Genomic DNA, 54,323 nt, shown 5'->3' with positions numbered 1-54,323 from the left:
ATTACAAGAGCTCTATTTGTTACCAAATTTTCGTTTACAGTTTAACCACCAGCACTCTTCGTTACTCTTTTACAGGAAGAAATATAATGTTTAACTTTAGGAGAATCGGGATTATGCTGTTCTCTGTTGACTGATAATATAACTTAATTTGAAGTGTCTAGGTTCTTGGCTGGTAGTACGAATCAATTCAACAAGAAAGAAGTTCTACTTCTAGTATCAGCAACAGTTGTTATCTCTGTAGCGTTGTAATCACATTGTTTATATCGTCCGATTCAGGATCAACTTGTGACAAAAGTTTTGTTGCCATCAGATTATAACAATTAGTGGTTTAAAAAAAAATAACTGCGTGCTGTTGTTGAATAAATCACATCTCAGTCGCTTCAACAACTTGCAAACATTTGGAAAAAAGCTTCTTTCCGTTTTCTTCTGATGCGAGAACGTCCGCCATCTTTTTAATAACGGTCAAAAATCATCCTCGTTCCCGGGGTTCGTTACCTATGTCAAAGCCGCTAGCGTTTACTTGACGGCTAAACAAGACCCTAGTACAGACTGCTTTTCATAACCAGTATGTTGGTTGCTATAAATAATTAATGAGTTTATCTCGCTGTTACAAGTTCTGTAACCAGTAAGAACAACTTAATCGAGTTCTCGTTCTTCACATGCACAAAAGACATGTCTTTTGGTTGTTTACAATATCAACGAAAATTTTCGGACGGAAAAACTTTTTTTTTTTCCTTTTTTTGTTTTTGTTTTTGCCTGAAAATTTTTTCCGTCTGAAATTTGTGCCTGCCAAAAGTTTTTTTGGCCGAAAATTTTAGTTTTTCTAATTTTTTTAGAAAAGGACCGGTGCTTAGAAATTATATATAGGGATCAGAAAATTAATAAAAACTGCAGTTTTTAAACTTATTATTTTCGTTATTTTCACATTTGGCTTGGGATATACTGATACAGAAGACAACCTAACTCAATATTTAGCTGGCTAGCTTTTATATTCTACAACTCTAGTACTTCTTTGGGAAGTCTTAGATTGTGGCATCTAGCTAGTTATATCTTAAATAAGGAAATAAAACCGAAGCTAAGTATAAATTATGTTTTCAACGTCTTATAAATGTTGGCTGAAAAATGTTGTAAAGCAACCCGGTTGATAAGACTAGTTTTAAAATTGGGTAAGAAATTAAGCGTTTTGCTCAGAAAACTTCAGTCCTTATATCTACGCTATGATCCCTTCCCTTCCGTCAGCCAGCAACTTTTCCAATTGAACTAAGGCAAAAGTTTGAAGCAATATATACCGTGTTTGAACAGTAATATGTGCTTTAGCATGATAAATTCACTACGGATGAACATTATCCGAAAGGTCAAGGTCTGGTTCACATTTTCCGAACTGTGATGGTAAAATAATTATAGGGGCTTAAAACAAAAAACACCTAAGAAACTTGTGATCAAAAAAAGCCTTAGCAATCTAATGTCTGCTGACCCAAGATGTTAGAGAATAACCTACTTGTTTATTACTTAAATGTGTTATATAGCTGGTTACATAAACATTTTCTTTGGTTAGTACACGTTTTTAGGATCTTTAGCAAAATATGTCTTGTGGATAATTTTCAAAATGTGTGATGAGTCTGCCAGCTATACATAACAGACTAGACAAATGTTTAACTTGTTCAGTAGTCACATCGGTTGTTTAATCTTGGAAGATGCATTTAAGCTGGTCTGACTAACTACACTTTGGGAAGAGCACTTGGTTTTTTAAATTAGAAAAATGAATAAAAAATAAGATTTATTTTTATTAAGTAATAGCTTATTACGCATGCCTATGTACTACTAGTCTTTTCTCACCCACCTAAATTGCTAAAAGCCGAACCTCGTCCCCAAGGGATCTTTTTTGACATCGGGACAGTGATACGAACATATTCGTCTCGCCGTCCCGAGATAAAAAGAGACAACAGGCGCTGGGAACGAGGTTGCCAAAAGTCATGTTTCTTAAAAACTTTAAAAAGAACCTTTATTTTCAAACGGCGGCCCAGTAGCCGAGAGACCCTGGGGACAAAGATGAGCATTTCCTCTTCCGGCTTTGGTAAACTGACATGCTCCACTTCTTCGTTTTGCAATAAACATGTCGGCGTTTGAAAAGATGGAATGGAAGAGAGCTACATTGCAAATGCAAACTAAATTTCTTTAATTTTTAAGAAGAAACATCCCTAAGATTTTATACTTTTTACTTCGCTTCTAACTCAAAGATTCGTGCGTTAGTATGTCGTCAGGCAAAAAGATGCTAGAGCTTGTTGAAAAGGGATTCCTGCCTTAAAAATGATTTTTTATTATGTTGTGGATAATAAAAAGTTGTTTATTAAAAGTCCTTTGGACTTTTTTTAATTTTTTTCGTTCTCAAATTATTAAGATTTTAAATATTCAAAATCTGGGATCTTATATGATGTCATGAATAAGTTTTAAAAATGCTGACATCACATTTCTACATATAATTAAAGATGAGGCCATTCTTATACTAAAAAACTTTGCACAGGCTAAGATATCATCAAGAGCCCACACTGCTTAAAAGTTTTGATATTAAGTAAACTTGCAAGATATATCTCAAGTTATAATTTATGCTTCTACCTTAGGCTGTCATCAAAAATATGTTGTGTTCGTGTCCTCCGACCGACTCACTTTTGGTAATAAAAACCCGAGTCTGTAAGTCGGAAAAAGACCGGGAAAAAATTTCGCGATATATTTTTCAAAAAGAAAATTTTTTTCGCCAGAACTAATTTATACTAAATTGACAAAAACTCGGGAAAATTAATTCATTCCACAACGAAAACAAAAGCATGCACCTGCAGCCGCCATTATGCCATTATGGCCACGAGGCTTCGCTGATCGAAATAATTTGTGGATTTGAAATATGTTTTTGGATTTGAAATATATATGTGGATTTGAATTATATTTTCGGATTTCAAAAAAAATCCACAAATTTGAATTATATTTGTGGATTTGAAATATATTTGAGGATTTGAAATATATTTTTTGATTGACCCTTATCGGCTTCCGTATGGTTCACATGGGTAAAAACTATTCTGCATTTAACCCGGATTAAATTTAATTTTTAAAACATGAAGATGCCATTGTTTAGTTCCGAAAGTGGGACAAATTGATGTTCGTTTTAGTTTTAAGTTTTTGTCGTCCATATGAAGGTACTTCCAGAAGAACAACAATGTGCCAATGCAACATTAAAATATATAGCTAACTATCATTTATTGCTTTTTTATAGTTTGTTTCTATTTCTTAGTTTGATCCATTCTTGTTTTAAGGTGGCAATAACCCCTTTTTTAGCTGTCCAAATAGCTGAATTATTTACTCAGTGTTTTATTTGTACTTTACTATTTCCTAAAAATTTAGGCCTCAATACACAATAAAATGGTTTTAACACTAAATTTGCTAAGCCAGCAGAAATTTCTATTTAAAAATGTATCATAAACCAGGCCTCAAAAGATTTGTTTTTATAGTACATGATAAATTGGGCTCGGTATTCAAGTAATGGTAGCTACACGATCGTGTACAAAAACCAAAAAATAGGTGGAATCAGGCGTCGTAATCGTGTACGTGTAAACTTGTTCATGAAGACCTATTTTTATATATTATTTTTCTATCGTCGTAGAGCATTGCTTTTCTGTGAAATATCAACATCTTGAGGACCAAGTGATTTGTTATATTGAAACAGAATAGAAATTCATTCTGGGTAGTCGTTGACCTTGTTGGTGCTGGGAATTCTTACAAATTTCACGTGCACGACTTTTTTGGGCCCCATCTTTGGTTTCGCGTACACGATCGGTGCCTGATGCTGATCATGCACGTAATTTTTAAGGCCCAAGAAAAAAATCGGCTTCTATGAGCTCTAACTTTTTACAATCTCAATATTTTTCATCAGCTTCTGTTTTTAAATAACCCTTGGGTGAACTCTGTTAAAACGGTGTGCAGAGTTTTTTTGTTCATTCATATTTCTTTAACAATAGCCTCTTGTTTTTTTCAAAAGATTCTTTGTTAGCATCTCCTGCTGCATCGAACGCTGTTAAAAAAAATATTCCGAATAAAAAGATTTCCGCACACCGTATCTTGGCTGCATGGTTCACAAAGCCTGTTTAAAAATTTTAAAGTAAAACGAAAATGCTATCAAAAGTTAAAGCTCGTGCAGTGTTGCATAATGAAGATTGTCTTAAACTTCTACAAATTGCGCCATTTTCGTTGTTATTAATGTTTCTCTTTAATAATTACGTCAATTCTTTCTGTACAATTTCGCAAGCGTGGCAGAATTAATTAATTAGTCATGATTTTTATTTTAAAGAGGAATCGTGACACGTGTGTTTTAACAGAAAAAATATGAATATATAGTCTAAAAATAACCTGTTGTAACAAATTATGTACAAAAAGAAATTCCAGGGTTACTGCCACTTTAAGCTTCCTTTGTGTTATCTCAATAACTATAAAATAATTTAACCTTTGTATTTTACCAAATAAGAATTGATTCCATATTACATTGAGCCATAGGTTATGCTGTAGTGATTTTAAATCTGGATTTGAAAAAGCCAGACCATTCTCCCTTAGGAGCTGCAGGATGTCCTTTATTTCTCTAAGTTTATACTGTATTCTAGTCTATAAAGCCTGTGGAAAAATCCACATGGGCAAGATAATAATGGAAAAAACCGACATTTGAATTTTAATGACGTCTGCAATGACAATATACAGGTTTAAAAATTTTTGTGACATCAGCAAAGTCTCCCCCAAAGTACAAAAAAACGGCTATACAAATTTCCTTACAAATTTGTATACCTGTTGATGACGTCATTAATTATGAAGAAAATCCAGTAAAACCAAAGAAAATTTTGCTAAAATTCTTTCAACTTATTATATTCCTTAAAAGGGAAGTGCCTACACAACCCTAGACATAATTTGACTATTTTAAATGGTCAAACAGCATCACTTGGCAATACACATTAAGGGTTAAGGTCAAGTAAATAATGTCAAGAATGCACTAACTGCACTTCAATATCCCCATCATGGAACAATCATGCTGGAAAATGTGCAAAAAGTTAGGACATGCTGACATCAGCAAGTAGTATATACATACTGTGTAAGATTGTGAAATAAAAATAACAAAATATAAAAATACAAGTCCTAACATGGAGTGCATTCTACAGACAGAGCGCAGTCTTAAAATTTCTCCCTCTTTTCCACAAATTAATATTCAGAGTTGTAGCCAAGGAAATTAATTTCAGAAAGTGCCTATTCTATTTCTAAAGTTTGTTTTGTTCCCTCAAAAACAATGTAATCCGTAAAAAGTAGCAAAATAAATGTTTTTGAATAAGATTTACAGTGTAACAGAATGCTATGCGAAAAGACCTTATCAATTAAACTTAATCAACATTAACCCTCAACAAAAATCCTGTTTTAGGTAATCTCTGTTAATTCTATGCTAAGATTATGGCAACTAAAAAATTAAAACGAGCTTTTATAGGCACAACACAGTATGAGTAGGGTAAGCTAGGACTTAACTTACATATTTATTATGAATAATATAATTGCAAATATGAAAGGTGTAAATATCCCGAATACATGCTGATTAAATTTAAACAACGATGCCCCGGTCGTTCAACTTATATTTTACAAAGCTTATACTTGCTAATATTTCTAGAATCATAATGAGTAAGAGAAGTGTAGACGAAGAAGATCCAGATGTTTTGGAGCAGCAACATTTCCAGCATGTTGTGGACGCTTTCATGTTCTACAGAACAAGTTCCCAACGACAAGCAGAGCGAAAAATGAAGTCTTTGCAGAAAATCTCGCAACAACATTATGACATGATTCCAACTTTATCGGATAGATTAAAAGACATGATAATTGCAATCGATGTGAATTACGAATTCATTAAGAAGATTGTTGGCTTCACAGAAGGTATGTTTACTAACTCTTCCTTACAAGCAGGAGTAACCCGTGGTCAAGCTACCCCATTGTCTGGCGACGATCTCGACCGTGTTAGGACTACATTAAGGCAATGCGTAAGAGATTGGGCCGAAGAAGGAAAAACAGAGAGAGAAAAATGCTACACACCAATACTGAAGGAACTAGAAGAGCTATTCCCAAGTGATTTATTTAACCGTTCATCAGTATCTGTGTTAGTACCGGGTGCTGGGTTAGGTAGGCTAATGTTTGAAATTGCAAATAATGGCTTTACTTGCCAGGGTAACGAGTTCAGTCTGTATATGCTTTTTGCATCAAACTATATTTTGAATATGACTTACGAAACAGAATGTATTACTATTCACCCGTGGATTCATCAAACATGTAATGTGGTTGGGTCAAACGACCAGTTAAGAGAAGTAAAAATCCCTGATGTCAATCCAAGCTGTGTTGGTCCAAATTCAACTTTTTCCATGGCTGCTGGCGATTTCTTAGAAGTTTATACGGAACCTAATGTGTGGGACTGTGTTGCAATGTGTTTTTTTCTTGACACAGCGCACAATGTTATTGATTATATTGAGAAAGTGTACAACATATTAAAGCCGGGAGGGTATTGGATAAATTTCGGTCCATTACTCTATCACTTTGCTGACCTGCGTGAAGAAGTGTCAATAGAACTTACTTATGAAGAGGTGAAAGATGTTATACTGAACAAGTTTAAGTTTATCCTGGTGAAAGAAAACATGGCAATAAAATCCACGTACGTCAACAATCCACGGTCTATGTTAAGTATGGTGTATGAATGTGCGTTCTTTGTTGTTCAAAAACCTTTTGTGGAGGAATAGCATACATACAAATAAAAATAGCGCATCATCTTTAACTTTAATAAGTTATTCCCATTAAAAAAAAAGAAGTTCGTTGGCAAGTAGACAGGAAAGTTGGCAAGTAGACAGGATAGTTGCTTATGAATTTTTTAAATTCTTTATCACGCTGTAATAAAAGTTGTTTTTAAAATGGCCATGTAATTTAAATGTAGTATTAAAACTTAGGTTAAAATATATTTTTCAATTTCTGAATCCCTGAATGCCTATTTTTAAATAAAACTTAGCACATGACCTATAGGAAATCTGAAAACCTGGAAAAGGGGTCGGTTGATAAACTTAGTCTGGAAAAGCTGAAAAATGATAATTGTTTTTTGTTTTTATTTCTAGAAAACCAGGAAAAGCAATTGTTGCTTTTATAATAAAAATTAGACCTTATAAACAAAAGTTGTTATCAATGTTTACGAACTTTCAGAGATAATATAAGTTTTGGTCCTAAAAGATATTGTTTTATTTATTCAGTTAGGGCCAGTAGGGTATTGCTGCAGTATGTGAAGTTGAAAATGTTTATGAAACTTGGTGGCCGATGCTGCAAATGTCACGGAAGGTACGGGTTCTCTTCTGGCAAGTGCTGTAAAAGGTATCGCACTAGCTAAATCATTAAAAAAAAACTGAATTCGTAACAAGTCAAAATATCTGCGTTTTTTCTCTGTTTGTTATACACAGCCTGATATAAGGGTTTTTCTGCATAAGGTTACTTTAAGGACAGAAACTTTCGCAGAAAGAAAGTTTTGCAGTTTCGCGGTTTTTGGGCCTTTTCACGAGAGTTTTTTCCCGCGAAAGTTTCCAGAAATTTCCCGAGCAATCAAGTTTTTTTATTGACAGAGGGGCCTTAATCAGCGTCCAACTAACCAGTGAACACTACATACGCTCTCCTTTAATACAAGGGGGTATGGAAATCGCGTGTAAAGTAACTGCGTCTGCCCCTGGAACCTGTGTCAATCTGCATTAAGCAATTGATTCAGCAAACTTACACTGAACCTAAAATTGAACAAATTTTAAGAAGTTATCTGCATGCCGCAACAGTTGTTACCTAGAAACAATCCGCACAAGAGAAAAATTAACGAAAAAAAAAAGAAGTCAAAACCAAGGTCATGCGTAATTTTTTTTATCCTGTCGCTAGAAATAACGAAATATCTCAAGGACCAAACGGCAACCAGAAAAAAGTCCCTGATCTTGTAAAAATTGATTAAAAACAAATTAAAAAAAATGGATGTATAAATCAAAAAGTTGTCTTGCTTTTTCTCTCTCCGCGAAAGTTTTTTCCAGTGATACATCTGAAAATAGGCGAAACTTTCTTTCCGCTAAAGTTTCTGACCTAAAAGTACCAGATTTTTGCGTAGGCAAGAAAATCCTTACTGCAAGTATAATGGCTTATTTATAGCTAGCTTGTTGTGTAATATTTATTAGGTTTTGTTTGCTCGTATGAGCACACGAAAATGCTTTCAAATAAAACAACCGAATTATTGTTTTCCTGTTAAAATTCTAACAATGCTGTCTCAAGGGATACTGTGTATTCTTATGTTAAATAAATAAAATACAGCAATGCTGTGATTAAACGCCCGGGGTAGGTTAATGATTTCTTAAACATGTTCAAGAAATGATAAACCTGCAATACTAATATGAATCAATATGAATACAATAAACAATTTGATTAATGAGTTACACTGAGTTGATCCAAATTACAACCTAACTTATATGAAGTTTAAGTAAACTAGGTAAACATATTAGACCGTAAATTATAGAATGTAATTTTTTTGAAGGAGTAAGAAACAATATAATATGTTTGTTGGTTATTGTTAGCTAGCTAGCCAACATTAAAGCTGCTATAAATACACACTATATATCAATAAATATTCATAATTTTTGCCACATTACCTAATGGCCTTTTATACGTTTATCCACTACGATTCTTCCAATATCGCAGTTGAAAATTATAAAACCAACATTTGTTGATCACATTTGGTTAGAACTGCAAGTAAACAATTCGGCGTCCTGAAATTTATCTAAACTAACCTCGTTTTTATGCAATGTTTTGATTTTTCGCCACCACGGCTAATTATGAAAAGGCGATATTGAAAAAGGCTTATTAAAATATGTAGTATTTCTGTCTATTATCGTAATTTCTTTCTTCTCCCATAATAATTTTCTTATTAAACCAAACTTTTTTAAAAAAACACAAACTTCACATCATGCAAAAGGTTTTGCGAGATAAGATTTCGGAAAAATAATGCAGCAATGTGCGAGGCTTCAACGTTCGTGTGTTGGAACAAAGAAAACAACACCTAAAGCATAAACTTTCACGAAAAGAACCGAAATTGGCGCAACTCGCAAAACTTTGTGTCCTTAAAATACATATAGCTTTTCGAGGTGTATTTAAAATAAGCTTAACATGAATGCGTTTAAGAAAGGGGGCGTTTAATCAATTCTATGTGGTACAGGGTTATTGTTTTGTTGTAGATATTTTCACCTTACGTTTCCGTAGCTAACTTTAAATATATACAACACAATTGTTAAACGTTTGTGTTTTTTAACTTTGCGAATATCCTCTTGACATTCTCAACAATAAAACATAATGCGTTCACAGTTTTATCCTTTAAATTAGTTGTCTGCAAATTGACAAAACGTTTACGTTCATTCATTAGAAATAATGTTTATCAGCGATGGAAAGGTTATTATTGTGAATTAGTGTTGAATTTCGTGTGTAAATGTCAGTCTGAACGCTATATGTTTTGAAGATTATTCTCACATAATAGTTTTATTATTAGCATGGATATTTTTTTATATTTTGTGTTGCTTGTGTTCTGTTATTATGAAAAAAGTAGAAAGGCGTTGGGAATTTTATCAACTTTTCTACATTATTTCGTTTTAGTTCTGATTCTCTAGCTTCATATTTTTCTATAATATGTTTTTACACTAATATTTCTTTTAGAGCATTTGATGACAGCAAAAATGCTTCCTCTAATCTTTTTTAAATATATAGTTAGTCAAAAGTATAATTGATTACTTTGATCAACACGCTTTTGGTGGTCGATGATTCTTTGTTTTAGTATTTATACATACATAAAGTTTCAGAAGAGACACTGTTGTACTACAAGTCATTTTTGTTGATGCGGTGAGTATTTTTATGCTTCTACACGATGACCGTACCAGCTCGACGGGTTGCGTTAACACCAGATAAGGTGTAACATCACATGGAGTGACAAAAAACTCATAGCATAAAGTGCTATAAGACAGCTTGGTTACACGCTTTTTTATACAAGTATAAACTATAAGAATATTTGAGACGAAATCAGACAAAAAGCTATAGGAATATCCTAAGAATATGCTGGTCTAAAATTTTGCCTGCATGCAAAAAACAGCAAGTTTGCGTTTGTTAACTCATATAAACTTGTTTCCTATTATTGATGTCTTTTCTTAAGTTTCATTTAAATTCTTTCTCCCCCTCACAATCTTAGTTGTCTGTCTGTTTATTGAATTAGGCTGCTTAAAGGGAACCCAAGGTATAAAATGATGTTGGACTTATTTACAGAACTTAAAAAGTTGGTCAACAAGTCTTTCTAAAAATTTTTAAGAGCTATTGTCGTTCTCAAGATATTCACATTTAAAGAATTTCAAATTTAATTATGCTGCATAAATTATTATGTCATTTTTAAGTAATAGCGAATTTTGATATAGATTTGATAAAAGTGATATTTTTTCTGATGACCCAATAACTCAGGATCTGCAATTTACTGATTTTATTATTATTATTAAAACTTCAGCTACGCATAAAATATATGCACACAACTTTTATCAATGTTTCTCCTGTACAATATTAGTAAATTAGTGAGAAGACTGAAATGTATATGTATATATCATCAAAAAATAAAAAATAAAAACTCTTTGATGCCAAACGAGTGAAAAAAAAAAGAAACGACGATACACCAACTTGGAATTGTTGATTAAATGTTGATAATGTATGTACATATTTTACAACACTTATCTTGGAACGCTCAACCAATTATATTAAGTTTCCGTCAGCATCCACTCTTCTTATACTTTACTTTAGCTATGCTTTGTTTGATTAAGATGATATCCATTTTCGCGGTTTAGTATCTTTTTACTTCATAGTTTGAACATTCCGTGCAATATGAATTTTATAATTATACTTTTTTTTGAGATATATTTTAGGTATTTATTAAAAAAATGGAGAAAAATCAGTGAGATTCGTGTTTTTTAAGCACGTATTTTTTTGGATAAATATTGCACGTTTTGAATATGAAACTAGTTAACATTATGTGTGGTTGTGATTTTGGATAGATCACTGTATCTTGTTGTTTTTTTAGTTTTTCGCACTGTTTTGTAATTTCAAAATTTTTCGTGAAACTCAGTAGCTGTTTTTAGGACAAGCAAAGTGGATAGTTTAAAATTTAATGTGCTCTGTGTGAGATACAAGTAAATGTTTTGGGGCGTTGTATTTATTATGCAAAGTTTGTTGTTAATAGACCTTTCCCGAATTTCCTAATTATGTCAAACTCAATAAAAGAGGTCGATACTAAAAATGATTCTTATCCCTGAGTTCCTTAACAAAAGGTAGAACAAATTACCTAATTTCGTAAATATTTCTGTTTGTTGTGGCTCAATTGCGAACTGAAAGTTACGGTCGAACCCTTCATATAGCCGAGCTTTCTTGGAAAAATAATTATTCGTCAAATCTAAATAAAATCTAACCAGAATATTATATTGCTCTAAAAACTTCATTTTTGTCATGATAATTTGATATTCTATCTCAATATCCGTTTTTGAGGAGCATAGAACCATTATAGAATTCTGGTTGACGTCATAATTATTATAAATTATGAAATTCGGGAAAGGTGTATTGTGTTACTTTGCCAATGATTCTTACGTACTCACATTCATGTTTCACTGTTGTTTATTATCTGCACTGTTGAATAATTTGAAATAGCACAACGAAAAAAGATATTATGGAGGAGAGCGAGTGCACTTCTTTTCAGTATGATTTTGATGACAATATCGCGTTGTCAGTGGTTTTTGGATTGTGTTTCGTTATTGGTTTGGTGATGATGTTTACGGGTGAGTGTATTTTTATTAGTAAAAATAAGGGCACAAAAACTAATCACTAACAAACAACTTTTTCTAATAAACAAAACACCAATAACTAATTCTTTACATCATTTTATTCCTTAGGATATAGAATATTCCGAGTGTCGCTTTTTATTCAAGTATTTTCGCTAATTTCGCTTATGGCTTTCATGATCCTGCAAGAAGCATCAGGACTATCAGTATTAATTAACAGTATAATCGCTGCTTGTTGTGGAATCGGGCTGGGCTTAATCGGAGCGTTTGTGAAAATCATTGGTCTGTTATTCTGCAGCATGAATCAAAGTATTTTTCTCACTTCGTGTGTATTATACGTTGTGAATGTCTTCTTGAAGATCGAGAACGTTTTTATTGCACCTGCGATTGTGCTGTTTTCTTTCATGCTTCTGTTGATTCCAGTGTTAAAGTTTGAAAGGTCTACATCTGTCGTCTACTTTACGAGTTTCGGCGTCATTCTGATCATGTTGGCGATCGACTTCTACTTGGACTTGTCCATGCTAAGAAGGACAGCGTGTGAGAACATGTTAAACCGGGAAAAAGTGACGGTGCCGTGTTGGTTTTCGTGGTCATTGCTTGGTTTGTGGCCAATCTTGTTGTTTTTAGGCGTGGTGGTGCAATTTTTGAAAACTGCAAGCGGTTATAATCATAAAACAGGTACGTGAAGATTTGCTAAGGAATACACTTGCCATGTTATTTTTCTCCCTTTTAAGGGAAATAATGGAAAGAGATGTAAGCTTGGCGACAGTAAAATAAAAAACGCAACGAGGGGAACAGGTCTATCAGTTGTTTTTGTTTACTTTTTATTCTTTCTATTAAATCTCTAATAGAGGTTTTCCTAAATTTGGAAATATAGTGGTGTTTATTTCGGGTTTTTTGAACTATCAGTGCGAAAAACAATGGAAGCTTTAAAAAAACAAATTTGGACTCGTTGCAGCTCCTTTTTTGAATTTTCGAATAAAAAATTTTATGGTGACGGCATCAGAAATCACATAATTAAATTGGTTAAACGAAACTTTTAAAGTGATTGAGTCTGAAGAACATGAAACGAGTGATACAGTATTGCTTCAGACCTACTGCGCATGCGTAGTATGTTTCTTGATTTGTATTGTGAAAAGTCTCCGTATCCATTTTAGCTAAAAGCTGGTTCGCAAACGACGCCAACCCAAAAGTTCGACTGCTTTCTAACAAGAGTGATGTAATTGCCAAGGTTTGATTTGTTTGGTTTATTTTGTTAAAAATAAAGAACCTTGATATTCATTTTCAATAAAATTCCGCTATATCTTTATATATTGTTTGTTTGCAGGCGTGGGTTCAGAATACTACCTTATCACACGAACGGCGTCCACCCACTGGTAGCCTGGCATCTGATGATGAGGTGTTTCTGGTGGAGGCTACAACTCCTGTGTAGAGGCTGTTGTTTTTTTTGTTACCTATGGTAACGGCTTAAGTGGATGCTAAAATATGTCCAGCATGGAGATTTTTTTATTAGGAAAAAGGAAAATTTATAACTTTTTGTTTGACAATAGAGGGAAGTTCGAGTTTTTTTCTCGTGTTTTTGGTTACTCTGGTTACTAAACAATGTGATATTTTAACTTGTAACAGTAAAACATTCGACAAAATTACGTTCGTAAAAATGAAAAGAGAACTATGATACTATTTATTAAATTTTTGTGAGGTTCAGTTTGGATGTTAAATAATTTTAAACGGGAATTTTTTAAAATTTATAGAACCTGTTTCCTGTGTTATACGTTAAAACGCTTTCCAGTAAGAACCATGTTCTTCATTTCTTTTATATTTTACGAGTTAGCTGTTCCTATAGTTACGGTCTCGTGTCTCTTACATTTTCGTTCTTTAAAAAAAGGGTGGTCAAATGGCCCCATTATAAAACTTAATATTTTACACTTTATCAACCTTTCATTCACAAAATTATTGGAATGTTGTTCTAAACATTTCTCTAGTGGCTGTTTCGTCTCACTATTCGTTTTAAATAAAATCTGAGAAACGTGTTCACGCTGATGAGAACGATAACTCTCTGAACATAGAACGAATTTCATATTGGTGTTTTTTACGCCGTTTGTATGTTTGTATATGTGAATCCGTAGGTAATATAATATTTATTAGTTCATAATATATAAAAAGATTAAGTTCCTAGTGGTGTAAAATATATTTATGAAATCTTGAACTGAATATTCTTTGAATTTTATTTTCACGATGTTACGTAAAAATGACAAAAACAGTTTGCCTCATATTTCTAAGAGTTCACGCAATAGATTCGCTTACGCGTATTTATTAAAGAAGACGCGATAGTCATTACAACTGTAAAGTTTACCCTGGGATAAAGGCAATGTGATCTCTTCACCTGGATTTATACCGTTTTAAGTGTCAGTTTGCGCTAAATTTTTTTTTTACTTATTTGTTACATTATTTTTGTTCGAATTAAGACAATTTTAGGATTAGGGTGTTAATGCTGGCGGGACGGATGGTAATTTTATCACCATGGAATACAGGAAGGACGGTGCTATACATTTGACTTTGTCGAATCATTTTATAAAAAATTATAAAATTTATATATAAAAATCTAAAAAAAAAGAAGACGAATTTTTTAAGTTGTTACGACAATAACAAACCAGCGTGAAATTAGTTAATTTTCATATGAAATATGTTTTCTTCTTTAATGTAAAACTTGCCAGCATGTTCTCTAAAGATTTTTATAACTAATGAATAAAATACAATTAAAAGAGAGTTTCTTAAGGATAGAATTGAACGATGTTTTGCGATCAAATATGTATAGTTGTTGTAAATAAATTCTTAGTGGAAAACGTAATCACACGGAAACGAGCAGTCACTAGCGTGTTGTTAGAAGAAGAATATTCTAACTTGGTATTTGCCAAAACTAATTTGATTTAGCCGTGATATTATGCATCTCTAATACGGTATGAGTGCCGTTAAATTTTCACGCATCAAATTTAACATCAGCGGCGAAATTTTCGAAACATTCGAAAAAACTATGCAACGCTATCCCGACACCTTGCTTGGTGATTTTAAGAAAAGAGGTTCATTCTATTGTCATCAGCGGAATGAATACTTTTTTGATAGAAACAGGTTAAGTTTCGCGGCTATTTTATATTTCTACCAGTCTAATGGCATTTTGTCTTGCCCTGCTGAAATACGAGTTGAAGATTTTGAAGAAGAATGCATTTTCTTTGAATTGCCTGTGGATGTTATAAAGAGAATGAAGTTTAAGGAAGGTGTTATGTTTGAGGAGGAGGAAGAAGAAGAAGATGAAAATTCTGAAATTTTTCAAGATGAAAGATTCATGTGTCTATTTCAACGTAAAGCATGGGATCTGTTGGAAAACCCAGAAACATCAGCATGTGCTAGATACTTTGCTTTATTCTCCCTGAGCATCATAGCGGTCTCCATTGTTGTTTCCTGTTTAGAGACTATGCCAAACTTAAACCAACATCACGACCACGGTGCTATAAAGAGCAACCCATGGTCGTTGATTGAGCTCATCCTGAACACGTGGTTTTTGTTTGAGTTGATGATACGCCTTGTATTTTCTCCAAACAAAAAAAAATTTTGCACAAGTTTTTTAAATTGCATAGATGCTCTAGCTATCATACCTTACTTCATCCTTTTGATTGTTGCAAGCGAAAGCGTGAAATCTGTGAAAATGTTACGAATGTTACGCCTGTTGCGAGTTTTTCGATTATTTCGATTATCGAAGCATTCGAAACGAGTGAAGGTTGTCGGTGACATTATCCGGTCAAGTCTTCACGATTTACAAATTTTGATTGTATGTTTGCTCATGCTAATGGTGTTTGGTGGAAGCCTGATGTATTACATGGAAGATCGAGAGGTGTTTACAAGCATACCCGAGTCGCTGTGGTGGGCAGTACAGACCATTACAACCCTCGGCTACGGCGACATAACACCCACAAGTTCTGCTGGAAAATTATTTGCTGCTTGTTTCATGGCGTTTGGAGCTTTAACAATTTCTTTACCAGTCCTCTCTATTGTCACTAAATTTACATCTTACTATGCAACAAACCTTTAAGTTGAGCGACAACATTGTTTGTTTTTTTCGATTATACTAAATACTTAATTTACTACGAAGAATTGTGACCAACAAAAGACGAAAACTGAATAACCTTACTGCAGCTATAATAAAACTTCGTACGAGCTTCTCGGGATAGTTATCAAATTTACAAATGATTCTAGTGCATTAACAGATATGGTAAAACCTGACTGATTATTATTGTAAAACAAACAATTAAATTTGAAGACACGCGATCGAGGACTCTCTTTAATTACCAGAGCAGGGTAAGTTTGGAAACAGGAGTTATTTGATTTTGTGAGTAGGCCAATTTCCAAACTCTTTAAGTACAAAATATTTTTTGAATAAGATTAGTTATTTGTTTTGGCTCGCGAGTCATTTTGACAATGTATATACATTATAATAGGCAGGACCAAAACATTATCCTAGGGTTCCGTCTAACAGTATTTGTTAATACTAAGTGTAGCTTAGCATTTTTATTATAATTTATAAAAATTCCGTCGTAGTCTGGGGTGAAAACCCAGCGTATATATTTGGCATGCTGGTAAATTTGGTATTGCTTTGAGTTCTTCCATAATACTTTAAAAAGAAGCTTTCGCGAGTCAAAAAAAAATATGCGAAATCAAAAGAAATATCTTTTGCGAATGGCTGCTTTTTAACTATTTTAATGATTTATCGCGAAAATGAACTTTTACAATATAGACATAGTTGTTGATTATTAGCCGTTTTATGAGGTCTTGAAATAGCGTGTGTTGAAATAACACATGGTTTGGAATCGATTTACAGAGTTAGTTAATGATTAATACACGAAGCCTTCAATAATAAGGATAAAAGTGGTATATAAAGAACATTTTTATCCCATAAAAGAAAATACAGAATGAATAAAAATTCCGGAAAACTTACTGTCGCAAACAGCCTACATCAACACATTTTGAGGGGATAAACTTTCGCGATAAAGGCTTTTTATTAAATTTTTTGAAGCGTCTAACTTTCCAGATTTGGGCCAAAAACCGTAAAAGTTTCCTCCTTCAATCAAAATTCTAAGTGGCTGCCAAAACAGTTTTGCAATAATTAGTAGTGCAGGTCCCAGTTTTTTATACCTGTAAAGCATACGCGTTTTTTATTAGAACCTAGAAGGAATTTCTACTAACTTAATAAGAACAATTTTAGCCTAAAAAACACAAAAAACCATTAAAAAAAAGTGCAGAGCTGTTATGACTGCGCTGCTGTCAATTTTAGCAATGAAGCAGAATAACTTGGCAACATGTTTGAATCGAGTTTTTTGACGAGGTCAAACAAATTAATATCATAATTTCATGCAAATATATTTGACACAAATTAGTAATTTATGATTTGATATATACAACTTTGTACATAATTAATGTTAATTATTCAAGTACTCCACGATACCAACCGCTGACAGAATCACAGTGTTTTAAACGTTAAAAATCAATCATTTCACAATGATTTTAAACGAAGAAAGAGTAAAATTGAATATAAGTGGGAAAATATTTGAAACTTATAAAGACACGCTAGAAAGATATCCAAAGACATTACTGGGTGATCCAGTGAGTCGAAAAGTATTCTATTGCAAGAGAAAGAATGAGTACTTTCTTGCGTGCAAGAGAAGTTGCTTCGACGCCATCTTGTTTTTTTACCAGTCTTATGGAAGGTTGTCATGCCCATCAGGGACAAGGATAGATGACTTTATAAACGAATGTCATTATTTCAAACTACCTATTGAATATATCAACAAAATGGCAGAAGTAGAAGGATGGCTGTATACGAATGAAACACAGGATGTTAATCTTGATGAAAGACTACCGAACAAAATCTGGATCATATTTGAATATCTCGAATCATCCCGACTTTCGCATGCCTACGCCTTTTTCTCCTTCTTTTTCATTTTTATTTCTATCGTAGCTGCATGCTTAGAAACAGTACCGTCATTAGCATCAAGCTCTGTTCATTCGACTAAAAATCCCTGGCATGCTCTGGAACTATGTTTAAACACACTTTTTCTTATTGAGTTAACCGCTCGATACATTGTTGCACCTAATAAGAAGACTTTTGTAATGGATTATCTAAACCTGGTGGACTGTCTGGCTATTTTTCCATATTTTGTCATGATTGCCTTCATAGGACATAGCAAGATGAAGTTAAATTTTCTGAGAATTTTACGTGTTATTCGCGTAGTTCGTTTATTGCGCATTTCAAGACATTCAAGAAACCTGCATGTAGCTTGCGCAATAATCAAGTCATGTTTTAATGATCTACAGCTATTCGCAGTGTTCTTCCTCATCACCATGACATTAGGTGGTAGTTTAATGTATTTCATTGAAAAAGAAGTGTCCGGTACTATGTACACAAGCATTCCAGCGTCGTTTTGGTGGGGAGTACAGACGATAAGTACAGTCGGGTATGGTGACATACACCCGCAAACTACTGTGGGTAAGATTATCTGCGGGTGTTTTATGACAACGACGATAATTCTCACTGCCATCCCCGTGTTATCCATCGTCAACAAATTTGAAATGATGTATGAGAAGAACATATACTCATCTCGATTAACAGAATAAAGATTGTGTTTTCCAAAAGACTAATAGGGATGGAAACTAATGTGAATACCGAACAAGGATATAATCTTTTCATACATTTCCACGACAGACTTTAATGTTATTTGTAAAAGTTAGAAGTGAAACTCGAATAGGTAAACATCTTTTAAAAACTTTTGCCTGGTAAAGATGAATATGGATGATGCACACACACAATATATACTAGTTCTGGTAAAATATTAACTCTCCTCCATAATGGTGGTTATGGTACTACTTAGTTCTTGCTTGTTAAACAACCCGCAGTTCCTAATCTTTGAAATGACCGTCTGCGCGCCCGCAAGGTTATGCGAACTGATCTCTCGTGCACATTTTAGATCTTGACTCGCTACACGTTTTTTAGTTGCGTTTGCAGTTATCTTAAGAAAGGAAAAATTTAGCGCACATTAAATTTTTTTCCCTACATAAATCTTTTCCTACTACCCCGCCCTAAGGTACTTTTTGATGGACACAGAAGAAAGAACATTTAAGTTGTGATACGACAAAAAACAATACGACCATAAAATGTAAAAAAATATATTCAATTTTATTTGCTAGATTTAAAAAAGTACTGGACCTAATGACATTCTAGGTTTTACATGGTTTTGTGTTTAAGAACATTATTAAAAAAATCACTGAACTGCTCATACGATTACTCATCGCTATTTCAAACAACGTCTTTGTGGCGGTGAGAAGCAAATTAACTATCTTGGCGGTACTTTATTTACAACGCATTCGCCTGCAGGCTTCTGCTTATCTGGTCAAGAACAAAAAATTGCAATTTTTTAACCTACCTAACTCAGCTTGTATGTACACTAAAAATGATTCTAATAAAACGTCTAAAATATTTTACACCATCTTAAATTCCGCTCGCATAATATATCATCCTGGTCACAATAGTGTTTTTCGCCTTCGGCAAATAAGTCGAGTGATATCTTCGTATACACCCATGTGTTTACAATTTCGAGTGATCGAGTAACAACTCGTGTATCGTATGAAGTGCTTCGACAATTGAGTCGTACAGTTCTCTACACTTTGTTTGATCAGAAGTTTTCCAAGCACTCACGTTTAAGTTCAATCTGCAGAAATATGGATGTGAAAGTTGAAATATAGTCCCGTTGCGAGGAACTTACAGAACAAATCGTTGATAGATCGGAGGTTAAAGAAGGCAAATCCTCTCTCGAGCTTAACTATTGAGATTTTAAAGGGGAACTAACTTAAATACCTTTAAAACCCCAAATTTAGTCCTAAAATGCCGAATTGTTTAATCCTACAGTCGCCGCCATTTCCATACGGCTACCGTAAATTTTACATTGTAGTGTGACATCACCGTTGCGAGAGCGATAAATAGACAGCTACAACCATTGAAATTTGGTGTGTCATGTATGCAAGAACCTTCTTTTTTGTTCTTGAAGTAATATCATATTATAAAAACGTTCTTGTGGTTATAAAAATGTAACTGTATTATTTGAATGAAATTTATTCTCTGTGGCCTCGCTTTCTACTTGGAGTTTCTCTCTTACACTTATTAATGTCACGTGCAAATTTCTTATTCTCAAAAGAAGCATTGTATTCCAATGTTAATCAACGATGAATGTTTAAAAGCTACCTTTGAAAATGATTAACTATATATTACTATATATTAAGAGAAACTACAAGGCTATGAGTATGATTTACAATATTCCTTATCAGAGCTTTTTCAAATTTTTCGTAGTGTGTAGCAGCCATGACTCTCTCTCCCAGTCCCGCAAGGATGACGTCACAAAATTGGATGTTTTCACCAAAAATTACTTTTGTTTTTAAATGCATATGGCAACCATCGTTGAGAAAAAAATAACAAGATATTTGGAATTTTAAAGGGTTTTAATGGCTTTTAACTACATTATATTTAAGTTACTACTACTGCCCTTTTGAAGGTTTCTGTACAGACCTTAAAAAAACCTTCACAAAAAAGATAATTCAATATCAAAAACGATACCTGTGAGGTTCTATAGTGTAGAAAGCGCCATAACCGTGGTGAATCATGGGTGCCATCCCGCCATGCAATTGGAAGAAGCCAGACAGACTGGATGAGATAACAAAGTTCCCATCACCACCACTAAAACAAAAATATCTTGTTACTTCCATTTGACATTTCTCTTGCTACACTAGGCAAAGACGTACTATCAGTGTTTACTATTAAAACAATTTGTGTCCCTCAGGCTGCAAATAACTGTGTTAACACCTTACGGCGACGATACACTAGTTGCTTCTACAACATAAATATAGAACTTGTTGCGGTTTTGACAACTAATCGCAGAACATAAAATGTCTAGACAAAACGCACACAGGATTGTTTTGTTGAAATGGATAATTTTTAAAATGTTCATAATTTTCTAAAAGCACTAAGACTTCAAACAAAAAAAATTCAGGATCGATGAAAGAGCATTAAAATAAACAATAATTTCCAAAAAAAAGAACTTCCTGACGATAAATCCAGCTTTTATAAAGACAAGCATGCGCAGTTGTAATGTGTTCTTTGGAAATAAAGAAGAACAGCAAGCAAACACACAACAAAAAGAATAAGAAATCATGTGTCGTAACCTAAGTTTCCAAGCTTTGTCAGTAAAAATTCCTGGTGTAGGTTGGCCTGAAAAATAAACACAAAAATTAAAATGAAAAACTAGACTCAATATGTTCTGTTATTCACATTCACACACCAGTGAAAGAATTCAGGATGCATAAAGCTGTAAAAGTAACATATAGATTTACTATGAAAAAACAAAAAATAATCATATAATTGCGCTAACCTTCCTTTTCTATCATACGTTGCAAAACATAAAAATGTCGATCAAATCCTAAAACAGGAAAAAAAAACGAATTGCTATAGACGGTAAAATGTCGTAAAAATTATATCGGTAAAAAATATAGATCTATCAAAAGATACCTTTTCCGTCACAAGCTTCACCTAACGTTTTGATGTGTTTTGCAGCTGCTTGACGAAATAATCTTTTGCGCGTTTCTCTCTGTAAAAAAAGAAGAAAAAGTGGTTCCCATACATAGTTGACAAAAATTTTGCACAAAATCTAACATCTTACATTCGAATTTGCATCAAACATGGCATCCACCCATTCTTTCGATTCACACGTGCAACTTCTGGAAGTTTCTGTTCTACCACTGCGAAACATACGTGTTGTAGCAGATTCATAAGTTGATGCCACTCTTCAAAAATACGACAGAATATTAAAATGTTTCTTACTATGAGCAACGGAAAAGTTGCCGAAACACAATGACGGCAAAAAGCAAAAAGAACTGCGATAAACAACGACGATAAGCTACAACGACAACTGATCATGTATTTAAAGGTAGAATTTTAAGCAGAGCCCCTACAGATAATAGAAAACGAAAGATTTTAGAGGCGTTTTTATCGTGTCATCTAATCCATCCCTTAACGACCAAAAAGATATCAAACGTAAACTCTTTAGGTTCATTATTGGTTTTTAGTTTTTCTGATCTCTTAGGTTAATTTTATTCTCGCATGCGTTTTTATGTCGATAATGATGGTATTTTAATGATGTATATAAAGTGGATAATTTTAATTTTTGTATATACCTGAATATGTTTCTAGGTAACAAAAAGCTTCGTTTAGAATAAAATATTTTTATTATATGTACGTGTTTTATGTTATTAATAAGGAATAAGAAAATTAAATGAAATGTTTTTACTTTCGATGTAATGTGTAGTAGCCAAGTTGTATCGCCATTTGTACTAACGAATCTGGATGAACTCCGACGGACTTGGCGTACGACTTTCCATAGCCTGGCACTGGCTTATCAATTACATCCAACAAGGCAACCTATTAAGAAACGTCCAAGTTACTGTACTCTGCAAGACGATTAGCTATGTATGATTTTTAACAGTCTACTAATCATCAAAACCATTTGACGCTCGGTCAATGTAGTCCACAATCCCTATTTTTTATTACAGCAAAACGGAAGCTTCTCTTATAAAAAATAACTTCTATAGTAAAAAAATTATCCAGGTTTCTTACATGTAGAATCTATGATATTTTTGATTTTTATAAGCAAAAAATATAAATCTATCAAAACTCTAAGCAAATGTTAGCAACACCTTCCCCAGAAGAATGGGTCGAATCCTTAGCTGAACAATTATTATGAAGGATTTTTTTGAAACTGGACATTTTCTATTTAATTACACATAATGTACACACTCTAAATTATTATAAACACGAAATATTTCAACTCAAATTCTGTGTAATATGTCATACGTACAAATCTTCTATGTTTTCTTTGTGATTCCTTAATAGCATTCAATATGAAATTATCCACAGTAAACTGAAGCTCCAAAGGTTGTTCCATGATCTGTAGACTCGTATCACCCTACATATCATAACACAACAAGATGTGAATTAATAATTAAAACATATATGCATGGTCGTTCAGCATTTTTGTTTTTCTTTTAGTAATATTTCGATGTGAATTAATATACAACCATACAATGACAATTCCCTCGCAAGTCAGTCAAACTAACGCATTCCACTATGAAATACAAAAAAGTGGCCAAAGTACCTGCCATCGATATTGACATTTTTGTACGTTGTCATGTATAATTTGTAACATTGTCGTGCCCACATTCCCATCCAAATGTAGGTGCTAAAGGTGGAAAAAAACATTAAAACCACATAGGCTACAGAATCACAGAGCTGTTGACACATGCTGCAACGAAAAAAAATCTGCAGATTATTTCCATACTTTTCATATTACTTAAAAATGGGAAAGAACCCTGGGAATAATATTTGGGAAATTGTCCGTCTTTCAGCTCTTCCACTGAATAGTCAAACAGCATCTCTTGCCCAGTGCTCTGCGGCTGGTAGGCTGCAAAAACTCTACTTTGGCAGGGATGTAGACCGAGTAAGCAACGTCTAAAATGCGCCAGCTAAACTTTCCACAATTTCTTCATTATGGAACAATCCACTCCGCCAATCGAAAAGGTCCAAAGTATGGTGGAATTGGGCTGACAGCAGCAAAAATTAGTATCCTTGAGGACTTTGGACCTAACCAAATAACCAAGTCCTAAATTCGCTGTTGACAAGTTCGCAGTGCGTGTTACTAGACAGAAATGCCGTTCTTAATTGCTTGTGTTGCAATCTTTAAAATTTCATGCTTTTTCCAAATATATTATGTACAGGGTTGTAGATATTTGAAAATTACTTAGCTAGAAAATGGGAATTACCTAGAAACTCGTCACAGTATAGAAAGTCGAACTCTGTGATACCTTTTGAACAGTACACGTTGATTTACCAATATTACGATGTAACAAAGCCCGTAAAAACTGTTCTATATATTCTGTAAAAATTGACCCTAACCTTAACATTCACGTCAAAGTTCTACAATGTTTTCTTTGAGATCATGTTCACGTTATGCCAGGCAGATTTTGTGTAGATAGACCACATGTTCACACTTGTTTTGTGACATGATTTCCGTACAAAATACCATCATAACTCAATACAACACAACAAAATTGTATGTTGTGTGTTTGGATAGGTTTCCATAATGCATCGTTATGAGTGAACATTTAAATGTCAAACCAAAAAATGGGAACCTTTGTAGCTTCACATTTTCTATATTTCAAATAATATGAGAAAATTGTTTAAACTGACTAATTTGTGTAAGAGTATAACACGAAATGGTTTTATTCACACTACAATAGATGAAATCTCGTAACGTAGCACCCGACGCACAAAAACACCTCACAAAAACACTCTACAAAAACACTCCACAAAAACACCCCACAAAAAACACTCCACAATGAACAACATACGTCAGAATTTGTTCCAATAATTCCAGTTGAAGAGACAATGGCCGTACAAGATTTATCAAACCAGCGGTTAACACAGTCACCCAGTATAGCATGCTTGCAACTCTTAAAAATACAGATGTAAAAGAACTGTTAGTCACATTACAAATAAAACAATGTCTGCCTGCCTATCAAACAATAGCTATTATTCAAAATAAAACATTGGAATCAGTGCGTCTATACTGGAAACTCTACATACTGTAAAAGATAAGAATTTAAGTTCTCCTTTGTTGTCTCAAACAAAGTTTTTAGTTTATGGAAATGCTGCATAGGTCATGATGTATTACTGGAGTTACATAAAAATTTGTTTTTTGTGTCAGTTTTATGCGGTAAACATTTCAAAAGTATGGTTTTTTTAAAAAATGTGGATGCTAAACAATGAACGAACAATGAAGTAAAGCAGCATACCTGATGGGTTTTTTAATTTCAATGTAAAGCTAGCTTTTTTTAAAGAGAGGATGCTTACAGCTTTTATATTAAAACAACACTGCCTTCGTAACGAACATATAGATAATACACATTGATTTCTCTGCTAAGATAAGTGTTCTAACACACAGACACCATTTTAAAATTATATTGACATAAAAGAAGTAACGAAAAAAATATAAAATATAATGGTAGCACTTACATCTTGTAGATTGTATGTTTTGATATTGTCAAAGGCAAATGCACAGATGGCTTCATTTATTATGTTGATATTGATTTTATTTTGTCTATCCAGTTGGCAAAGATGTTTATACGCCTATGTAATTATGATCAGTGAATGCAAAAGTTCGGTTAAAGTGGTTAGCAGTACTAATACCCTAACAGATTTTTTATTTAAAAAAAAAATAGAAGTTAATATTACCTATAACCTGATCTCACGTGTTTACAAAATCACTAATGCATGTATTAGCACAAAATAATGAAATTTAAAAGCGTTTCACAATATCACCTTCTTATGGGTCCCACAAAATTATTCTCAAATATTCTTAAAATATCGTTTGCATCTTTTCCTATTAACACAATTTTATTTTGAAACGAAAGATTCTCAAGCATAATTAGTAAAGGAAATTAGTAACGAAATAGTTAGCAACCACCTTGTACCATGTATTTCGATCATCTGAAGTTAAAGACCCAATAGACACTCCATCATCAAGTTTCTCACATTCATCACGAATCAACAGCAACTGTCTGAAAATGTAAGTTTAAGCATAAAATAAGCTCACTTAATCATAACATATTAATGACTTTTGTATAAAATATTGCTTTAGCGTGGACAACTCCAAAAACGTTTATTTAAAACCTTTAAAACTGAATGTTACCTCTCTATATTCGGCGGAGTCAATAAAGTTCCAGAACTGTCGAAAATTTTTACTGTAAATATTCTTCCCCTCATCAAAACAACAATATGTTTACTATTAGCAACAACTTCTACTTTTCCATCTAATAACATTAAAATCACTTGTTAATGGTTTTCTACTATGTTTAGTAGCTTTGTTACTAATTGAGCATATACAATAGACATTCTTAGGCGATGGTATATGAATAAAAAAGTGTAAAGTGTAAAGTAGCATAAGAATATGTATATAGAACGCTGTTACTCTTTAGTTGCAAAGAAGGAATTGGACAACAACAGATCTTGTAAAGAGACATTACCTTTGTGTAAATGTTTCTAAAAGCCAAAGCCATTTTAAATTTTTATATAATTTAGAAATAATAATTGAAAAAATTGGAACATTTGCTGAAAAAAAACAAGTAGCATCACATTAAACACAAAAACCTGATAAAAACACCATCTCTACCTTTCGTTGGCAATAAATGTATGAAGTTTACTGGTGTATCAAATTTTTCACCCGGGATTCTGCCACCACAAAACATGTAGCAATATTGTGACATATCAAATGGGTGCTTTTTTTGTTGTCTCTGGACTGGTAATTTTTGGCTAAAAAAATATCACTATTACTTACATACTTCAGTTTAAATACTACGAAAAAATTAATGTTACTAAATGGTTCACAATATTAAAAGTTATAAACTGAGAGCACTTACTGTATTATATTTAGATATAGTTTTGCCATATAGTAAATCCATACAGATGCTCTTTGATATTGCACACCAAGTGTTGGTTGATCAAATGGTGTCAAAGACTCAACTCCACCAGCAGTGTTACTAACAACTGGCAATGGTCCTCTGTAGTTTAGATACATGTCAAACCACCAGTCTTGAAGCTGTAGATAAGAAGAAAGAGAAAACTTCAGAGTTTCTTAAAAAAGAGAAAATGAATTATTGTGGAGCTAAGCGTAGCGAGCTGAGCACAGCCTATTTGGAATTTCAGCGCATATTATTTTTTTCTATTTTCTTCTATACAGCAGGAGAAAATCAAAATTTAAAAAAAGTTGATGAAAGTGTCACTTTTTTCACTTGATAAGTCAAATACCCTCAGTCTCAGTTATCCCAATTTTTTTCTGATTACTCTACGCTCTGGGAACGAGGTCGCTATTTTTAAGAACACTGTCCCATTCGAAAGTATCATTCGAATGAAACTGTGAAAACAAAATAAACTAAAAAAGTTTTTGCATTTTTCTTGTGAAGTTAAGTTTGTGTTAGGTAACAGTAACAGCTTATGCAATACATCACAAAGAACAACAAATGATTGAAATTATATAGCATCATCTTAAAATGAATGTCAAATAAGGTTAGTAGTTTCGTACTATCCACTAAACGCGCCGTATGTTCTATACCCATTCATACAGGAAGAGAAACCATATTTTGCACAAGTACTCTCCCGCGATATAACATAATAAAAATCCTAAAGTAAAGGGGAACATGTTGAAGTCCCCACCGCTCTTCAGATGTCGCTATCAAAAAATAAAAAACAGCGGTTATAATGTTCAATAATGGAAAGGACTTAAAAACAGACTTAGATGTTGGGGCGGTTAAGTAGCGCAGGGTGTTTACATGCAGCTTATATTCATACATTCTAATCAGAATATTATAAAGGGGCGGTGGCGGTTCTCCTGATGAGTGTTAAAGATTGCAAAGAGTGTCAAAAATTCTCTGTATTGCTGGAAATTGCTAAAATTATTTGCATTGCCATAATATGGAACATTTTAAAATTTTGACCTGTCATCATCATCATCATTCTCAGTTTAATGTCCGTTTTCCATGCTAGCATGGGGTTGGACGGGGTATATTAATGACCCTCTTCCAATCTGATCTAGACCGTGTTAGATCTAAAATCAACTTCCTCTGTATCAAGTCTGTCCTTACAACCTCCTGCCAAGTCTTTCTCTGTCTGCCTCTGGGCTTTCCCCCAGGAACTATCAAGTCTCTACACTTTCTTACCCAATTATCCCCCTTCATTCCATCCAAGTGCCCCAGCCAATTTAATCTTCTTGGCTGGATAACATCTTTAATTCTACGGATACTTAGCCTGCTTCTAAGCTCATCTGAACTCTTTTTGTCTCTCAGATTGGCGCTACACATCCACCTAACCATTCTCATATCATTCCTTTCTAAAAGGTCAAGATATACTTACACAGGCCTCATACAAGACTCTGCTAGTCAACAAAGGAAGTAACTCTCTGAACTTTTTCCAAGCAGAACATATCCTGCAAATAACACTTTGAATAATAATAATCTTTGCACCGAGGCAACTTAGCCAAAATTTTCTACTTAAGACACAAGCCAGAAAAGATAGCTTTATTTTGTTCGATTCATCACATTTGAAGACACAATGCAGGCCAAAAGCCAGAACGCTCTATAAGAGTACACATAACATTGCTCAGTTAACCTTTATTTTTGGTTTGTATGAAAGTCTTTTCAAGGTTTTTTAGTAAGCGTATATTTGTATTTTTTAATTTTCATTCTCTGATTGTGCTAGACTTTTTGTTAACAGAAAAAGCTTGGAAACGAAAAAGTGTGTTAATTATAATAGAAACTAGAACCGTAAAAGATGACCTATGCTGCTGAATGTTTGCTGTTTTTTCCCTCTGAAAACGAAGGCATATTGTTATCTTTTCCCAGGGCTTATTTTTTCGCAATTTAATAGTGACTAGGGTCGCGCCAGCACGCATATATCAAAAAGTAAAAGAGAAGATCTGAGGTCAAGATTGCGTTTTACTCAAGGAACTTCTTATAAGATCCTATTTAAACTGTCTATTGTAGCGGATAAAAGTTCTCTCCATATTTGTCATGGAGTATGATGTAAATATTTCGCTTGCGAACATAGCGACCTGTTCTCGCTCGGCAACCCTTTATATATTGATGCATATTTAATCCATGTATTTTTGTATACTTTTTAAAACAACTCTCTATCAACTAAACACATGCCAACGAAACAACTATAGATGATTACCATTTAAAAAAATTATGAGTGGAGCTCCTGGCCAGAGCTAGAGATACCTAAAATCATTTTTGTAGATCAATAAACAAAGGAATTAAAGGTAAGTTATATACACCTACCCAATTACGTGAGTTTCTAGCAAGCTCTTCCAACTTATTATGGAACTCCTTTCCAATTCCATTCTGGAACAAATGAACCTGCATTTCTGTGTAGAAAAACTCCTCTTTGCTCACAAATGGTTTTACTAAAATGTAACAAAACAAACAAAAGTTTATACACATACTACAGTCTATGAAGCATCTTGAAAATCCTCCTTAGAAAATACACTTTAACATATCAATGTTAAAATGGCCTAATGTCCACTATACAAAATGAAAAGTTAATGAGTAAACAAAGTCATTGCATTGTCTCACAAAGTCAGTTGTTTCCTTTTTTAAAAGATAAATCCAGTCTATAACCATATTTTGACCATGATAACAGTTATATTTCCTTCACCCTGTGTGAAGGGAGAAGGTATCTTTAGTATGTGAAAACTTGGGTATGTAGGTATACTGAATCTTATATAATAATACTTTAACCATGTCTGCCCGTCTGAGGCTTCTATGAAGAGGATGTATGTCTCAATTTTCTGCTAACAAATCAGCTATATAATTCTTGGTGTCAATACATTTTTGACATCAATAATGCACTTTTTATTAGTGAAGCTATCACATTGCAGTTGTAACTTTCTTCCACTTGTGTAACTGGTTAACTCCTATAGGACAAAACTTGGTGAGTTACGTAAAAATGAGTAAACCAATCTAAGTTGAAATGGACAGATTGATCATCAAAACACATTTAAACCTGTTTCACAAACAAGGTCTACAAAATAGGTCACAGCTAAACAATTTTTTTTTTAAAGTTTTGTATATACTACATTGACGGGCCTGATGTCATAAAAATATTAGAACTTTTTTTCTTTTAAACTACTCTTCAAAACAAGGTGATTTTATACATTATTTTGATCTCCGTTTCAAGCTGTAACAGCCTAATAAATTTTTTCAATACTTGGGAATATGAGCCATTCAACTATGTGATATTACATGTCATTACATGTTATTAAATGTCATACTGCATAAAAATAACCATTTTAAAACATTACATAATCACGTCAATAATGGAGACTGGTGTCAATATGTTAAAGGGGAAGTTTACCCAAAAATTATATTTTTATAGTTGATCCAGCTGGTCGATTAAATCACGAAAATATATATAGCTAAAGTCACAGCTAGGATATAGATTTATAGTAAGTAAGTAAGTATAAGTAATCATTTATTCAGAATAAGAAAGTTACAAGACTCATTCATTTGTGAGGATAACAGCAAAAATAAAAATACAATATAAATAAATAAATAAATAAATAAATAAATAAATAAATAAATAAATAAATAAATAAATAAATAAATAAATAAATAAATAAATAAATAAATAAATAAATAAATAAATAAATAAATAAATAATGATTACATGATAATGATATCCACACAACTAAAAAAAATTACCAAGAGACAACACTATGGCATATAGCTAGAAAAATGTGAGGCCACCTTTGATTATAGAACTAAGATTGGTGACAATTTAGGGATATATGAAATGGGATATCAACCAAATAACCAGGAAAATAAAAATAAAAAATAAAATAAAAAACCAAAACAACAATAAACAAAACAAAAACTGAAAACAATTGGACACACATTTACACACCGAGAACCAGCACATTGACACACAACACACGAGCCTAGTGTAATGACAAATGTTTTAAACAATTAGCTTAAAGTAAGCAGTTTAAGAAATAAGGTGCTATTGTTGGGTATAAGATTGTAAAAAAAATCAGTAGTTAGTTTGATCCTTAAAGCATTAGAAGATAAATTGAGGAAAGATAAGTTGAAATGTTGGATGAACTTTCCATGACCGAATGGATTGAAAGTGAATTGAATTTAAACTGTAGGATACCGTTGAACAGAAGGAACACTTATGAGACCATTTCATTACTATATCCACGAGTACTGTATTTAACAGAAAAACAATACTAAAAGTTTTAATGAGAGAGAATGGAAGTGTATTTAAGGTAATTTTTTTAAGAAATAGGACATTATGAAGGTGGAAATAATTAGGAATTTTAAGATTTTAAGTTGCGAAAAAAGTGGATTTGCATGAGAATGAGGATGGGAAAAAATAATAATACGTAAGGCCTGTTTTTGAAGAGTTAGAATTGTATTAACTAAGGAATAAGTGGCCTAGCCCCAAATCCGCCAACAATATGAAAGATGGGATTGAAAAAGGGCAAAGTAAACTTGACAAAGATTATTTCTAGTGACATAATGGTGCAGTTTAGATAGAATGGCATTAGCCCTTTTAAGTTTCAAATTGATTAAATTAATATGAGATTGCCAGGAAAGGTCGGAATCAAGCAAAGTGCCTCAGTATATTTAATCATGACGCTAGAATTAAGACGTTTATCATTAATTTTTAATTTAAAATTAAAATTGTGAGTAGATTTCTATTGACATGTAACAGGTTAGTATCATCAGCAAAATGATAGACCTCACTAAATTTAATAGCATGAAATAAGTCGTTTATATAAATTAAGAAGAGGAGAGGCCCAAGAACAGAACCCTGAGGTACATCATGTTTAATAATGTTGGGGCAAGAAGAAATACCAGAAAGGGAGACAATTTGTTTTCAATTTGAGAAATAAGATAAAAAGAGTTCTAACGAATGTCCATTTTATTATGAGTATGTACCAACATTGACTTGATAAGGTTATGTTATAAAGCCATGCAACCAAACATGGACACTCAAGCAATTCAATGAAGATTAAGACATGTTTATTAACCAAAGCATAATAACTTCCTATACTCATACAGATAGCTACGCTTTCCTTCTCTCTAACTGTTTTACCTGCTTAATATTTTTTTTTTAACTTTTTGAAACAAGCTCATGTTATTACCACAACAAGGCAACTCACTTGTGCATTGTGTTTGAGTGCGCTACCAAGCATACAATCAGAATACACACCTGCCGTTTAAACAAAGCTACGTACACGACACATATATATATATATATATATAAAAAATCAACTAAATCTCTTTGTATATACAATATTTTTTCAACCTAGTAAAAGGACAAAAAGCTAAGCAAAAGCAAAAGTTAAAATAAGTACTCAGAACAATCCTCAGAAGTCAGGAAAAGTCGAGAATTTATGTTTAAACAGACTGAATCTTGTAGTTTTCTCTCTGAGGGCACAACTTTGTCAACATATTCACATCATAAATCGTGCTTAATCAGCCTTTTTTAGCTTTTAATAGTGTGAAATTTTCAAACCTCTCGGAGCCCTAGACTTGTGATGGAAGTTTGCTTTCTTTTGAAACTTCCATCTCAAATTTTAAACACGTGGTTAATCCAGATGCCAATTTTTTTGAGATGGAAGTTTCAAATGAAAGCAAACTTCCATCACAAGTCACTTGGTCTGGGATATTATAACGTTTGCAGCTGTAAACTGGAAAGCTGTTTTGCCAAATTCTGTGTTGATCAAGGAAAGTGTGAACCTGTGTTTAAAAGCTCCTTTAGTGACTGTGGCATTTTTTGAGAGAATGAATTTAAAGTGCGTGTAATCAAGAGTGTAGTCATTTTGTTATTATTCAGCTAGCCAAAGGTCAACTTGTGAAATTTCTGATATATATAGGTATATCCAAATTTTTAGCCATAGAATGAAATAATTATTGTAGAATCTGCACATAAGTGGTGGTAATTTAAAAAGAATTAAGGTTTCAAGTCATTATTATACATTTTACTTAAGAATATAACGATGGCTTTGTGCTAATTTGCAAAATATAGCTAGAGATGACAATTTTTTACCTGCTTCTAAATATTTTGCACATGATTGTACAAGTGATGGTAGGGGAAGACTTTCTTTTTGTGATTGATAATCGAAAGTTTTCTCTCCAGATAGTTTATTATTCGCCATGGAAGAACTTTTTAGACTACTTGAGTGTCTTTTCACTCTTAAAATACATGCACATGTCCACTGCAAACTTTGAACTCAGCCACCATTTACCATGTTATTGTTTACATGTTTACATGATGAACAACCTTGTACCCATGTTACTGCCGTCGACAGCCGTCGGTATTTCGAAATTATTATTATGTAAAGTACACATCTCCGTTAATTTAAACAAGCAAGGGACAGAAAAATTTGTTCGAATTATCAGATAATAGGGAAAATAGGGGATTCGAATATAATTTTTCAAAATTCATTGGACTAGGATACATAAGAAATCGTTACAAATTCTTAAGAAATCATTTATCTTTGTTTGTTTCTTCGGCCTGGGCAAAGTGCTGGCTAAGAATGCGACCGACGTGATTTGCATATGATTGAACCATCTCCCCTTCATTTAAGCTGCTTTATCAACTCTACTGAAGTTCACGTCGTTCGGGAACTCGACGGATGCTTCTTCAACTTCGAATTCGCCATCATCACCATCATTATCTCCATTGCTGGCATCTTCCTTATCCGATACATCTAGTATGATTTCAGCGTCTGACAAAAGCTGCAACTCCCTTTTCAACATCAGTGACGGAAGCAGCATCCATGGTATCACAAACAAGATCGGGTTGGACTGCACAATCTCTTCTTTCAATTCTTTTAAAGGGTTATCGTCTTTAGCAACAGCAGCGTTCTGGCTTTTAATTAATATCTTAGACTTTCGAAAAAACAATTTAACTGTCTTTACCGTCACTGCATTGTAAACTAACATTTGCATTCCTTGAAGTAAAAAAAAAAAGAAAAACATTTAGAAGTGGTTTACAATAACATGTTATCGATAAATTGCTTTAAGGCGGGGGCAAACTAATCCAACATTTCATCCAACATACAATGTTGGATGAAATGTTGGACTGCTTATACAGTGGAATCCCCCTAAAGCGGACACCCTATAAAGCGGACAGCCCTCTAAAGCGGACAAAAATTTTTGCACCGGCAGAATTTAGGTCAAACTCTCATAAAAAAATCTCTATAAAGCGGACGATTATAAAGCGGACACTCTATAAAGCGGACAAAAATCTTTGCACCAAATGACAGTTTCCCTTATAAACACTCCCTATAAAGCGGACAATGGAAAAATAACGAGATGAAATGTCACTTTTTCTTAAAATTTAAACCATTTTACTTAGTACATCTTTGAGTTTTGTTATTTACCGAGTCCAACACTTTCCTTATATTTTTCTCGGCCCACTCAATTGCCTTTTCAACACCAATTAATTGGTACTGGGCAGGAATTTCTAGTCCGTAGCCAGCACCACGGTTTACTCGCTTCCCAGTCTTCCGAGGATGATGATGAGAGTGAAGACGTGGTTGAAGAAGAAATGCTTGGTTTCACCGAGCTAATCACTATGCTTGATAAAATTAAGCGATCTACTATTTTTGATGATACATGCCAAGAAATGTTGTCAACCATTACGAAAAAGATTGAGGAACTTCAGCTTCAAAATAGAAAACAATCCTCAATCAAAGATTATTTCAAATAGGGAGAAAAACGTGTATTGAAAGACCTATAAAATAAATGAAATATATCTTCGTAATATAACTTGGTTTCTTAGTTTATAACCTTAGCAACACTTAAAGGTTGGTTGCAACACCGACAAATTTGAGCTGCTAAACTTACTTTACACAGCCAACTTGGGTTCTTTGCTCGATAAGCTAAATCTATTGATGTTGCCGTCTACCCTAGTGTTGCAAGTCACCCCATGATACCCGCCAGTACTACAAAAAAAGCTTTTTTGGTCAAAATTAGGTCTAAAACTAATTTTTTGGTCAACTTCCTATAAAGCGGACATCCCTCTAAAGCGGACACTTTTTTTTGCACCAATGGTGTCCGCTTTAGAGGGATTCCACTGTAGTCACTTCAAAACTTTGAAAAAAGTTGAAATTTTCTAAAAAGAAGAAAAAAATCGTGTTGGATGATCGCTGTCAAACATTTCATCCAACATTTCAAAGGAATTCTCTATCTGAGTTGCGTGAATTTTCATGTTGGATTGGTTTGGTGGTACAGAGGACTCCCTCTAATCCAAATCTTTATTATTCGAATCTTTCTATAATTCGAACAAATTCAAAGTCACCGTCAATTTCCTAAGAAACTCTTATAATTTACTTTCTATTATTCGAATCTCTGTAATCCGAAAACCTCTATAATCCGTACAAATGTTAAGTTGCCACCCCCCCCCCCCCCCCCCCCCCCGCTAAATCCTCTATGTAATTCGGAGTGGGGAAACAAGGCGGTGTTAACACTTTCGAATGTTTTTTTTCAAAATTCGATTTTCTGTCGAACGTTTTTGTAAATGCACGTCCATTTTATGAAGTTTTATGAGTATTTTGGTTCAAAATGACTAAGCAACTCCATGTAGATAACAAAGCGTGGAGTTCTATTCCTGATGAAACTTTCTTGAACTGTTTCAAAAAATCTAGTATTTCTGAAGAGTCTGTCGAGAAGGCTTTAAATGATGATGATGACCCGTTTGCGAGTTTGAATAAAGAAGAAGATTAAATAAGTGATTATAAAGAAAAGTTCAATGTGGACTTCGAATTAACCGCAGACGAGCTCGCTCATATTGACTTCGAGATCAACGTATCCGGTATCGTATCTGATGCAAACATCATAGCCGAAGTGGGTGGACCTGGAAAACAAAAAAAAAAAAAACTAAAACATTGGTCAAGCCAGATTTTAAGATGTCATGAATGCCATTTTCATCTTAGAGGATTACATCCTGTTTACCAAATTTGGAGTCGATTTGAGAAAAACCCTCAGCGACGCAGGTCGTGTCCGTAATTTGGACAAATTATCAAACATGAAACAATCGAACACTTTCTCAGCAATATATAGATGGCATCACAAAGTTTTGGAAAAGAAAAAAATCTAAGAACTTTTCAAGAAATTTGCGATTTCTCTCTCTAATCCGAATTTTCACCCTTCAAACCTGAAATTCGAATAAGAGAGACTTTCTACTATCATAATCTCTCTATAATCCGAACAAAAAGTTATCCCCCTTGGGATTCGGATTAGAGAGAGTCAACTGTACTTTTCATCCAACATATAAAAATCTCGAACAACACACAGAAAAGAACAAGAGAAAATAGCACGAGAGAAGGCTTTGGAAGAGAAGAATAAAGAAGAAAAAGAAGAAGGTTCCACTGCTAAGAACAAAAAGAACAAAGATAACGATGGGATACTGCATTCAAAAAAATTCTGAACTGAAAGTGAAGTGATTGAAACGATTCTCCTGTCGCAAGAAAACGGAGAGTAATGCCGAGTCTTTCTTCTTCCATGATTGGTCTGTGGCCACCCACAGGTGATATCAAATGGGATATTTCATTAAGGAGGAAGTCGAAATCCCACACATCCATCCGAAACATTTCCCTAAATCCGAATCTGTCTTCGATCTTCCATTCTTTAATGATATTACTATAATATCCATTTTGTTCCCTCCACTTTATCCACTTCCTGGTTTTTCCGCGGGTCGGTTTTTTATCATCTGAATGGACGAGTTCGTTCAGCAACATACCTTAAGTGCACAAAGCTTTGCGAGGAGAAATTTTCGCTTTTTTGCGAATTTTGTCCAAATTCGGGAAATTAAATCCTTACGAAATATTACCAAATGGGGAATTCGCGAAAATAAATCCTCGGGAAATTTTTGAAAAGCCCCGATTCGAGAAAATAAATCGTCGCAAAATTTTCCTTAAAATCCTTTTTTTGTTGTTTTTCACCATTTTCTTCCAAAGTATATAAAAATAAAAGTATCGTAATAAAAATATATAAAAAGTCACTTCAGTCGAAAGTAACAGCGAAATCAGTATCTGGAAGGTTTTTGTTTTTCTGGACTTTTTTTTGTGTAGTCTCGTTTTTTCTTTGCCTTTTTTGGAAGAAGTTCCGTATATATTTATAAGTGAATCCAACTGAGCACAGAGTTTGTTTCGAAGGATGGGCTTAGTCAAAAGATGCGAATCCAAAGCACTATAGTAACGAAGAGGAATCCAATAAATTGCTAAGTGAAATCATTATTCCATATCTCAAGGAAGAAAGGAACTCACTTGAATTGAAGAAAAATCATCCTGCTTTGCTAATAATGGATGTATTTTAAGGTCAGACGACAAATCCGGTTTTAAAGGTCTTGCCGGGTAACCACATTTTGCTACAGAGTGTTCCAGTAAACTTTACTTACCTCTTTCAACCACTTGATATCCAAGGAGGTCCTAATGGTTATGTAAAAAGAATTACGAAGAAAAAATTCACAAATAGGAACACAGATCAAATCACTCAAGCAATGCACAACGGTCAAGAGCTAGAAACCATAGAAGTATACACCTCAAATCTTTGATTATCAAACCATTGCACGCAAAGTGGTTAATAGAGATGTAAACAAAATAACGTCAGCTGATGGGGAGCAGATCTGCCTGAAAGGTTTGGAAAGTAGCAAGTATAAGGAAAGCAATTGAAAAAGGTCTTTCTGGTTTACCTAGCCTCGATCCAATTTACGATACTGACCCGATGTTGCTTGAAAATTCTGAAGTGTCGACTGTCAACCAGTATGGTCTCTGTCTTTAGCATCGAAATATATTTCAGAGTGCGAGGGAGAAGAAGAAAGCGATGAAGAAGAATAAGTAGATGAAAACGAAGAGAATGAAAGTGGAAATATTTTTGATGTTTTTGACGACGAAGAAGATTTGTGAAAATATTATATTTCTCAAAATATTTTAAGTGATAAACAAGTAGAAAATTTTTTAACCTCTTCGTTTAAAACCTGGGGACGAGGATGAGTTTCATTCATTCCAGGCGCATTTGACATTTATGTGATACCATATTTTGCCTGTTACGCGAAAATAAATCCTCCCCAAAATTTTCGAAAACCATTGATTCGCGAAAATAAATCCTCGCGAAAATTTGTAGACTTAAGGTAAGCAGCACTACAGAATTTGTTCCGTCTGTCATTTTGTTTTTCAGGAATGAATGAACGAATATTTTTAAAAGCAGTCCAACATTTCATCCAACATGGGAAAAAAATGTTGGGTGAAATGTTGGACTGGTTTACCCCCGCCTTAACCACGCCCTGGTCAATTGGCTGAGTCTTAAAAGTTGTGTTTGATGGAAGGAAAAACAATTTTGTAGTTTTTAGATTTTCGATTTCCGGATGTGTTGGGCAATTGTCGATAATCAATGCAATTTGTCTTCCTTCAGCCAAAAATTTCTTGTCCATCTCTCTGACCCACTCTTCAAATAAATCGCAATCCATCCAGTTTTTGCGTTGATTCTGTAGCGGCATGGTAAAAACTTTTGATGTTCTTGAAGCACCGTGGATTTTTGGCCTTCCCAACAATGAACATCAGCAACTTCTCTCCAACCGCGTCAACTGCTGCCAACCCAGTAATGCAAATTTTACTCAACTTTTCACCAGAACACTTTCTGAATAGAATTGATGCGTCCTGTTGGAAGGCATTGATAAAACAATTCAAATTCATCTGCGTTAGTTTGTTAAAAGAGTGGGAAGGAAGTTTCCCATCAATAGACGAACATGTTTGGTGTAACTGATTTTAATTCACCAGATATGGTTTTGAATGTAATGTGACCTCGTTTATTTTAGCATCGTAGCCAGCTATCTGATGACTGGAAATTTTTAACGTTTAGATGCTTCGCGAGGGCAATCCCTTTCTTTTAGATCATAGCTGCAGATAACGGGAAGTTTTGACTTCACATGTTCTTAAGCTAGCTCAAAACAGCCTTGTTTACCAATTCAGAGCTACCTGTTTTTTGGTACATTATATTTTGCAGCTACATTTTTACTACTCATCCCTTTTTCAAGATTATTTAGAGTTTTAGTTTAGAGTTTTCTCGCAGACTTTTATGGCTGTACTTGGGTTTTCCAGCGATTAACATGTTACACATGTTGACAGCATACGAAAAGTGGAATAAAGACCGAAAGAAAAAAACGTTCCATCTTCTAACACTTTCAAAGTTGCACGTTTTCAGAATCGAACGTTATACAACATTCTGCTTTTGGGGTGAAAGAAGAACTACTAATTATGGAACTTTAGGAATACAAAATATATCGCAATTTTCCAAAGAGTCAATTAAAACCAGAAAATGAATTTAAAAAATATACAGTTTCAGTCAAACAGGAAAGCGCTGTGATTGGACATTTGGCAAAAGGAAAAAAGTTTTTGCATTTTTTCTTCGAACAATCAACGACAACAACTGCAAAGTAGAGGTAAGTAGGAAAAAAGTTAATCTTTGTGATGGAAAAGAGAACAGATACTTTTTAAACTCAATTTTACTGGAAAGATATTTTATCAACATTAATGTAAAAAAAGAAAAAATGTCTTCTAAGGAACGTTTGTTAGTCTAAGGACCGAGAAAATTGTTCGAGTTTATTGGCGGAGTTCGAATGTTAAGCAGCACAAAATTTAAGACTTTATTAGACCAAACTCAAAGAATGGAAAACATTTTTCGAAAAACGAATGTTCGAATTAACCGGCATTCAAATAATACATGATTTCAAAATGAATATTCGGTAAATCCTCTAATAAGCCAGGGGCTTTTTCATTTTTTTACTTTTTAGGGCGTTATCACATGAGCCAGACACTTTACAACACCACTTTAATCACACAACCGATGGATCAAGGTGTTATTTGATCCCTCAAAGCGAAATATCGTTCTCTCGCAGTGAAAAGGCAGATCCTAATTTTGAAGAACAATGAGCTTCCTAAATTTTCAATTCTAACTGCTGTGACAGTAGCATAGGATTCTGTTCCTGACTAAACTTTCACGAACTGTTTTAAAAAAGCAGGAATATCAAGCGAAATTGTGGAAAGAGCGTTAAATGATGAAGATGATCCGTTTTGTGATTTAGAATAAGAGGAAAACGTCGTGAGAGAATTGGAAGCAGCACTTCAGTGTGGATTATCGAATGACAGCCAAAAAACTGGTAGACGTGGATCTACAACATCCGTCAGTGGGACCTTGTCTGATGCTAACATAATTGCCGAAGTTTCCGGAAATTTTGTGAACTCAAGTGATGACGAATTAAATGACCATAAACCAAACAAATGACCAATCGCAAAGCCATCATACAAAGATGTATTAGATGGCATTAGCAGTTTAGAAGATTACAGTATGATTTCAAAATTTGGAAACGATGTAATGGTTACATTAAAAGATGTAAATAGGGCGGTTGATTTAGAAAAAATATGCTGAATAAAAAACAGTCAAAATTGATGACTATTTCCAGACATTGTAAAAGATCCTTGGCAAACATTTTTAATATTTGTACTGCACTGTTCATATTAGAAATGTATTTTACAAAGGCTTTCCTCTGTAATTAGATTTTTTCTATAAAAATTCGAATTAGGGAGTGTCACACGAAGTTTAGATTTTAATTTACTTTGCTTCCAAACTTATAAAAGTTTAAATTTGCCGAGAGCAAAATTGACAAGCGTTAACAGGGCTTAATTTATATATTTTTACGTCAGATCAGTTCAATAGTACAATCTTCGTAAGCAAGCATGTTAACAAATAAATAATAAATTAATAAATAAAAAACGAAACACACTTTTATCAAGCAAGCAAAATAAGATATATATAGCTAAAAAGAATATAGATAAAAATGCAACTACATCTTGGCGCACAAACCACTTGTTTGACAATATTTTAAACGCCATTTTTGAATCATATTACATTCACGAAAATATTTCCTTCGGAGCATCGGATTCCACCTCACTGACATTCCTATACGTTTTTATTGTGATTAGAATATTTACAAAAAGTGAACAGTGAGAGATTTCTGGCCACAAAACCCGTTGAAAAATCCATTTAGAGAGAAAAACAATGCAAAAGAAAATTTATTTAAAATCTTTTGTTGACGTTATCTTTGGCCTGCTCACCAATTTTGGTCCCAGGACTGCAGTATTTATTAATATACTTGTTTTATTAAAATAATATTCTTCCCATTTTTTACCGTTTTAGGTGTTATGTAGAAGTATAAAATAAAAACTGCTGAAATTGAAATTCATATATATAGTATATGTTATTCTAGGTAAATCAGAAGAAAAAATAATGTAAATAGTTTTTCGAAAAGAAAAAAATAACAATACCCACGGAAACTAATTCTTTTAAGGCAGTAAACTGAATGAAGTATTGTGGACAAGGTATTTTTGAGCATTAAATAAAGGTTGAATCTTATACGACTTAAGAAATTGGCAACAAAATTAAAGAACATTCAGCCTAAGCCAACTGTCTAAGTTTCATGTACAAAAACACAGTCTATTAAAGTTGGTGAGTGTAGATTTCTTGATCACTCCTTTTTAATATTTTCTGCAATTCTTTTTCATATTTTAATTTCCAGTAGAATCACATATTAGTACTCAAGCACACCAAAGTTCGTCATTGTAAGGATTAGTTGGGATCTAGAAATGGAAAATTGACATTTGTACTTCCGAGACGTCGAGTTCTCAAAAAACCATAGAATTATCTTTTCATGTTGTATTATCTCTTTTGCCTATTCTGTTTGGATAGCAGCTCTTGTGTCACGTGCTTTTTACCACGTGATTGAGGATTCGACATGGTAGACATTGCGTTTGTTCCAGAGGATCCATAAAGTGTTTGTTTTGATGGTAAAGCTTTTGGGTTGGTTTTTGCACGCGCTTGAAGACGTTCTTGTTTCAGCTGAAAGAGACCAGATTATACATTAAAAAGAAAGTTATTTTTAATTATCAAACGTAATTTGAAGGGAGGTTGTGAAGGAAGAAATTTGCGGCCAATATGCGAAATCAAGCTCCGCAAATTTAAGCAATGAGGCTTAATAAAAAGTTTAATTTATCAGTGAGCTTTTAAAATTTAATTCGTAAAATTAAATTTTAACGAAACCCTGTATTTACTATGACCGCGTTGTTATTTAATGTCTGCAAATATAATTTAGGTTAGGCCCCGTGGCCATATCAGTGTTAGCGGTGTAAAAATTTTTACATTCTAAATGAAAGTTAAACAAACAAACAAACAAATCCGATATCATCATCGTTTCTAAGTTGAATTTAGCCGTTCTTAAATGTATTTTACATCTTACATTTTTGAAAAAGATACATTGCAGAAAACAATAAAAGCAATTCCCGTGATCAAAATTAGTCAGAAAAAGCCTTAACAATACGTATACAATGTTTTAAAGCGAAAGGTTTTTTTTATGTAGACCGGAGAAATTGAGAATGTATTTTTAAAGTTAAGTGTTGAAATATTCAAACTAAAAATAAGGTTGATGTCTAACAAAAGAAACAGCTTTTATGACATGTGCAGTACGAATGAAGAAAGTCACTCTCACCCGTTGTTGATATCTTTTCTCAAAATAAGCCATATCTTTTTCCTCTTGAGTCATCTGTAAAGAAGCATCGTTATTGTTTTTGTCATCCAATCCCAACTCTTGCATATTACTGTGAATTTTTAAGAAAGGGTGATCAAACGGCCCTAAATATACACCAAAATTATTACGTCTGTTCAAATTAGATCTCTATTTTCAACTAGTGCGATAGTTTGCTGTTTGCCCCTCCTTCAAACACTCGACGTAAACGCTCTCCATACTTTATTGAAAATTGAGTGCCGCGAAAATGTTTTCCCCAGACAAAAAAGAACTTTAAATCTAAGATTTAATAATATTTACACGCATTTTTAAAGAGAAATCCATTTATAAGAAACCGAGTAAAAAGAGCCTGAAAACTTTGGAGACTGCTACTGCTTATTTTCAAAAAAAATAAGAAACTTTTTAGACGTTTGAACTTAGGCAATGCCTTAATATCGCATTTTCTTCTATACATTTTTTAAGATAACCTTGATAATGATTGATTGATTAGCTAAACAACTCGAAAAAGAAATTCACAAATTCAGTATATAATATTCGATAAATCACCCTTTTTTTCTAAAAAAACACATAAGAAACCGTTGGTATAAAATCACACGAATAAAACGAGAAGCTAAGTCCATTAGGCCATTTTCTTAGTTTATTATGGTGGTCTTGAAATCTGATCACTAAAATTTTGTGAGATGACAAACATACGTGAAAGCAGGAAAACAATACCACTCGCTTTGTGGTTCAAAAGTCATGTTGTGAATAAGCAGATCAAAAAGATGCATTCTCTGCCTTGAAAAGATCCAATCGACAATCTGACAGATAGCACAAGAAGAAAACATGGTGTAATTTTTACCGTATGTATCTTATGTTCCTTATATTCCTGTCATTCTACACAATAGAATTTAGTCGCAGCTAAGTTAAGCCTTTGGTAAATAGCGGTACCTCAAGGTCAATGTTTTTAGGGTCAGACATTGAAGTCACATAGATACACTCCGTAGCACTTAATAGCATGCAACATTTACTGCTGTTTTTAAACAGAAATATTGCATGAGAAACGTAAGGAAAAATCGAAAGTATTATGTCAACAACTTTAACGTACGAGGGCGAAAGTTTGTCAAAGATAACGAGTGAGGGTGAGAGTGACAAAAAATATAACTTAAAAGATTTCAGATTTAAATGATGCCTGATAAAAAAGTTGAGGAGGTAACGAACCAATAAAATGATAGAAAAGCCCTTGCAGGCTAAAAGATTTCGGATTCTTGTTCGTGTGTAATTTTGTTCCCTATACCTAGGTCGCCAGTAGCCTGTTACAGAACTTCTACCATGTTGTTCCGTTATTTTAAATAAATATACAAAAGTACAATACTACACTACACTTAACACTCATTAGAAAGAAACGAAGACGTTTTCGCATATCATTTTATTAAATATTATTGGTTGTGGTGTAGCGATATTTTGGAAATGTTTTATTATAACCGTGACATGACTAAAATTTTTATCAAGTTTAAGATATCTAAGATTTGACCATAAAGTTGGATCTTTTAAGTTTAAAAACAAAAAAAGAAATGGAAGTAGACGAAAGAAACAAAAAGGTTAAATTAACAATACAGACTAAATTCAAAATGCGATTTCGTGGTATCAGGAAACAGCCATCATTAACATTGGACTGAACGCTTAGTACAGGTAAACTGTGTCGTCAATGCGTTTAGGCATAATACCTTTTTCAAGAAAACTTTATTGCAACTTCGGTTTAAATAAAAACATGGGAAAAACAGCATGTCGTTACCCTGTCCAGCTAAAAAATTCACTCACCAATTTTATTTTGCAGAGTAAGTTTTCATGGCACTAATAAAAGGTGTTGCTACCTACCAACTGCATTTAGCATAAGAAATATTGATTAAGAATTTTGTTGTAGCTAGCCAAACTGCATTTGGCTACTTTTACTTTTCTGCAAGAAGTAGCTAAAAAGCTAGCTAGAAGAGAGCCACAACCCCAACATGACAATAAATAATAATATACCAAACTTTAAAATAATAACAATAAATAAGGCACAGCTAGCTGGCTTCAGCAGGATGCTGCATTAAAATCTACGTTAGCTAGCTAAAATCTTGAAATTGGTTTGTTTCAGATTTACACATGGCTTGAAAACGTGATGATATTTTCATCTTAATATGTGAAAACATAGACACAATGAAGAGAATATCTTAAACGTTGATAGAACTGAAGTTTAGGCAGTTAAATAATTATACTAACCAAACCAAATATTCCTCTTTCTTCATAAAAATTTTGCAGCTTAACCCCGTATCTCGAAAGAAAAGACTCGTACCTTAACCCCTAGAGCTCGGTTTAGTTGAACAAAATCCGCCTGGTTAAAAACGTAACTGGAAACGAAAATTTGAAGGAGTATCTAGCATAGCTCATTATAATATTAAAATAACAGTCTATAACATTATGTGATATGTGATCAAATTTGTGATCAAATTCGTAACGCAGTATTAATTCTTTTCCCCATTTAACGAATATCAAGATACGCACACAGCTGGAGTAGCGCTGGGTCGCGGGGTCAGGTCGGACTTCAAAAGTCGTGACGTTACGGCAATCGGTTAAGAATCGGTCGAAGAAGAAGAAGAAGAAGATCGCCCGTTTTAATAAGATCTCGGATGTAATCCGAAATCTGAATTATATTTGCGACAAAAATTACTGCGTAAAGAAACAGACCAAAGTATATATTTTGTTCTTCGCTTGTTCGTTATTACAAACAAAATTATTGTCCTGTTCTATTCGACTTTTCAAACAACGCCTGGCCAATAAAAGTGAAATCTATAACGAAAGTGCGGTATATAAAAAGTGTCTATGTACATATTATTTCAAACCTTAAACAATGTGAGAGGTTTTTATTTGTTACTAAAAATCAAACAAGTGGCTGATTTTGTTAAAGTGGCATGTTTTTTTGATTTTAAAAACGTTAAAAGTAACAGCGAATGAATAAAGTTATGAATAAACAGCGAAAAAACAAAACATATGTGTTTAACATTCTATAAGCCGAACCTTCAATATTTCTAAATTCGCCCCATGTTTGTAATGAAACCTTATTCGTTACTATGATGATATTCGTTACCATAGTGATGTTTTGTCTATTTTTAGAACGTGCAAATTAAGCAAAGGGCAATGACCGACTGTGTTATATATGAAAAACTAACCGAAGATCTTTTTCAAAGAAAAGTTTATTTATCACCTGTTCCATACGAAGACTTTTCGCAGTGTGACAGACAGTCAGGAGAAGAGACGATAGCACGAACAAGCCCGAACACAGATAAAGCGTATTTAACAAGAAACGAACACAAGAAGAAAGATAATTTATTTTTAATAGAAAAAATAGACAAGTTACCTAAAGAAAATAGAGTGAGCTCGGACGTAAACGTATGTTCAACTAAAAATTTATTTGTTCGGAATGGCAGACACTGCAACGTGTTTTCTATACCAAACTTTTTTTTGACAAAATACACAAACTTTGTTATGAGAAAATGCGAAAAAAGCGCGGGAAATACTATTATTCCCAGTATATTCAAACTACCACCGGTACACACAAACAAAACTAGAGAACTAAAAAAGCGGAAAAATGAACCTTCCCGTTCTTCAAGAGATTTGACGTTATCGAAATACCCATTGACGTCACGGCCATATAAAAACTCATACAGAGAATACTCTCATGACTTTCTAACATTGGAAAATCAATTATCACGTGACGAAAGAGACGTGCTATTGAAAAACAAGGCGAGAGCAGGTGGATTATTAACCCGGTTAAAACCTATTTATAATAATGAGTTCATGATATCGTCATATAACTTCTATTCACGGTCAGAGAGTATGCAAGGATTGGCAGAGATTGATGAGCTGATGGATAGTAGCACAATACAAAATTCAATTCGTAAATGCGAAATATGGCTGGAAAAATACTTTAAGGGAAAGTAATGGAAAAAGAAAAGGGAACTACTTCACGGGTAAACATTTAGACCCAATAATACCTGAAGTTCTATTAGGAAATACAAATATCGATAAAGGCCCAAGAATATTCATCTGGTTGTAAACTGAACCATAATTTCAAGACATTAGAAACTATGTCGCAGAAGGATAAGAGAGAAGAAATGTAAAAACGCATGTAGTTTTTATATACAAGAAATTCAGCCCTGCGTAGTTAAAGATTTTACTACAACGGAGTTTAATTTTCAATTTAATTTAATTTAATTTAACTTTTCTTCTATAATAAAAGAAGTTAAATTATAGAGGGATAGGGTGTATGCCTGATAAAGCATGTATTTGCAGCCGATAAAATCTTAAGTTGTCAACAAACTCCCTTCTACGCTGTTTCATGATAAAGTTTTTAACAGGATGTCCAACAGAATTTAAGAATGTTTCCACGTTTTTTTAAGAATGTGGACCACGACCGAAGGCAAACAAACAGAAAGTTCGAAAAATATCATTTCTTCTACCATTTTTAAGGTTCTAAGGGAATCGAGTACCCTAAAAAGCGTTGATAAACCTGAAGTCCAGAACAATTCAAGAACAACGAAAGTGGCTTTTTACAATACAATTCCCAGTACCAACAAAAACACAGTAGAATTCAAGGAATTACAGTCCCGTTAGCCACTCTATTATATACAGCAATGGGTAGAAATAAAGCATTAAAACATTGGAAGTATGCAGCATAGCATAACTATACCTGCAGGCTGTTCAAAAAATTCTTTGCTTGGTGCACCAACACCACTGTCGTCCAATCTTAGATAACCATCTGCAAGAGAACTAAAGCCAGTTATCCCACCCATAGCTTTGTACAGAACATCATGTCCGACAGGTTTTCCTCTAGTAACACGTTCTGCCTTCGTTTCCACTATCATCTAATACAAAAAACGGTAATTTAGATAATGTATTATACTGTACCTAAGTTTTCATATTTATTTATTTATTCATACATTTTTTAGTAATTGGTTGTATATTTGTTGAGGTTGAAGGTTGTTAGAGATACTACGAAACAAAAAATTATTCTCCGTTTTAACGCTCATTACACGTTTTTCGCTTTTCTACTACCACATATACAACAACAGTAACTAATAGCTAAACAATTTTCAAGCTAAAAATATTGAGCTAAATGCAAACCTGATGGTTGTATGTTGGTTCACCACACCCACAAGTAAACGCGCTGTGAAACTTTTTACAAGTACAGCCAGGCTTTTTACACTTCTTCGCACCTACAAATGAATGTTCATCAGCGAAGTGCTTGCAGGTACAACGTATTGGCTGAGTTCCATTTAAAGGCACATATGAATAGCTTTTGCAGTTGCAATCAGGTGCATTGCATGGTAATTTGATTGGAGTTGGAAGAACATCAAAATCCGTTTTATGTTGTTTGTACCTAAGGGATAAACATAAGTCCAAGAAAAAAATCACTATACGTTTCAAATGCTAATTTCAGGCCCAAAAATACATTTATGAGTTCATAGAGGTTTAATCGGCTACCTTTTGGTTAGGAAAAAGTTTTGCGAGAGAGAACTTTTGTTACTAGCATTTAGTCACTTTTTCTTGGCAAAAATTTTTTTGTCAGGAAAGTATTCTTAAGAGAATAAATTATCTTGAAAATGTCTTACAACAGGGAATATATTTCTTCTGGGAAAATCTTCCACAGCAAAACGTTTCGTCACCTTTTTCCAAGACTAAATTTCACAGGATGCAGCACACCTTTGTAGGGCAACAAGTTAATTTTATTAGCATTTTTTTCATTATTTCTTTTTCTTTATGATATTTATTTTTAGACAAAATGACTTTGAAAGTTTCCTTCATGAAAGGGTGCACATGTGTAAACAACAAAGCATTGTGGTTTAATAACTATATAAAATCTAAAAAGTAGAAAATAAAGCTTACCGGTGAGTGCAAAAGCATTTAGTCTCTGGACCAACTATTTTGCACTCTATTCCTTTTGCAACTGAAGCCCAAGACACAAATAAGCGATTATTGATTCTGGCAGACAACACCTTTTCCTTGTATTCATTGTATTGTTTTGGTGTAAACAAAGTCCCCCCATCATCATCTCCTACAATTCTAAAAAGGATTATTAACGTTGAAGTATATACAGTGTGCAAAGCAATACAACAATATAACCACTAAAAATATAGGTGTAATATGGCACTGAAACCTTTTTTTATATTTACTTTGGAAATTTTGAAATAGTTTGCTATAATTTATCAAGGCTTCCACTTTAGTTATAAAAATCCACAGGGAATCACCTGGCATACGTATTCCCTGAATTCCTATATTGTGCAACCTTGGGCCACCCTCAAGAATATGTTTCGTTAGCGTCATTTCTAATTACAAAGGTGAGTTAGTTGGTCATATCATATATATAAGTAATACATATAAAAGTAAGCCTGCTGTACTTTTAGCCTCAATTTGAAGTTTCATTTCTGCCAATCAACGATGTTCTCATGGTGTTTGCTTCTTTTGAGCAATGAGTTTGCATGTGACGCTTGGATGCACAACCATGAACTTTTGCCTTAGGTGGAAAAAAACCTATATAGCAACCAATTACTTCCGTGAAAGAAAAAAAGGGCACAAGTTTTACCATTGTTTGGTTTTTATTTTCACAAATTAAATTGACAGTCAGGTGACGCTAAGCAATCATACTTTTGAGGGTGACTGGCCTCTTCCCTGTTCTGTTAGCATGAAGTAATGAAATTTATTTTTACGGGAATTATTATTATGGTATATAATAGGCGTGAGTATAATTGTGTCTTCAATTACAAAACCTCTGGCATACGGTAGTAGCTAGCTAGCTATATATCGGTTGAGTAAGAGCTGGAATCAGGGATACACAGGTTCAGGACCAGTGAATGAAATTTTTCAGGATACAGGGGGTCAAATTTTAGCAATGTAGCAACAATGTTATTTTAGACACTTGTTTTGTTGATAAATGGTCCCCCCCCCCTTAGCAAAATAAAAATATTGATAAACAGAAAATACTAATATGTCATGGATTCATTCAGCACTATAAGGGACTGGAATCACTTTTTATATTTTGTCAAATAGGATGTCAGCTTAGTAGATGGAAAGAGCTTCTGTTTTGTGGAATAGTTTTTAAGTTTTTGAGACCCTTGTAATATAAAAGGGTTGGCAGGACCAAACACGCCATAAGAAAAAATTAGTTTCATACTTATATTGCCAGCAGTGTGTACAAACATGTGCCAATAATGTCCTAATGTTCTGGGATTTTTCTTTAAGGCCATCATATGGGGGAAAGCGCACGGTAAATTTTTTTGTCTCCTAGTAAAAAAATCTTTATTTCTAAAAGAGTTAAAGACTGAAATAATCGAGATGGTCGTGCCTTGGACTGTGCTACTTTTTTTATCAATTCTTTTAATAGGAGCAATCTATGATTTGAGTTTGTCCTGGATGCCAGCTCTTTCTTGGCAAATAATATGTATTTATTTTCTGTGGTTGTCAGCACTATTTAGCTATAGCCAAAGAAACAAAAATCCTTCTCCCCTCTCCTTTTACATTCAATGTCTGCCACAAGAATTTCTAAACTAAACAAAGCTCCTGATATCATCCAACTTAACCTGACTTACGAACCTGGTATATTCGAAGTAATCATCAATACACTTAGCTGCATTTGAATCTATCTTAAAACGTAGTGCATTGTCGCTAAAAGCCATGGCAAGATCTGTAGCTATGAATGGTGTCAAATGGAAATATTAGAGCAGCTATAGAGCGCCTCCATAATCCATTGGGACATTCTTTTCTACCTTTTTATTTGTTTACAGTAGTCTCGCTTATCTCGTTATGTATTATGTTTTTGCTCGCTACCTCCTTCACACTCTCGCCATATGGCGATAAAAGAGCCCTGGGCACTACATAAGATATACAATACAGGAAACCCGTGAGATGGCCTTGTAATCATACATCAATGCTGAAATGGTTTCCACATACACAAATAATAATTTATTTTCTTTATACGAAATTACAATCAAATTTAAATAACTTAAGACAGTACAAAAATAATTAAATAAATAACAATTAAAGTTGTTTTGACTTTGCGTCATTTTTCTCTTTCCACTTTAAATAACAATTGTAATTCATTGTAGATGGAAACCATCCCAAAATAAGTTCTACTTAATATCTTGAAATTAATCCAATCGTACTCTTTGATCGCACTGGTGTTTTTATTCATCAAACAATAGGTTTTTAACATGTCTTGCGATTAAAAACGACTAAGAACTTAAAACACGAAAGAAGCTGAAACAAAATAAACCACAAAGAAACAGATAAATTTTTTTAATAATTTTATAAGGAAAAGAAAAAGAATCATATTTTTTCAACGAAATGTCGTGTGCTGACGAGAAAACCGTACACGGTAACAATATTCTCGAGAGTGGGAAAGAAAAAGTCGATAAGGAAAGCGAGCATAATAACAATATTATGGAAACAGAAGCCTGGAAACAAACAAATGACGAGAGTTTTACGGCTGTTGCTAGCAACACGAATCAGCGAAGTGCACAAACCACCCTGGATCAGGATAGAATACTCGCTAAGATTGTGAGCGATTACCCTAGTCTGTACGATAGAAGCGATAAAGGTTTCAGCAGAATCAACGACCCCCTTAACACATCTTGGCGAGAAGTGGCAAAAAAATGTGAGGGTATTTCTACTGGTAAGTGGTGAAAACTTCTCCCTATCCCACTTTCTCTCTAAAATATACAAAACAACATTTTTTTATTAGGATAACCTTCGATAATTGCTCCTCTCGGACAATTCTTACCTGGTAATCTCGCTTAGAAAACTTAATTCACAAAAATAGATAAAATGCTTGGTGACTTTGTTGGCAACGACAAGCTACTCAGGCTGTTTTTAAAAAATATTATTTGAAATAGACTAACACAGTCACTGTGAAAATTACCGTATTTTATCTCTGAGTAGAACGGCTGCTGAACTTCTTTCCTAGGCAATCTTGTATATATAAAAGAGACAACAGGCGGTGGGAACGAGGTTGACGGTTGCCATAGGTGCATGCAACATCCGCAAAAAGAAGTGGTTGCTTCAAATGTGAGACAATGTACTCGCCTGCCAAAGCTATATGAAAAACAAATACAAATACTATTACTTTTTACGCCATCTTACGAATAATAATGGCGTTACATTACTTAATGGCTCGTTTCCATTTGACTGTATTTGTCGCTATACCGCAAATAGTTCACGAGCTTTTTTGTTAGCGCGCTGACAGTGATTTTATAAAATTGTCACAGAACTTTAACAACCTCGACCCAACGCTTTTACTCCCCAATAGAAGTGATACAAACAAAAAAAATTTTAAGATTTCCACTAACCTTTGTCTTTTTCCAGAAACGCTGTAATCGTGAATTCGCGAATTTGTTCACATTTACACATGTTTAATCGCAAAAAATTCTTGCTGACGTCAGCATAACCATATTTTGAGATTTCTTGAATCTTCGCTGGCCTGTAGCGTTAATTGTTTCTCACCCGCCCTACACATCTACCAAAGATGAATTTTCTTACCCTTTCAGCAGTGGAGGATTCGGCAGGCGATGCTGTTTTTCCACGTCCGAAAATTTCCGAAAAACTTATGAACAGGATTGTAGTTATGGTGTCGTAAGCGAAATTGAAGAGTATTTGCATTTATTCCTGGAATTATAAAATTGGAATTATCTAAATTTTTATGCATTATTAGCACAGTATGCATAATACTGTGCTAATCTTTCTTCAAAAGCCAATGATATAAAAATCAAACGAAAGTGGCGAGTGACCTAGTGTTTAGGGAGTTCGTTTCGTTATGAAAGAGCAATGACTGTTTGACAGTTTTGTCCATACTTGGATAATGAGTAAAACACTGCCTTCGTCTTAATATTTTTGTCCAAGATTGTAGGTTAGCATAAAGGTGATAGCTGCCAGCCAAGAATAAATTTCTTACCTGTATCCAGCTTTACTTTAACCTTGTATATGTTGGTAAAACTGTACAGGTTTATTTCCGGTCTTTTTTGCAGGTGAAGAAGCGTGTAGGTTATTTGAAGTGTTGAAAAAACGGTACAGCAAGAAGAAAATGAATTACAAAAGAGCGTCACACAATTCAAGCTCTCCAGAATTTGTACACAAGTGCCAGCGTGACTTGGAGAAGTATTCGTTCATGAAATGGCTTGAGCCATTCATTCGTTTTCGGTCTTCAAAATTAGTTGATGGAACACGTTGTTACGATGAGTACATAAATGATGAAGCAACTGAGGATGATCCGGCTCAAGCGGCGCAAACAGAAACTATAATCCGTGAGCATCGTGGCGAACAAAACGAAAACAGTCAGCATAAAATGGGTTTCCATCAAGTACCGGCATCTATTGGCAGATATGTTTTATCAAAATATGCGGCTGCCGATAATCAAGTAACATATGAACGTGGTAATGAGAGACTTTCTTCACTGTCTTCTTTGCCAACACAAGTTCAAATGGTAGACTTGAGGAAACGAAGTATTACAAACATACAAGAGGAAAGCACACACCCGAAAATTTCTAGGATGGGGTGTTCCGACGTTGTTTCACAAACGCAACCTTCTTTAGTGTACGAAACAAAGGTGCTGAAAGATGACGATGACTTGTTTGCAGCAATGATTGTAAGCCAGCTGAGGAAACTAGACAAGCGCGAAAAATGCGTTGCAAAACATGACATAAGCAACATTTTGTTCAAAGCACAGCTAAAACAAATTGATCAGTCTGAATAAGCATGACAAACAATCAAACGGAAAATAACGATGGTTTTGAAGACTACTTTTAAAAAGAAACAATAAAGAGTCATGGCTGCAATTTTCTGAGCCAGTTTTACAATTTGTATATTCAAGGATTTTATCGAGCCAGGTTAATTAGGTTTGATAATTTTCCTTATTTGTCCATAACAGTCCGTTATTGTAATTTACTGGACTGGGCGTGATCTGACCAAAATCACAATAAAAAAATCGTATTTCTAATAAAAAAAGAATATGCGACTTTAAAGTCAAAGCCCACCTCGAACCAGGTATGTTGAGGACGAATTGTGCAAATATATCTCCTAAGAAAGATTTAGTTCATCAATTTTAATAGCTTCTGTGGCCGAGATCAATTTCACTAGGTAATAGGATTCAAATCTTCAAGCAAAAGACTGTCTGACGTACATTCTATAGTTTGGATGCGAAAAGAAAAAGGACTTAACATAGTAACTGGTAAACGTTTCTTCAACAACTAAGATTTTATTGGTATAACTTTGAAATTATTCACACATTCGTTAGAATGTTTGTTTGTTCCATATGCGATCTTATTAGTCGTCGAAATGTTAAAAGAGCTGAACTTTATATCATATGTTTAGCGGCGCTGCAATGTAAAGAAATACGAATCGCGGATTATATCCAATCCTTTTTAGATCGCCAATTCCGCCACATATTTCGTTCCAGTGCAGTACGTGCAAGACGCAGAAAAAGAAGTGATCGAATGAGAGGAAGCTTTTCTCTTCTCGATATTATCTTGCTTTATTACTTAGTTGTTTTCGTAACATTGCTAGCCATTTAGATGCTTAGTGCTGATTTATGCTTTAGCGGGTCATTATGTACTAGCCCTTCCAGCATTGCCAAGCCCTGTTCAGCTTTGTTAACCCTATTCGGTTGGAGGGGGGGGGGGGGGGCGGAATCCCCCCCCTCCCTTAATAACTTTTCATAGGCTTGTCCAAATTGAATCAAACTTGGCACACCTATAGTACGTCATAAAAGGTACAAAATGGCAGCAATAAATTTTTGCTTGCGTCAGCATATTTTCTATGACGTCATCAAAAGCTTGAAATGTGTACGAAATGCCACTATCTGCTTAAAATTCAATTACTTGTTTGGAGCCGGGTGGCCGTTTGTTTGCGTCAATATTGTCTTGCGCGCGCAAGGCTGAGGAAAGTTCGACGACCCGCCGAAAGTACACAACTTCATCAAAATGGCTACCCTTTCATAGAGGAAAAAATTAGTTACAAGAGTCGATTGGTGGGTCATATTTTTTTATCATGTCGCACTTGCACCGGGGAAATGCCGAACATAAGGCAAACTTAAAAAATACTGAACAAAGCAAAACATCAACATAAAA

At 33.9% G+C, this 54,323-nt stretch overlaps 7 protein-coding genes across 8 annotated transcripts; 5 read left to right on the top strand and 2 right to left on the bottom strand.

Moving 5' to 3' along the window:
* Positions 1-5,655: 5,655 nt before the first annotated feature.
* Positions 5,656-7,022, top strand: LOC130621923 (carnosine N-methyltransferase-like). The gene has a single exon (XM_057437292.1). The coding sequence runs from the start codon at positions 5,688-5,690 to the stop codon at positions 6,789-6,791; it is 1,104 nt and encodes a 367-aa protein (XP_057293275.1). The 5' UTR covers positions 5,656-5,687; the 3' UTR covers positions 6,792-7,022.
* Positions 7,023-9,469: 2,447 nt separating this feature from the next.
* LOC130621925 (transmembrane protein 198-like) lies at positions 9,470-14,112 on the top strand. Its single transcript, XM_057437293.1, has 5 exons — positions 9,470-9,942; positions 11,776-11,903; positions 12,018-12,584; positions 13,064-13,137; positions 13,234-14,112. The coding sequence occupies exons 1-5, from the start codon at positions 9,938-9,940 to the stop codon at positions 13,336-13,338; spliced, it is 879 nt and encodes a 292-aa protein (XP_057293276.1). The 5' UTR covers positions 9,470-9,937; the 3' UTR covers positions 13,339-14,112.
* Positions 14,113-14,338: 226 nt separating this feature from the next.
* LOC130622385 (potassium voltage-gated channel subfamily A member 2-like) lies at positions 14,339-16,325 on the top strand. The gene has a single exon (XM_057437840.1). It carries the CDS (start codon positions 14,866-14,868, stop codon positions 15,988-15,990), a length of 1,125 nt encoding a protein of 374 aa, XP_057293823.1. The 5' UTR covers positions 14,339-14,865; the 3' UTR covers positions 15,991-16,325.
* A 1,128-nt stretch (positions 16,326-17,453) lies between these two features.
* On the top strand, positions 17,454-18,815 carry LOC130621294 (potassium voltage-gated channel subfamily A member 3-like). Its single transcript, XM_057436595.1, has one exon. It carries the CDS (start codon positions 17,454-17,456, stop codon positions 18,567-18,569), a length of 1,116 nt encoding a protein of 371 aa, XP_057292578.1. The 3' UTR covers positions 18,570-18,815.
* A 287-nt stretch (positions 18,816-19,102) lies between these two features.
* On the bottom strand, positions 19,103-32,870 carry LOC130622038 (peroxisomal carnitine O-octanoyltransferase-like). 2 transcript variants are annotated; one of them, XM_057437431.1, is made up of 17 exons: positions 32,662-32,869; positions 28,884-29,008; positions 26,469-26,647; positions 26,222-26,361; positions 25,742-25,862; positions 25,517-25,610; positions 25,066-25,179; positions 24,402-24,503; positions 23,150-23,233; positions 22,853-22,960; positions 22,286-22,416; positions 21,659-21,782; positions 21,508-21,586; positions 21,371-21,418; positions 21,165-21,210; positions 20,560-20,679; positions 19,103-19,660 (listed from the first exon to the last, which is right to left on the bottom strand). In XM_057437431.1, the coding sequence occupies exons 1-17, from the start codon at positions 32,768-32,770 to the stop codon at positions 19,537-19,539; spliced, it is 1,848 nt and encodes a 615-aa protein (XP_057293414.1). In that variant the 5' UTR covers positions 32,771-32,869; the 3' UTR covers positions 19,103-19,536. The 2 variants fall into 2 exon arrangements, with proteins under 2 accessions (XP_057293414.1, XP_057293415.1); XM_057437432.1 differs by lacking the exon at positions 24,402-24,503 and having other exon boundaries at positions 32,662-32,870.
* Positions 32,871-40,284: 7,414 nt separating this feature from the next.
* LOC130622025 (protein FAM221A-like) lies at positions 40,285-50,014 on the bottom strand. The gene is made up of 6 exons (XM_057437418.1): positions 49,801-50,014; positions 48,097-48,273; positions 47,335-47,590; positions 46,901-47,075; positions 42,157-42,299; positions 40,285-41,510 (listed from the first exon to the last, which is right to left on the bottom strand). The coding sequence occupies exons 1-6, from the start codon at positions 49,881-49,883 to the stop codon at positions 41,331-41,333; spliced, it is 1,014 nt and encodes a 337-aa protein (XP_057293401.1). The 5' UTR covers positions 49,884-50,014; the 3' UTR covers positions 40,285-41,330.
* A 372-nt stretch (positions 50,015-50,386) lies between these two features.
* Positions 50,387-53,745, top strand: LOC130622475 (uncharacterized). Its single transcript, XM_057437933.1, has 2 exons — positions 50,387-50,878; positions 52,227-53,745. Exons 1-2 carry the CDS (start codon positions 50,551-50,553, stop codon positions 52,949-52,951), a joined length of 1,053 nt encoding a protein of 350 aa, XP_057293916.1. The 5' UTR covers positions 50,387-50,550; the 3' UTR covers positions 52,952-53,745.
* Positions 53,746-54,323: the final 578 nt, after the last annotated feature.

The sequence above is a fragment of the Hydractinia symbiolongicarpus genome, chromosome 12 (assembly GCF_029227915.1).
Source record: "Hydractinia symbiolongicarpus strain clone_291-10 chromosome 12, HSymV2.1, whole genome shotgun sequence".
NCBI classification, from domain to species: domain Eukaryota; kingdom Metazoa; phylum Cnidaria; class Hydrozoa; order Anthoathecata; family Hydractiniidae; genus Hydractinia; species Hydractinia symbiolongicarpus.
Note: the sequence above shows the minus strand (reverse complement) of the source record. Positions and strands in the feature narration are given on the sequence as shown.

Coding starts and splice junctions, on each gene's coding strand:
- LOC130621923 (XM_057437292.1), top strand. CDS start 5,688: ATGAGTAAGAGAAGTGTAGACGAAGAAGATCCAGATGTTTTGGAGCAG.
- LOC130621925 (XM_057437293.1), top strand. Junction 11,904..12,017: donor TTTGGTGATGATGTTTACGG/GTGAGTGTATTT, acceptor TTTATTCCTTAG/GATATAGAATATTCCGAGTG. Junction 13,138..13,233: donor AGAGTGATGTAATTGCCAAG/GTTTGATTTGTT, acceptor GTTTGTTTGCAG/GCGTGGGTTCAGAATACTAC.
- LOC130622385 (XM_057437840.1), top strand. CDS start 14,866: ATGAGTGCCGTTAAATTTTCACGCATCAAATTTAACATCAGCGGCGAA.
- LOC130621294 (XM_057436595.1), top strand. CDS start 17,454: ATGATTTTAAACGAAGAAAGAGTAAAATTGAATATAAGTGGGAAAATA.
- LOC130622038 (XM_057437431.1), bottom strand. CDS start 32,770: ATGGCGAATAATAAACTATCTGGAGAGAAAACTTTCGATTATCAATCA. Junction 21,783..22,285: donor TACTACACATTACATCGAAA/GTAAAAACATTT, acceptor GTATTTTTGAAG/AGTGGCATCAACTTATGAAT. Junction 19,661..20,559: donor TACACTATAGAACCTCACAG/GTATCGTTTTTG, acceptor ATATTTCTGCAG/ATTGAACTTAAACGTGAGTG.
- LOC130622025 (XM_057437418.1), bottom strand. CDS start 49,883: ATGGCTTTTAGCGACAATGCACTACGTTTTAAGATAGATTCAAATGCA. Junction 47,591..48,096: donor AAATGCTTTTGCACTCACCG/GTAAGCTTTATT, acceptor TTTATCCCTTAG/GTACAAACAACATAAAACGG. Junction 47,076..47,334: donor AACCAACATACAACCATCAG/GTTTGCATTTAG, acceptor TTTTTGTATTAG/ATGATAGTGGAAACGAAGGC.
- LOC130622475 (XM_057437933.1), top strand. CDS start 50,551: ATGTCGTGTGCTGACGAGAAAACCGTACACGGTAACAATATTCTCGAG. Junction 50,879..52,226: donor ATGTGAGGGTATTTCTACTG/GTAAGTGGTGAA, acceptor TCTTTTTTGCAG/GTGAAGAAGCGTGTAGGTTA.